The following is a 71480-nucleotide window of genomic DNA, read 5'->3' as shown; positions in this document are numbered from 1 at the left end:
GATCGTCACAAGTGCGGATAGCCTTGCAGTTCTCAATCTTTGGTACACACTTGAAGTGTGTCACATGCGCGGCGAGCGTGCTGCTATTTCCCAGATCTCACAGCGTTTTCGTGTTCCGTTGTTCATTCCTGCACACAGCGCTCCGTTTAATCGACGTACTATCCGCTTCAAAAGTGTTCCCGAATTAAAAGGTTACTGTTGCGCTATACCACAGTCTTACATTTTAATGCACCGGTTGATGAAGAATGCTAATTCTTACACATCTTTCACATTTTTTGCGATCGACTCACGCCAGTGAGCCTAATAATTTTTTTTAGGCACACCTGCATCAGGTAAACTTCTGTGGCCAATAGTGGGTCTAACCACATGGCAAGAGAGTTTTATAAACCGCCTTGCTTCAGAAATTCATCTAACTTGTCGTATGCTTCTTGTCGCATTATTCTCTTGTTGCTTCTCCCTTAACTGTTCTGCATTTCTTTTCTAATTTGTTGACTGGGCGAAATATTACGCTCGCAGCACGTTCCCAAAACCTTCATATCGCGTCGGTCACTATGAATGCAAAAGCATTGCTGTATTTCCCAAAACTTGCACGGAACATTTAACGAAGACCGGTTCACGCATCTCACTAACAAGTTCTAGGGAAGGTGTCTACTAGGAAGCCGATCATAGCCTGTGTGGTTGCACCTCGACACTTTCACCGAAGCGGCGACAGGACCGGCTGAGAACGTCGTTGAAAGAGACCATGAAATCATTTCTATGGCAATATTTTTACGCAACATAACTGTAGAGGTTGTCTTTGTGAGTATTTAAGTGAAATTCAAAATCTGTGCGCGGATCATCTATTATAAAAATGTATTTCTACATTGCTGCTCGCAACACATTAGGGCAACACCTCAACCCGAGTTCTTAGCCGCCCCTTTCTCTCTGATATAAAGTAAGGAATATGTGCGAGCCTTTTTACTGAACTTGCCCAGTGACGTGAGCGGTAGGGCCGAGGCGCGGCTTAGTCCCAACCAGTTTTCTTCATTTCTCTAGCGCGTCGGCTTGTGTTGATTTGAGGGGAAGAGAAGTGTTATTTTATTCGCCGTTATCCTCGATGTTATTGAAGCTTGCTTAATTTTTCTGCGGTGTAATGACGATTTATGAAATACCCATCACTCGTACGCTGCTCGTACACTTCCTCTAACGTTAGTAAACATCGTTTTATGGTGTATTTAGGCTCATTATAGTTACTTCACGTTATGGCTACTCGAGAACAGTCAGAAAACTCAACCTATCACCACTCTCCTATCACCACCCTCAGAAGAGGCCTCCAGCCAATGGCGTCGTTCAAGACACAGGACTTCGGCTTCCTGCAGCTTTTTTTTCTCAACTTCCTTCCTTTACCTCTCCGCGCTCATAGGCTGAACAACGAAAAAGACGTGGCGGTTGTGTTGTTCTTTGTTCGGGTCAAGGGTGACATGAGGTTAGGAGGAAAGTTAAAAAGAGGCTTAGGAACAAGGGACCGTGTCTTAGACGACGCCATTAGCTGGAGGGCATCCTGTGAGGGTAATTCGCCGCTGCATTCTTGAGTTGCGACTGTAGCACAAATGTGGAGTGTATCATGCAACAGAACTATTCTGTAATCGGGAACACACCTCCGACAAAAGAACTGTTTGCTGCGAGGATAGCCAAACATTTGAAAAATTCGAGTTCGTACGATGAGACAGTTCGTCAGTAGAGACAAAACAACTGATGGTAGCAGGAAACGGAGTATGAATGTGGCGAAAACTTTTGAGAAGGCAGTGCTTTGAGCACTGAAGCTTATAGTTGTCAAGAAATTAATAAGCATGCTGCACATTGTTTGCAGACAGACCCTCACCCACTATTCAGTCATGGCGTGCCAGTAATAAGTTGTCGGAAAATCGCGGGGTTGAAGCGGAGCCCCAAAAATAGAAGTGCGACATTGTAGGCTTCTAGGACCGAACTGTCCGTGCCCAGCTTTCGCCCCGGGCACGCGTCACTCTATGTTCACCTGCCGCATAGCGTTGATGGTGCCCCAGCTGGGAGCGCCAAACTGAGCGTCACCGCGTTGTGGCATCCGTGGGGCTACAGGGCTGCTTGCCTAGACCCAACGGCGAAACGGACGGACGCGTCGACGACGGAAAGAAGGGGTTTCTTAGCGACAAGGAGATCGGCGGATACGCCAACTACTTAACAGGGGAGCTTCGTAAGAGGCCTCCTTGTGGGCACGCTTGAGACCGTCGAATGAGACCACGCGACCATTCAGGAGGTTGGTTGGGGGTTGGGCGTCTTGTGGAGGACGCGGTAGGGCTCGTCATAAGAAGGCGTAAGGGTGCCGAAGAAAAACGTGCGTCGAAGGCGCAAGGTCTGGATGATCGAAGATGCGATGATCGGAAGGTCGAAGTGGGGAGGGCTGCAGATGGCGAGTGCAGTCCTGTTAGCCTTGGAAATATTGCAGAGGCGGCGGCGAGGGTGCAGACGGAAAGAACAAGTCTACGGGAAGCCGCAGGGCCACACCAAAGACGACTTCGGCTGCGGAACAGCTAACTTCACGACGAAGGGCAACGCGTAGGCCAACAAGCACCTTATAGGCAGGTGGTCGACCCAATGCTTTCGCTCCAGGCGCGCAGTGAGAGCAACCTTGAGCTTGCGATTGCGCCGACGGACCGTGCCGTTGGCAGAGGAGTGGTGTGCTGTGGTACGGCAGTGCTTACTGCCAAGCAGCCGGTTGAGAGAGGTAAAGAGGGTACAGTCAAATTACCCGCCATGATCCGTTGTAGCAATGCAAAGGCAGCCCAAGCGGGAAACCCATGTTGAAACAAAGGCTTGCTGCAGTGATGTCCGCAATGGAACCGGCTTCGGGCCAACAGGTAAAGCGGTCAATCATACCCAGAATGTAGCGGCACTCGTGAGAAAGATGAAGTGGTTCCACAAAGTCAAGATGGACTTTCTCTGGCGACGTACTTGGAAGATCTCTTGCGGAACACATGTGCCAGGGGCATATTATCCGTAAGAACACAACGTTGCAGTCCGGACAAGGAATGTCGAAAGTGCTTGATGGTGCAGTAGATGGCAAGCAGCATCACGGCCAAAGACGCCGTAGCGGATCTCACCAGGCTGGAGTTTCCAAGAAACTCAGTGAGTGCAACTCGGAGTCAAGTTGCTGCTGGAGAACGGCGCCGATGGCTACGCTGGAAGCATCCGCCATGATGGAGAGTGGGCACGTCACTCCTCGGGCGAATGAGAAGGACCGCATCAGCAACTGCTTGCTGAGCAGCCGTGAAACCAGATTGATCCTCGGGTGACCAGGAATGTATGATGAGCTCTAGCTTGTGCGAAGAAGGTTTGTGAGAGGATGCAGAAGCGCGCCGCTGTACGGAATAAAGCGCCGTGAGGAATTCACGATGCCTAGAAACTCCCGCAGTTTGCGCGGGGTAGTGAGTACGTGGAAGTTTTTCACATCCTTGACGTATGAAGACAGAGGACGACGACTTCCGAGCGCAGAGATGTGGTGGTCCAGAAACATTGGCAGTGGCTTAGCTCAGCTATGCCAGGATACACGTAGCGAGAGCTGCAGTTCCCCCTGGTTACGCACGTTGTCGAGCTTGTTGTAAATACAATGTTAAGCTTTGAAGCATTCGGTGAAACACATTGTTTATTTATTCATTTTTTGACACAGATAAACACTGCCCTATGATCGGTAAGGTAACACGCAGTTGTCTCAATACTGTCTACTCAGTTTTTAGACTGCTTGATTTCTCTCAGATACACAAGCTGCTATGGGCCACATGTTACGCTCCGCCTCTTGGCGTCTCCGCTTGGCAAGACGTTCTTCTCTTTGCTCAGGTATCTCCGCCGCTTGTTTAGCCTTCTGATGTTCATTCTTTCTCTGCAGAGCTGCCAAGTTCCAGGCGACGACTTCTGGGCCCGAGGAGTTGATCTTCTCCTGACGATACCGCCGCATAGCAGCGGCTGGAGTCTCATTTTCGTCACCCATACGAAGCGATGGTGATACACCGAGTCGTATCACCTCAGCTTTTATACACACAGCCAAACATACGCAATTTATCCACACTAGCCCACACGTGACCACGGCAGCGGCTGAGCTCCGACGACATCCGCCGTGCACGAGCTGCCCGGCGCGGCTCCTCGCGCGGCGGCGGCGGCGGCGAACTCTGACCTCATGCGCCGCGTACCTGCTGCTCCTCTCTGGTTTCGCGCTCGTGCAATATCGGCCTCCCAGGCTCACGGCGAAATTCTCGACTGGGTAGCGTAGTGTAGCTCTCGCTAGAAAACTCGAGCTCGGGAGACCCGAAGACACATTTCTATGCGTTTACTACCAGGCCAAATTGTTGAAGGCGACAAAACGTTCCTAAAGGTGACGCTCGTGGTCTTGCAGTGTGCGACTCGCTACGAGGATGCCATCATTGTAGGCGAATAGAACTGGGAGGCCGTGCTTCACCTCGGCAATAAATCGCTGAAAAGTCTGAGTTGTGTTGCGGAGCACAAAAGGCATGCGCACCTGCTCAAACAGGCCGGAAATGTAGTGATATCGGTATATCGAAAGGTTAGACGGGGATTTGGGGATGCTTCTTTACAAGGTAAACTTTGCTAAAGTTCTTGCATCGTTCCAAGTCGGTGGTCAAATCTTGGATGTGGGGAAGGGGATAGCTGTCGTGGACCGTGCGAGCTTTGCGTGCCCGAAAACCTCCGCATGGCTGCCAGCCACCAGGTTCTTTCTAGGGCACCAGATGGAAGGGCGAGGCCCAAGTGCTGGACGAAGGTTGAATTATACCCAGCTGAAGCACGTGCTCGAATTGCCTTTTAGCAATCACCAGACGCTCACCGAAGAGACGACGTGGTCGTGCTGCGACTGGTGGACCACGCTTAACAATGTGCTGGGTTACGCTGTTCTCGTGTGGCTGGTTTAGTATTTCAGTGCTTCGTGACCTCAGGGAAGTCTTGCAGAACTTCATCGTACGGGCATAGCCGAAGCACTAACATCCGCACGCTTCCGGGAGTGACAGCCAACAGAACGCCAGTGATAGAAAGGCGTCTCTTGCTGTCGATGAGGCGATGGGTGCATGCTGACGTCCAGGCCGAAATGGGTCAGAACCTCATAGTCAAGGATGGACTGATATACGTCGGCTACGATGAAGACCACCGAATGTGCGTCGCCAGCCAATGTCGAGAGTGAGAGATCGCAGACCATACGGGGCGATGGAGGAAGAGTTCGCCACATGAAGACGAGATCCAGTTCACTTAGAAGTGCGGTCATGCTTGGAGGCCGGCAGTACGCGACATCGGCACCCATGTCGACGAGGAAGCGCAGGCGGGAAAGGCCGTCCAGGACTAGGAAAATGCTGCCGGGTTAAAAGGTGAGGTCACATGCCGCCGTCACTGATCACGCATCGCGTTTCCCGACCAGTTGCATATGGAAGTGCACCGGAGGGCACGGTGTTGGAAAGTACGATGATACCAGCACATAGGTGAGGTGGAAGGCCGACGCAAGCGTACGTTGATCGGGGAGGCAGAACGACGGCCAGGACGTGGGGAGAAACCGCGCTGGCCATGTGAAGACGTCCGTAGTGCGGCGAGAGAAGCGACGAGCTGGTCGATCCGGGCTTTTAACTGAGATGTTGGCAGAGGAATCTGGTATGAAAGTGCGGGCGGCGACAGAAGTAAAATGCACTTAGTGCACTCCATCAGCTAAGTGGGCCAGGCGATCGAAAGTCACACACTCCCCCTGCGGCAACCAGGACGAGGCGGGTGTACTGCGGAAAGCGCCGTAGGAAAAGCTACCTCAGCAACACACTGTTGGGGTCAACGTTGCTTTCTCCCTGGAGCTGCTGCATGCTAGTGAGCTGCTGACAGGGGCGAAGATCTCCAGGCTCTTCGCCAGTGAGCAGGTGCTGAAGGCGCGCGCTCTCGGACACTGTGGTGTGAACCAGGATATTCTGCTTGAGATACCGGTATGGGGAATTGCCCAATGGTCCAGATATGATGTCCGCGACATCTTCAGCCATCTGAGGAGACAGGCTGGAAAGATGGTGGTGAAACCCTGTAGTCTCTGAAGTGACGCGGTGGACATAGAAGAGGGCTTCCACCTGGGCAAACTGCACCTGTGGGTTCTTGCGCCATAATGATGGCAGCTGGAGTTGAGTTGTAGCAATGTCCCGTGTTCGCGAGGTAGCGTCAAGCGGAAGGTCGCATGAGGGTGGTAAGTTGCTGGGGTAGGCCATTTCTCTGTCGGGAGTTGCCAATGTTGGGAAACCGCGGGGTTGCAACATTTCAGGCTTCTAGAACCGAGCAGCCTTTGCCGACCTTGCCCACCGGGTGCGCGTCGCTCTACTTTATTTTCACCTTCTGCCGCTCTGCGTAACAGGCACCAAGGCATCAGCTCGGCGCGCCGAAATAGAATCACTGCGTTGTGGCGTCGGTGGGCACTACAAAGTCATTAATGCCGGCACGCCACGAACGTCTGTGCAGCCGACTTTTAACAGGACATATGGCTCGTCACCAAATTCAAGAAAGATTACACGCAACTAAAAGGAGATAGAATAAATACGGCAAAATTAATAAAATTTAGGCTGGCCAGAACAACATTTACAAAACATTACTTCTTGGCTGAGGGTCAACCCGGGTAAGAATAAACCTACTAGACGAGCGAAAGAAAAGCCGGCGGTATTTATAGCGAAGAATAGTATGACGGCGTTGTTGCGTCATCGCATGACGTGACATCGGGTGATGCAAATCTCAGCTCTAAAGGAAAAGGTCAAAGGTCAAGTGACCACTAGTCATCAGTCATGTGGTTGTTGGTCACTTGCTATGACCATACCGTACAGGCATATCATGCTTATGAGTAGCAAGACCCATAGTCATACATTGTTAGTCTTGAGGGTGTGTGCTTGGTTTGATCATGGTCTGGCTTCCATGCACAGTCCAAGCACAGGCGAAACTGAGTTTTACCTTGAGTAGTAGAGCTTTCGGTCCCTGAAACCACCCAGTTAGGACAGGCAGGCAACTTCATCCGTTCTGTGCCGGCCGTTGTAATAACCTTACAACCTTTCTCTGTAGCAGAGAACAGGACGACGCTGAAATGGCGAGCTGAGGGCGAGGGTAACATAAATTTGAGTGCTTCTCCTTTATAGACACGAAGGCATGTCCTGGTGGGATTCGACATGTCAGCTACCACTAAGAACGTCGCCATGAATAATTATTCTACCAATTTTCCTAGGCTTGCAGCTAATTCACGTTTAGCAGTGCCATCAACGAAGGCTGAAACGTCAACGAGAGAACAAAGGAAGAATTCCTACACGTGAGGCAATTAATACAGAAATATCATTTTGGCAAAGAACATTAGGTAAGACCCAGAACATTAACGCTTCGAACGCAGTTACATACACGGTGAGTACAGAGATCGAGCAAGTGGGAGTAGTGTAATTTGAAGAGACTAAAACTGAAAGCTATTTGCAGGACCTTCGTGGTTTATACGCCCACATCTCTGAAGATAAAACGAAGCGCTTCCACATACTGCACATCCTGTCTGTGCGGAATTGCTCAAATATAAGTTTGACCTGGATCAAGCAGGGGCGCGGCCTTAAAATGACGTTATCCTTTCGGCAGAAAACTAGGACTAATGCATATGGACCATCGCAAATGAGCGCATTACCTGGACCAGTCTCCCGTTAACAGTGCACAGCAGCGTCCAACCATGAGCCCTGTGACCGCAGACCTGGCATTTGACTTCAGGACACGGTAATCTGCTCTCACCTTTTCATATTGCGAGCTGCTCGGCGCGCTGCTCAGACACCAGTGGACCAACCACCAAGATGCGTCGTCTAGATTCCTAAACATTTTATTTGAAATGCGGTCAGGACCGGCCGCCGAAGTCGTCTTGAGGCGATTGAGTTCTGCTCGGACCTCCGCTAAAGTGATCGGAGCGTCTAGACAGAGATTTTCCGCGCCCTGATAGAAAGGGAGGTTGGTTGTTGGTTCAGGGCGGATGTAAGTATTTATAAGCTCTTGTTTAAGCTCGTCAGACGTGCCAGGATACTGGTGGAAGATTCGCTCGAGCTGTTGGCGTGTTTGGAGCTTGCCTCCTTCTGGGTCGAGTAAATGTCGAAGGAGGTTCCACGTCTTACGAGCGTTTGGAGTGTTGTTCATCTGGTCACATATGTTGTGCCAGCTCTGTCGAGTGAGTTCTATTGCATATTTCTCGATATTCGTATGTGCGCGCGCCAGTCTACGTCGGATATTGCGGTCCCATTTCCGAGTGGCAAGTAGAGCTTCGAGCGACTTCTTGCGCTCCCACAGATGGGCGTAGTAGCGGTCGCAGTGTGGGATACTGTCCTCTAACTCGACGGTTTGAGTGGCGTCGGCCACTTGTTTGACAATTTCGGTTGTCCACGCCTTGATATCAGTTATAGCGGGAGGTATGTCCTGCTGGTTCCTGTGCTTCCGGAAGGAGTCCCAGTCAATCACCTGAGCTGGCCGCGTAAATTGCCTGGTGGGCTCGTGTATTACGATTTCGAGTATGAAGTGATCACTCCCAAAGTTTTCTTGAGTGTGACACCAAGTCGCTTTAACTCCGGAGGTCGTAAAGGCCAGATCCGGCGTTGTATCACGATGTAGGCCTGTACCGTGTCTAGTGGGGTAGGACACGTCCGTGATAAGAGTCAGCTGGTTCATATGCCAGTCATTCCAAAGGCGTCGACCTTTAGCGGAGTCATAGTGGTAGCCCCAAGCGCGGTGATGCGCATTAAAGTCACCGAGAATGAGGAGGGGTTGCCCCTGCGCCAGCTGCTGGGCTTTGCTCTTACCGCCTATTTTCAAGAATGTTGGGCCAGCGGTACCATCCCTCAAGAGTGGAAATGCGCCAGTCTAGTCCTCATCCCCAAGCCAGGCAAACCACCAACCTTGGCCAACCTCCGTCCCATCTCTCTCACGTCCTGCGTTGGGAAGCTGATGGAACACGTTATCCAGACCAGACTCTCACGATACCTTGAAGACAACCATCTTCTACCAGACACTATGTTCGGCTTCCGCCCTCATTTAGCAGCCCCGGACATTATGCTTCTTCTCCATCATCAGGTAGTCATGAGACGTACACTAGACACAAAAGTCATCGTCGGCCTCGATGTTGCCAAGGCATTCGACAACGTCCTCCATGAAGCGATTCTTCAACAACTTCAAGCTCTCGGTGTCGGACATCGCATGTATGCGTACATCCGAAACTTTCTCACCGACCGCACAGTGCAACTTAAAGCCGGCACGGGAGATCCTTCCATCATCTCTCCGGGAAACCGTGGCACGCCTCAAGGCGCCGTACTTTCGCCGATGCTTTTTAACGTCGCACTGATAGGTCTGCCGAAGCTACTGGCCGACATCCCCCACCTGCATCACAGCATTTATGCTGACGACCTCACACTTTGGATCACGCGCGGCAGTGACGGCCAGATTGAAGAGACTTTACAGACCGCGATCGAACGGATCGGAGATTATCTAAGTACAGTTGGCCTCACGTGCTCGGCGACAAAGTCCGAGTATATCATCATTCCTTCCCCGGGACGACGACCTTCAAAGATACTTCCGGACATCAACCTCCAGGTGCAAGGAAACCCGATTCCTCGAACAGACAACATCAGGATCCTGGGCTTGCATCTACAGTCCAACGGCAGCAACAACATCATGATCCAACGCATCGACCAGTCGGTTGTGCAGATCGGACGCCTCCTTAAGCGAATCTCCAACAAGCATCATGGCATGCGAGAGTCCAACCTCCTGCGCCTCGTTCAAGCTTTCGTCTGCTCCCGCATCACCTACTCTGGACCCTACTTACGTCTCACTCGTGCCGAAAGCGAACGGCTAGACGCGTCACTTCGAAAAGCATACAAGACGGCCCTAGGTCTTCCCATGTCCACAGCTACCCATAAGCTCATGGCTCTCGGAATCTCCAATACCGTGAGCGAACTGATCGAAGCAACCCTCACCGCCCAGTATGAGCGGCTCTCACTCACACACGCTGGCCGAGCGGTACTGCAGCAAGTTGGGATCTCCCCGCCGAGATCGGCCCCAAGTTACGCTGAACTTACATCGGAATATCGCCTAAATCTCCGCATTCCTCCCATTCCCAAACGGATGCACCCGGAACACCACGCCGAGAGACGGGCCGACCAGGCTCGTCAGTTCGAGAAACGCTTCAGCGGACGTCCGGACGTCACGTATACGGACGCCTCTTACCATCCATCGAGGCCAGCGATGGTGGCGGTAGCTCTCGCCCCTCACCGCAGCTGGTACACAGCCTGCAGCATTCGCAATGCAGAAACAGTCACCGCAGCTGAGGAGGTTGCCATTGCGCTCGCGCTAGCCGACCCTAATACCAAAGTCGTCATCAGTGACTCTCAACAGGCTATTCGCAATTACGATGCTGGCCGTATCTCTTGCCAGGCGTTACACATTCTACGTTCTACAGCACCCTCTTCCACATCTCGCTTACTTCTTTGGGCTCCAGCCCACGAGTCGCTCAGCGGAAACGCCCAGGCACACACTCTCGCTCGAGATCTCAGCTGCCGAGCCGAGAGTATGATCAGCCACCCTGCTTCCGCTGACACTAATATCCCACGCGCTTCACTATCTCTACTCACCACTTACACTGACATACTCCAGCACTACAGACTCCAAAGGTGCACATATCCTCCCGCACACCGCGATCTAACAAGGCGCGAGGCCGTCCAATGGCGCAAACTACAAACTGGCAGCTTCCCACACCCCCTCTTATACAGCAGGATCTTTCCGGAACAGATAGCCCCCATGTGTAAACACTGCTCAACTCCGGCCACACTCATACACATGGTGTGGACTTGTCCACATTACAACAGAGACAACGCAAACACCCCAGAGACGTGGGAGTCTCTCCTGTGTACTTCCAAGCCAGCAGACCAACGCTGGCTTATCCAGCGCGCGGTGGAGGCCGCGGCATCCCAAAGGATCCCCGCCGACCTCCTCTAAGTCAGCGCAACCGGTCCTTTGACTGGTCCCCTGTTTTTGGGCGCAATAAAAGAGTTTACCTACCTACCAACCACCAAGAGGTATTTCTTCTTCTGCAGATCAAATCACGCGCTTTCGTGCGCCGCACGAGCACCTGCTCGTGCTTCTTTCCCAGGGCGTATGTTCTGCACCATTATGCGAAAATGAAGATTATATTGCATTTTCTGTGGTTTCTAATACTCTATTAGGCCATTAACATATACTCTGCAGGCTTACGCAAAGTTTCTCCTTTACTTTTCAATAGCCAATTTATCCATCCCCAACAATCATTCGTTTCAGATTCAACAGTGGAGTTTGAATTTATGGCACCTTCTAACCTCTCAGTCATTGAGCAGTAACTTAAGAATTGAGAGAAAGGTTTAGAATTCAAATTAAATCAAGACAAATTTATTCCGCAACAAAAATTTACAACGAGGACAAGTAAAACCTGTGGGAACCGCTTAAGGGAACATAAATAACAGCGCGACAGACAAGAAAATAAGCAAGAGACACAAACACGAGCGCTGAATATATGTGTCATAGACCAACTAGCGCGGATAATTCCACTCGTAGAGCTTTAGGAGCCCTGGCCACCTAGCACACGGGGCCGCAAAGGAGAGTGCGGCTTCTAACTTGGCAACAGTGCAGTCAGTGACGAAGAAGAGAATGATAGCGGTTATGTTAGCAGGCAGAAAAAGAAGAAAGTTCGCGAACTCTCTCGAAGTGATATAGGAAATGAAACAGCGGAAAGGAACTCTACATGGTGCGACGTTCACTCTGGTGGAGTGCTTACCCAGATGCCCGTGTAGCTTTAGGGGGTAGCTTTTTCGGTCTTACTGAAGGTGGCCTCGACATAGCGTGACAAGCTCAGCCGGAATCACAATACCAACTGGCAAATAATGAGTAGTCGCTTGGTCCCCAGCTTTCCACTCGCACAAGAGAGAATGAGTCGCAGCTAAAAGGGTCCAAAATCCAAATGTTTCTGTAGAATACTGACGACACTGGGCAATTTAAAATCACTCATATCATGCAAAGTTTTCTCCAAAGTTGCGCAATACATGCGGAGCAATACTTAACACAGACTAATCTAGAGAAAGACTCCTTAAAGCAACACTGCACAATAACCCCGCGGGCGACTAATGAAATAAATTTTTCACCGAGCACAGCCGTCCCGGTGGCAGTCCCGACGAATGGAACTCGCTTCCTCACTGGTCCTTGTGCGGGATATTATTGGTGTTGGACATCGAAAGTCGTGCGGTACAGGTTTTTTTTAAGAAGCCGAACCATGGCACTTTTTATCCGCCGGCGCTAAATCTCCTTCTCTTGCAGATGTGTCGTGTCTGCTACTTGCTTCGGGCGAAATCGGGAAGCGCACATACATATCGACCGTCGAAACGCTCGTTCATCTTGCTGCCGCGGCACGCGGTGGCGTTTGGGAAGCGCAAAGCACTTTTTGGAAGGAGCTAGTGATTTCATCTCCGGCCGGACTCCGCCACTTCTGAGCGATATGGAGAGGGCTTACCTTGACACGGGCAAATAAACGCACTCCACGCCTATCATTGAAGCATCTCTCTCCGTTGTTCCCGTACATTCAAGGGCGGGTGCACAAATGTGCGCCGAATTTCGTGACACACTCTTATGGTGACAGAAGAGCTTATGGCCTTTTCTGAATGGGTGGTTCTTTAGAAATGCACTCCACGCCTGTGTAAACCTAGCAAATCCCGGAATAGAGTCCGGTGGGCAGGGCAGATGAGAGAGTTTCCGGGAAGGGGAAGGCCGCACTTGGTGAGAGCAAGTCATCAGTGGGGATTGGCAGAGCTAGGCCCTCGTCCTCAGGTGAAAGCAACTTCCGGACGATGGTTATAATGATGAAAACAGAGGTAAACACTAATTGTGCTCATCTATTCTTGGTGCAAAAGCAGTTCAAGTTGACCCCTGTCTCCGCCCTCCAGAACCCCCAGCGACAAGCCCTCCTCACGGCCACCCTCGATCCACCGCCCCCCCCCCCCCCCCCTCTACCGAACGGCTACACTCACTTGAAGCCGATGTAGTGGCGGGACGAAAGAGCGACGGCGAAATCGAATTCAAAGAAGTAATCGGCGGTCGAATTTCGATGGTGGCGGAACTATAGAGGCCCGTGTACTGTGCGGTGTGTGTGCCCGTTAAAGAACCCCAGGTGGTCGAAATTTCCGTAGCCCTTCATTACGGCGTCCTCATAGCCTGAGTCGCTTCGGGACCCCAATAAACCACAAACCATCAAAGAAGTAATCGGAAAGCCAGCTCCTTTCGAAAAGCACCGCCCTCCAGCCGCCTCCCAATCCCACCCTATAGCTAGGCAACTTCCAATCCACCAATCGTCATCCTCGGCAACCTCCACTCACCATGACTGTCCACAAAAATTATGTCGTGTGTGAGGAACGTCGGCTTGGAGTAAAATCGTTAATGTAATCTTTGAGGGTTAAACTCTTTCTGGTAGAATAACTGTCGCCTCAGAAGAATTATCATTACATTTTTTTAAGGACAGGTTCATTTGGATAAATCGTGTTAGGCCTTATTTCGACACTTTGCATTCAGACGAGGGAAGCTCTTGACAACGCTTCAAAAAATGTATTTTGATGTGGGTGGAGAATGTCTTGAGATACTGGAGATCAGTGCGTCAAGCAACGTTCTCGTGAGCAGCCGTTTTTAGTGTCCAGAACTTCTGTCAATTGAACGTCGTCTCTAGTAGTAGCTGTAGTTTCCAACAGCCCCTTCTTACAGCGCTCTGTTTTTGCTGAAGTACGGCTGCTTACGCGTATTATTCATCCGGTTGATGTTTTTGGCTACAGGTTTGTGCTTATAGGTCCCCTGTGTTAGCATTGCATTTAGCAACGTTGGCTTGACGCTTTTTGCAGTTCATTGCATTCAAGGCGTGTTGTTGGCAAAGTGCCGTGTTAACGGAGGAGCGTCTTAGGAACCTATATAATAACACTCATGCGCATAAATTGTTCAGCAGCAATGGTTACTGACCTCCCTCATTGAAATTCCTGCACCCGACGCATGCCCTTCACATTTCGTGGCTTTCACGTTATGCCTAATCACTGTCCATCTAATATTACGAGCGCACGCTTCACTAATTGCTAACCTACCTAGGTAAGGATCTGGCCTCCTAATCACGCTGTTCTTGACTGACATTGCTGCCGACTTCATAAATGGCAAGGGCTATTTCCACAATGTAGATACAGAGTTTCTGAGATCAGTTTTCTCTTCATTACCTAAATTACGGTGTTTGCTTTCACGACAGCTCAATGGGGAGCACGCGAAATTTATACGTTTTTTGAATTTTTCAACTAAGTAGTTTTAGTGTTGCTAATTTTCTTTTTGCGTGCACATGCTTGCTGCGCGCAAAGATCTGAGGGTCTCTAGTAACCTTTAGAGGAATGCGGAGCTTATTTTTGATCCGCCCAAGGTATGAAAAAACATTCCGACAGAACGACGATTCTGTACTGACGTTTCCTGCAGTCAGCAAGGTGTTCGGTTCGAAGAAATAGCTCAATGATGAGTTCCTGCAAAGGCTCTTATACTTTACTGAACTGGAGTATGAAGCCGTATGGAAAGATGCGGCACCATCCCGAACAAAGACAACTGAACCGTCCCATGCACTCCCTAATTATTCGGTAGTGTGCACATGCACATCCACAATCCCCATTCCACTCCCTGCGTCTATGCCGTGCGACGCTGCTTAGGCGTTCGCCAAAACTGAGGCCATTACTGCTCTGGCACTTTCTTGGTGACTAAGGTTCTACTTCCCCGAGGTTTGTTTTCAAGCCGGTTGAAATCATGCTTTACCTGGCTGTTTTAAAAGAAATTTAGAGAGTTGCAAGGCATATACTTTGTAGTAAGCGACTGAGAATTTCTTGGTCTTATTTATTTCGCTCTAAGCGACATGTTGCTGAATTTTTGTGGTCAAATATTCAGTTGCGCAAAACAATATTCCTTAACTACTACAGACAAAAGCACATCGTCTTACCTTGAAACTTTCGTGATATGCAAGAGTAATTTTTAAAGATAGCGTCCGCCTCTCCGGCGTCCTCCTTTCTATTCAAGGCAGGGAATGTGAAACCATTTTAGATGTTGATATAGCATTCAACGAAAGTTAGCCCACTGAAGAAACTTGGGGACAGTCTAAATAATTCATAACAAAGAAGGATATGCGTTCAAGAACCTCCTTCATATCGTAGGCTTGATATTACAAGGACTGTCAGCCAACGAGGCACGACAATTTCATTCTTTACAAAGAGCAAACAATGGCTCATTGGTCTCCAGTTTTCTTGCCGGGTTCTGTGGATCGCACCAAAAGAATTTCAGCCATGCAGTGCAGCGTCCTATTTAGGATCTGTTATTTGCTACCTCCGGCGGGTGTACAGTAGCGCGGCACAATAATATGACAGAAAGGATGCCTACACTGCTGCGCATTGAAGTCTATCGTCTACTTACCAGTGTACATCAGGGAGGAGCACCATGTGATCATTGCTTTCTGAGAAGTTAAGCCGAAAACCCGCTGGCATTCGTGCAGGAAGGACGGCATAGGAATGGACTATCGACCCTTATCTTCATCAGGCTTTGGAGTTGCATAAAAAATAAGAGTGGTTAAACGTTAAACCGACGGTCGAGCGGCACCTCTTTCTTGCTTCCCTATGATTTTACTTGCATTACTATGATTTGCTTATTTTTATACCTTACTCGACCATCGGATTGCAAGTTTAGACCATTTATTCAGTAATGCATTATTATTCTCTATTGACACCTATTCTAGCAAATAGTGTTTTGGGATCCGTTAAGTAGTTGGTTATGGTTTGCAGTGATCACCACGCAGTCTATCGTACGATCGCTGACGTAAACACAAGATTGATACGCACCCTTTGTTCTCATCTTCTTATACATGAGAGCATATCACGCAGCGATCGCATGAGTGCTAACGTCATACAAGATTGATAACGGCTCATTGTTTTCCATCTTGTAGGTCACTAGATGTCAAATGAATGTCACGCGCAAGCTCAAACTGAAGGTCACCATTGTGTTGGCCATGTTCGATTCAGCCTTGACATCAATTTTTGTCGAAATATTTGGTCAAATTTTGGGGGTGGCCCAAATTTTGAAATTGGCCAATGTCAAATTTGAAGTTGCAGGTCGCCATTGTGTTCGCCACGGTCGAATTAGCCTTGACATCGATTTAGGTCAAAATATATATAGTTCCATTTTCAGGGGTTAGCCAAATTTTGAGAGTGGCCCAGATCAAATTTGGAGGTCACCACTGTGTTGCTCGAGGTAAACTTAGACTAGATATACATTTTGGTTACCCGCCGCGATGGCTCAGTGGTTAGGGCGCTCGGCTACTGAGTCGGAGATTGAAGGTGCGAACCTTGCCGCGAAATGCATAGGTGAGGCGAAATGCATAGGTGCCAGTGCGGGTTAAAGATCCCCAGGTGGTCAAAGTTATTCTGGAGCCCCCCACTATGGCACCTCTTTCTTCCCTCCTTCTTTCACTCGCTCCTTTATTACTTCTCTTACAGCACGGCCCTGGGGATCTTTAACGTGCACTGACATCGCACAGCACACGGGCGCCTTAGCGTTTTTCCTCCATAAAAACGCAGCCGCCGCGGTCGGGTTCAAACCCGGTGAACTACGGATCAGTAGTCGAGCGCCCTAACCACTGAGCCACCGCGGCGGGGCTTTCATATTCATGAAAGTCAAATTTTGGATGTGGTGGTGGGTCAATTTCGGAAATGACCGCGGCCAAATTTTGAGGACACCATTGTGCTCACCATGGCCAAATTAGCCAGGGAATCGGTTTTGGGGCTAATTGATGAAGTTGAAATTTCCGAGGTGGGGTACGCCAATTTTGGGAGCGGGGTGGGCCAATGTTGGAAACGCACAGGTCAGTGGCTCCTGAAGAACTTGCCTGAAGCGTCTCCTAGATTACAAAGGGCCCCGAGATCACCTTGACATTGCGCCGACTAGCCGCTAGGCGGCGCTAAAAGATGACCCTCAATTTCGGTTTCAGTGGCTGGGAGACTGTGATGCCCGGCGCTCGATCATGCTGTTTCATCCTTTTTTTTTCAGGCTTTTACAAACAACTTCTATTTTGTTAATGAGAAAAAAACATCTTCTTGAAGGTCTTACAGTGCCGCAAATGCTTAAGAAGTCTGAGCTGACATCCACATAATACTGAAGAGGATCATCAGTTTCGATTTCGAAATCTGAAAGCGTGCTGTGCACGCCGTTCTATCATGCCGTTAGGACCATTTGTCTGCTGCATAACCAGTAACATTTAGACGGTTTACAACGAAAAAAAAAACATTTTTGAAACATCCATATTCCAACAAGTGCTTGAAGTGGCTATAAAGGCCGTAAAATAAGTATTTACTCGTTTTTATGGAGACAAAACGCGAAGGCGCCCGTGTGCTCTGCGATGCCAGTGGACGTTAAAAATACAGCGAATATTTTGACGCACTTTTTGGTAGTCTAGAGAGTCCCAAGCAAGAACTCTCGAGCATGGTGATTATAATGGCCCACTCTTCCTCCTAGTGAAAAAATCAGACCTATAAAGTGCTTGTTTCCTGTGCACTCGCCAACAATTTCCGACAGCCAATAAAAAACAGTGAGATGTATCGAACATTCGAAATTCCCGCAATTATTTTGAGTGCGAACGCGGCGCGTCTCCTGGTGGCAGCCGTACAATCTAGAATCGCATTTCAAGATTTCCTTAGCTTGCGCGAAGAAGCCTGACAGCTGGAAACATTTTCACATCGAAGCTCACTAGCATAGCAATGTGTGCAGCTGCAAATGTCGCCATCTTGACGTACATTTCCATCCCGGTAAATGTTTGCGAGTGTGGATCTGAGTTGCGCGCCAAAGCCAATGAGAAGTTCCAAAAACGCTGCTTTGCAGTATGCAGGACTGTTTTTCGCGTAGGAGATTTAAACTACGAGGTGGAGGGGGGGGGGGGGGGCGGCTCATCGTAAATCGACCGATGTTATGTCAGTTTCCTTGCGATGAAGTCATTCAGGCGTTTCATTCAAGGCGAACTGCCAGCGATAAGATCGCATTTTCTCTTTTTCCCGTGATAGCATGACAAAAAAAAACACAGAAAGCAGGAATTCCTACAAGGGTTTTTACAGAAACATAGATTTTATGATCAGCGCTATTCCACAGAATACGAATGCAATCGATCAAGGAGCGACTTAGTTTTCAGACGCTCGCATTCACGTGGCCCATTTTCTCCAAGAGATGCAAACCTTATAAGCCAGAAAATTACCTATTTTCAAAAATGAGAACTTGGAGTCATCAGAAAAGCATATAGGTTTCATGTAGGCATGTCTTTTGAATATTCTTTAAAAACTTAGCAGTAATAGATGTAGAAGAGAATGAAAGGAAAACGGGCTAATTATTTTCAACTCTAAGACGTTTGGTGACATTGATAATGCGATCGCATTCGCACACTTTGAACATAACGGTTTCCACAGAGCTTCTGTTGAGCTCCATAATCCCTACTGATGAAATTGCGGCTAACATGCGAAATAGAATAACAGCGCTCTTCTTAACTAACTCTCCTTATGGGGTACCACCGTGCAACTGCCTACTGCCCAGTGTTTATTTGCAGGTGTTGCTGAGCAAATCAAGTGAACACCCATATACACTTATATGCACGCCGGACTGAACTTTTCTTTGCTCAAATCATAACTGAGAGTTCAGACATTTCGCTAGTGGTAAAATAAATGAACTGTTTCAGAGCACTGCAGTTATCGACTTAAAAATAGTATTGCGCAGGCATCGAACCTTTGAAGGGGCAGCTATAAAGTGCTGCAGAACAAGAGGCTGTGAGAATATTGTTATGAAGACGAAGAAGAGTGCAGTGGCGCGGGACGGAGTGCTCGCGCTAGGCCCTGAGCTATTAAAAATCATATCTTCATTCTGTCATCATGTCGGGCTTTCCTTGGCTTGCCACCACGTAACAATATATAGTCCATTTACTCCGCAAAATTGATAAATGTACCTTGTGGAGTCCTAATATTTATACGCAAGTAGAGGGAAGCCAGCCTTGGCAAAATTACGGTTGGCCCAAATGCTGCCTCATGCACAGATGTATTTCTTCATATCTATTGCAAAATACTACACTGAGGTAACAAGATTCATGTCCTACTTTCTAGGCAATAACTTTTTTGAGCTGAGCTCCGAGTTGATTCTCACTGCTTTGAAGTCAACACTGTTGGATTGCACACGCTGCACAATCACACAGTTGAATTCAAATGACTTTATTTTTCCAAAAATATAGACTGGCGAGATTGATGGATTAAGGCAGTTAGGAAAAGCTAGACTTGGCTCAAGAACCTCTGAATGTCTGCCAACGACCGAACGCAGACAAACTGAATGGAAACGCATAGCACGAAGCTATTGAAAACCACTATAATCAAAGTGTGAACAAATTTCAAAAGCACGTTTAACAAACCTAATATATATATCTCATTTGCACATTTATAAACTCGTACATGTAGAATGCAGAACACCACAACAGTGAAGCAGTAAAATAAGTCTAGTGTTTAACAGAGTTAAAATGAACATTCCGAGGCGAGGAAGCTCCAGCATCTGGTAGTGGCACGAAGCAACTCGCGATCCGATTACATCAGTGCTGTGGTCACAAGTCCGGGTGAATGACAATGTTCCCTTTGGCACCTTTCGAGTGAATGATGTCGTGGTGCGCAGATTTCGCCGCGGTGAGCGGATAGGTGCGGTCCATGACAGGGTCAAGCCAACCGGCTTCGAGCCCCTGGATAAGAGCTTTGGCTGCGGCTTGCCACTCTGCCTGCAAAGACATGCGAGTAACATGAATAAACAAAAAGCTGCTATATGCAGAGAGCATGCTTTTTCGTGAACTTTCATCAGATGCACATTCTGCCATTGAAGAATTACATATGCCGAAGAGACCCTAAGGATTGTTAACAACATATGGTTTGTGTACTGATCTCCGCGCTAAGCACAAAGCGCGATACCAGTGCAATGCTAATGATATGTGCGCGCATCCCTAGAATTAATCGGAATGTTTCTGACGTTCGTTCATTTCCTGCTTAGCTCTATTACTTCACGCTCCGTCCCGTGGCACTTCCCGCTCCATCATCGCCTTCTAAGTATCCCAAATCCGTAGTTCCGCACTGATTCGAAGGCAGTAAACATTCTCTGCAATTGTTTTTCTAGCTGTTTATGCTGAATACAAGAGTGAAACATTAGTCACAGGACCACATTTAACCCTGTGGCAAAGTTTCTGACGAGACACAAGAGCACAAGCACGCGCGCCAGGCCTAAAGAAGTGCGGTCTGCAGCACTCGAATCAAACTAGGTTTTCTTCCCGGCTGCAGATTTTACTGCCTCAAAATAATTTCTCAGTTCCCGGGTTCGAACCCAACCACGGCGGCTGCGTTTCGATGCAGGCGAAACGCTGAGGCACCCGTGTGCTGTGCGATGTCAGTGCACGCTAAAGATCCCCAGGTGGTCGGAATTATTCCGGAGCCCTCCACTACGGCACTTCTTTCTTCTTTCACTCCATCCTTTATCCCTTCCTTTACGGTGCGGTTCATGTGTCCGCCGATATGTGAGACAGATACTGCGCCATTCCCTTTCTCCAAGAGCCAATTTACCAATTTAGCCCACAATATTCACGCTTATTTAATCGCTATGTTAAAAGAAACTTCCAAACCAAAGTTAATTTTCCAAATTGCCCCCTCAAAAGCCGGTTTGCTGCCACCAAGGCGCTACCACTCCCCCCAGACCTTTGTGTAAATGTGGCTCAAGCTATCACCCAAGAAAAAAGATAGAGTGAATGTATTTTTTATTCGTTCCAAGCTGACTGTCAAGGGCTTTAGGCATACACCTCACTCAACTCACACCCATATCAGCAAAGAATCTCTCCAGCTTCGTGGATACAATTTAACAAAGAGGTTTGCAAAAGTAGGCAGCACGGAAGAATTCCCACATTTTACGCCCTGTTAGAAGAAATTTTAATTCACCTCCCCTCCCCCTTCCACAGCACGCAGCACCTGGGGAAAGGAGGTGCACATTTTCAGGCGAACCCACTTCCAAGCATATAGCATAAAATTATCATTTGCGGGCTCCAACACCAGGCAGACTTTTTAATTTTACTACTCTTCATGGCGTCGACGGCATTTTCATCGAAAATAGTGATTACGAGATATGGTTACATAAGCTAATATCTTCAGCCAGTTTTTTGACAACTTGGTGAAACTGCAGTGAAAAATGAGGACAAAATTAAAGAAATTATAACAACCGTTCCCACCACATTCCTTAGTGCAACATCAGGTCCTCCATAGCACTTTCATTACGCAGTCTCGCCGTCAACTAGAACTTGAATACACCTTGCTCTTTTTTTAGTCGCTGCAGCTTTCGATGATTTCTGTGTTATGAAGTGGTTTTCTCCAAACATTTTTTTTCACAAGTGCTGGCAAAGAGTTACTACGCGAATACCCCTAAAAATGAAGACTCACTAGCTTCCTTTGTCCAATATAGCTATCACTAAACTAATATGCGTCTACGGTGCCGCTAGTGCTGAATACTGTATTCTCTCCGTACGCCCAAGGCGATTGCTTTGTTCTGTTGAGTACTGATGAGTTCTAGCTTGTGGTAATCATATGTGAAACATGAAACAAGAAAAAAGGTGCGATTTACTAGCACCAGTATTTATCTCTTTAAAATGACTGCCTTGCCGTAGCACCTGGTGAAAAACTGTTTTAGCGCTCGCTCTACCACGTACTGAGCAGCAAAATACGCAATATTAGGGGCTGGCGACGAGACGTGACTCACAGGTGTTGTGGCAAAGCGCGCTACACCAGTGATGGACGTCTCCTTCCACATCATGTGCCGAGGGTCGATCTCGACGGAGCCGCGGCTTCCCACGACCTGAACAGAGGAAACACCATCTATATATAGACTCGCCCACGTCGCTGCTATTTGCCTTTCCGGATCTTCGCAAATTGGGGGCACAGGAAAGCAACCCGCAAACACAACACAAGGCTGCGCATTATAGCAGCTGCGTTGTTTCTGAATGCCTGTGTTATTCTTGTCTAATATTAAGGTGGCACACTGTGCGAAGTAGAAACGTCGAGTTCCTCGGTGTATCACGTTTTCCTCGTGCACGTATTCAGCCACCCTTCGTTTTTTTTCAGCCAGAGATTGGCAGCGACGGTTCTGCATCTCTGATGGCCAGGTAACAGCGTTTTCTTAATGCAGCGCAAACAATTGCTTCTCACAGCCTGTGTATGCAAGAAGTGCTGCAATAGTGCTCGAGTTCAGTGCTTACTTATGAGAACGTATTTAAGCCAGGTGGCTCATTGCTCAAAATAGAAGAGCACAACGAGAAAAAGATCCCCTTAATATGCGTGTTTCATGGCGAACTAACAAGGAGACAACGTGAAAAGCACTACACCTGCATAGAGCATATTTTATTATTTCAGCTTTTATTTGGTTGCCAGCAAGGTATCAAGTATCATACAATGGCTGATAATTGGACTCTGAAGGCGACTTATAATGATGTCACACAGGTAAATTTAGTTGCATTTTCGACGGATGACACACTCACCTATGTTTGATTTGCGCCATCTCACGCGATTGAGGTTAGGGAAAATCACAGCAGACGCACATAACTTCACTCGACTGAAAACGTACTTCAACGCTCCGCGAGTTCTACCTTGAACGATTAATAACTGGACGCCCCACTACAGTTGTAACCAACACAGTGCTGTGCGCGTGAGTGATTTAATTCCTCTAAAATGAACTAATCACGCCCACAACGTGGACACATTTCTTATTGTGTAAATAATTTGTACATATTACTTCTCCCCCTATCCTCTCTTCCTGTCCCCTCACCTCTTTCATTTCATTTCTTCATTATGCCTGCTGTCCTTTATTTCCGCTGCCCTAGCTCAGGTGCTTCAGTATCGATGGCAGATGCCGGGGCTAGCAAAAATCTTTTCCTTCCTTTTTACTAATATTTTTAATAAAACCACTACCAGCACCACACCCTACACTTGAACAGTCAGCATCCATTAGCGGCGAAAATTGGTGTACGACACCATCCTGTCTTTGCAATTGAGGAATAGTTTAGAGCATTGCCGGCGTCGTCTAGCCAGAGCAGATGTGCGGTCACCGTCTGTGGGCACATCTGCCTCGCAGCAACGTATAGTGGACGTTAAAGAACCCTTTGCGGTAGGAAATAATTAGTAGCCCTCGACAGCAGCCTCCCTCATAACTACTTCCCCACTGCTGCCTGCACCCTATGCCCAGAACCATTCGCCTCTTCCCTCCTCATCCTTCCCTGTGCCCAGCGAACCTTCCCCCGAGGTGCCAAGAGCAACTCAAGGCCTGGGAGGACTGGGAGACCCTGCTGCACTGGCATGATCCGCCCGTGCAGGTCATCGCCAGCGACCGGGCTGCCTGTGTTATGGACCCTAAGAACATAACCATTTGACTGCAGTGCGGTCGTGCGCGGGGATCCAGGGGGGAGCCCTAAATTTCAGAAATTTTATTCTATATTGCCCCAGGACGTGAAACCCGGCATAATACAATAAATCTTCGTTTTCCGGAAAATAAGTGGGTGGTCTCATGGGCTAAAAGCTAATAAAAGCTTGAAGAGATCCTAGAGACCGTTAGATGGCAGCAGCATAATGAAAGCAGGAGGAGGAAACTTTATTCTACTCTGCGGTTTTGGGGCACCTTCTGAGATGTTCTCTCCTTGGTTGTATCCCCAGGAGTATTCTGTGTCGAGCTCGTTCAATTTTAATCACTGGTCCGTTGCCCTCAGTCCATGGCCACTGCCGCCCGTTGAGCTCGTTGCACCAGACCTTGTTGGTCTTCACAGTGGGCGCTGCACAGCAGTCTCTCCCATTGCTTCGAACTCGGGTTTTGTATTTTGGGGACCACATCTGACAGGACCATGTGATGTGATATAGTGTGGGTTTTTCGTCGTACCAGGGACATTTGCCCGCGTATATCTTAGGGTGATTTTGTTTAGTACGTATAGGTTTGGGTAAGAACCTGTCTGTAATTGACTCGAAGTGACAGCTTCCTCTCTGTTGAGAGATTTGTGCGGCAGGGCATATCGGATTCTTCTGCCTCTATTAATTTGTTCTATGGTCGAGTATTCTTTGGGTGCTGGCACGAGTTCCGCGGTCTCCTCGGGTGCTCGGAAAGTATTGTATCCTAGAGCTATCCTGTCGGCCTCTTGGTTTCCTGCCACCCCCGTGTGTCCCGGTACCCACACAATTTGTGTGTGGCCTTACGGATTTTTCCTTCGTGTTTTTTTTTATTCTGTCGCTCGCGGCAAAGAGTACACGGAGCGCGTGGCGACCTATCCTGCCATTCATGTAATTTCGATAGGCTGCTTGAGAGTCTGAGTATTGCTAGCGACCGCCCCGTTCCATAGCCCTCCCCCACCACTAAGGCAACAGTGAAACAGTGCAAGAAGTGAACACTTTGAAGAGACATTAATGTAAGCTTCAGGACAGCAGCCAGCAACCATATGAAAATTCTACAAAGAAAAAAAAAACGTTAGAGGAAACATTCATAGGGCCCAAGTACAACAAATAAGAATGTAATTTGTGTTCTGTTTAATCCCTCTGCCTGTCCGTTTTTGTTGAGTATTGTTGAGAGGTAATATGCAGATTAGTGGAATTTATAAAATGCAGTGAAATGAGGAACCGGCCAAGCACCAATATTTATTGCTTCTATATTAATATTTAATCGCTCTAAAGATGGCAACAACAATCGAAAGTTGATAAATTCAGAGGAGGAAAAGACAGATTGTAATAAGCTATATTAATATTTAATCGCTCTAAAGATGGCAACAACAATCGAAAGTTGATAAATTCAGAGGAGGAAAAGACAGATTGGAATAAGCGATATTCATGCCACCTACGCCTAATTGATATGAATGATGGGAAAATGCAAAGGAAAGTATTCCGGCCTATAGAGAGGTTACCCCAAAGCAAAAATGAAAATAAAATTGGATTTGATGTAAGGAAATGACTCAGTAACTCAGAAATTTCATAGTGGACACTCAACCATGTCTTCTGAGAATGGAGGAAGCTGAGAGCGAAATAAAAGAGATATTGTGATGATGATAGTGAAACCTTTTGTTGAAAACCGAAAAGTGCTTGGGTTCTGGGAAGACTGTTCGTGTATCTAATCCGGGACGCCGTTGGCAAAAGCCGCTGCTTGTGCACTTTCGACGAGGCCTCGTTGCTCCTCGAAGTCCGAGCGCGACGGAATCACCTCCCAGCCCTCCCACGTTGGCTGATTTTTTATGCCAATACTGTAATTCTCCTAACTTGCTCATACCAAATGATATAAGACTCCGCCCACAAAATCTGCACTGCGCCGAAAGAGAATCGGGCTGAGTACCGTGATGCTCAGCTGCATTTTAAACGACATAATTTGTAGCCGCCGGTAGTGAGTCTTCTGATTTACTAAGACCTTTAGCGGACCGGCGAGTGTCTGCCTGTGAAGGCGCAAATGATGTGTCTTCGAGCATGTTGCTACTGGAGTGGAGGAGCATAGGTCAGCGAGGGAGGCCGCAGAAGGACCCTGGGGAAGAAGAGCTCGGGCTGAAGCGTGTGCAAGCTCGTTTCCCTCAAATCCCTCGTGACGTCGTATCCCTATCAGCTGCTTCCGAGCAGCTCGAGTTTCAGGATGGCTCGAAATTTTGCAGGCGAGCGCTTTGACTGTGCCACGCCTGTAATTTCTCTAACCCGCCTGCGAATCTGAAATAATATATTACCATTCGGACTGCCTCACGCCTCGGGCTTTCAGCACTTCCTTCATAGCCAAGTTTTCTCCGTTACGAACTGTAAGCCCATAACAACCTGCATCTGGGGCACCACAGATATGGTCGCTATTATTATTATATTATTATTATTATTATTATTATTATTATTATTATTATTATTATTATTATTATTATTATTATTATCCCCAATATAAACACCCCCAGCGTCCACGACGGAGTCTCAGTCCGCTCTTGAACAGCACTAGTTCATCATCTGCTCGCCGCTCTTCTCGCTTGATGATGCTCCGGGCACATATATATTATGCGTTGTACGATGTCAATGCAATTTAAAGATCGAAATTATTCCGGAAACCTCCACTACGGCATCTCCTTCGTCCCTTCTTTTACTCCCTCCTTTATCCCTTCCCTTGCGGCGCGGTTCGGGTGTCCATCGAGAAGTGCGAGACAGTTACTGCGTCATTTACTTTCCTCAAGAATCTGGAAACCAGTTTTCAATTACCAGCTAAGCTCTCACGATAACTATAAACTGTACACACTACTTAACTTCTTTCCCGGCTACGACAGATTTTTCGTGGCACAGAAGAGTAACGAAGAATCTTTCAGTCGGAAAAGAAGTTCCGTGGTGTAGACAGACAGAAAAACTTTATTGAGCAAGTGAGTTTTAGACCCAGATGGGTCCCTGGGCCACTGCGCGGTCCCGCACTACATCAAGTAGGTCATGCCGGGACATGACGTCGGCAGCCCGAGTCACCACAGCAAGCTGCGATGTTGGGTCTGCAGACATAAGCAGGACCTCCCAGTCCTCCCAGCTCGAGATGGCGTGCTGTCCCCGCGGGGGAGGGTCAGCAGGGCAGCCGAAAAGGATATGGGAGAGTGTGGCGTGGGGGTCACCGCATAGGGAGCATGCAGGAGATGTGCCGCAGTAGTGGGATAAAAGCTGAGGGGATGACAGAGAGCGGGTCTGGAGGCGTCTGAAGAGGATCTGTTGGGAGTGCGTAAGAGAGGGGTGGGAAGGAGGGTAGGTCCGACGGTCCAAACGGGGTATTTGCGTGAGCTCCGAAAAGGTGTGCGCCCGCCCCCTCGTGAATCTTGGATCGAGACTGTCCTGTGCCCGGCAAATCAGACCTCGGGCCAATTTATCGGCAGCCTCGTTTCCAGGGTTCCCAGAGTGAGCCGGCACCCACTGAAGCTCTACCCTGCGCGGTAAATTTTGGGTAGGGGTGATCAACAATTGCCAGGCAGGGGCGTGAATCCTGCCCCTGGCAAAGTTGTACAGAGCCGTTTTGGAGTCGCTGAAGATGTATTGGGCGTCCGAATGTGCAAGGGCTAGGGCGATGGCGGTCTCCACTGCCTCCTCAGGTGTAGAGCCCGATGGAAGACGGTGAATTAGGGGGTGAGGTAGGGTTGGATTGTAGGCAACTGCTACAGCTTCATGCGCTGTACATGCGGCGTCTACCCAAACGGCATCGTGGGCTTGCCCATAATACTTATGGAGGACATTAGCGCGAGCTATGCGGCGAGGGATGTGATATTGGGGATGGACGTTGCGAGGAAGGGGTTTTACAACGAGAGGTGTATGGATGTGTCGAGGGATGGCTATAAGGGTTGACTGGTTAGCTGTTAGGTTGATGCGAAGGGAGGAGAGTATATGACGGCCAGTGGCGCTCGTGGCAAGTCTAAGGTACTGTGTCTGAAGGTGCGCGTTAACTAGTTCCTGAATGGTGTTTTGCATGCCTAGTGCAAGAAGTTTGGCCGTGCTAGTGCTACGAGGTAGGTTTAGGGCTGCCTTAGTCGCAAGGCGGATCATTGCGTTCACGTGTTCGCTTTCCGTGTGCTTCAATTTGAGATATGGGGTTGCGTATAAAATGTGGCTAAGCGTAAATGCGTGCACTACTTTCATGTTGTCCGCTCCGTCTAAACCCTTGTTAAGGGAGGACACTCGGCGTAGAAGGTGCAACACGGATTGCGTGGAGGCCTTGAGCCTTTCAAGGGTATGCTCATTTCGTCCAGAATCCTGCAAGTGGAGGCCAAGGATGCGGAGGGCGGGTGTGATGGGGATAGGGGATTCTTTTAAATTGGTTTGGATGGGCGAGTTAGCGCTAGATTTTGGCCTAATTAGGAAAGCACGGACTTAGATGGGGAACATTCGAGCCCGATGGATGACGCGTGAGAGGAGATGGTGTCTGCTGCTAACTGAAGAGTTTCCTCAATTTCCCCGCCCGAGCCATGAGTGGTCCATGTGGTAATATCATCCGCGTACAGGGTATGCTTTAGGCGTGGGATTAGAGCCAGTTTGTGAGCTAGGGGGATGAGAGCAACGTTAAAGAAAAGGGGAGAAAGGACCGCCCCTTGAGGGGTTCCGAGCTCTCCGAGTGTATAAGGGGATGTGGTAATCTGATCTATGTGCAGGGAGGCAGTGCGGCCCGAGAGAAACGCGCGAGCGTAATTGTAGGTTTTAGGGCCTACCTGTAGAGCCTGCAGTTCCCGTAAGATGGCATCGTGTCGAATTCTGTCAAATGCCTTGGTGAGGTCAACTGGCAGGATAGCTTTAATGTGGTGGGGGATGGTATCATCAAGCACGCCATGCGTAATTTGAAGTAGGGCGTCCTGCGCAGATAGATGCGCACGAAAGCCGAGCATATTGTGGGAGAAAAAGTGGTTGTCTTCCATGTACGTCGTTAGCCGAGCAAAAATTATGTGCCCAAAGACCATGCCTAGACGATGTAAGAGACGATGTAAGGGGGCCTGTGTTGGCTGCGCTTGTCTAAATTTGCGGAGCGCGTCCCAATTAGTGTGTTTAACGGTAAATTTGCGCTGAGATCAGCGATAGTTTAGCGTTATTCGAATTAGGTGATGATCGCTGCCTAGTGTGCAAAACATTCTTTCCCACTGCAGGTGGTCCAAGTTTCTACCAAGCGTGAGGTCTGGGCTGGTATCGGCAGTAACACTGCTACCAATCCGCGTAGGTAAGCTGAAATCATTAAAGATGGTCAGGCGGAGCGCCAACGTCTCATTGTATAAAACTGTGCCTCTGTGGTTGGTGCGCCGATAGCCCCAGTCCACGTGAGCGCAATTAAAATCTCCGGCAATAAGTAGGGGGTTTGAACCAGCCAATTGGGTTGCGAATTTGAGAAGTGAGGGGAGTAAGTTAATTGGCTGACGTGGGAGAAGGTAGCAGTTAAGAAAGAACAGGCTTGATTTTGCAGGAGTGGGCGGTAAGACTCCAATAAGGCTGTTAGGTTAGCGATAGGGGAGGTAATTACGTGCTCCACGTAATGCAAGGATTTACTGACATATGTGACCACCCGAGGAAGATCAATGGGGTCTGAGGGAATAAAAGCATATCCTGGCAGCTGCCTGCAAACACTGGCGTCCTGAATGGCGATAATGTCTTGTGGGGATGACGAACTTGCGATAATTTGCTGCAGAAGATCGCGCTTGCGCCGAAAGCCCTTGCAATTCCACTGACTAATCTGTAAAGAATTAAGGCCCGTCGGAGGAGCCATGTTGTTGGGTAGAGAGGAGAAGGAGGGGTGTGGAGAGGGGGACTGTGGGAGGATAGTCCGTTGAGAGTCCAGGTGTGAGGCCAGTTAAGCGCTCCTCTACCTTGGTCATGATGCTACATATGACACTATCCATTAGACGGGTAATGGTAGATTCAATCATAAGATGGCACTGTGCAGTGAGCTGAGCAGTAATGCGCTCTTTGAGCCTGGGTTCCAAGTTTTGGGCGAAGGCTTGAAATTTGGAGTCTAGGTCTATTGGCTCGACTGGGCTCTCATCAGGTCTTTTTTTTAGGGGGAGGTTGGGCGGGTTGGGTGGGTGAAGAGGAGAGGGGTGGTGGATGGGGAGATACAGCAGAGGTGGCGGTAGAGAGTGCTGCCCTGAGCTGCTTTACCTCCTCTCGCAGAGCCTTCACGTCCGGGTCCTGGGAGGTCCTGGTGTTCGTCCCAGCAGCCTTGGACGCCCATGTTGTAGTAGACGGGAGGGTTGTTTTCAGCGGAGGAAAGTCGTTCTTGTTCGTTTGCAGCGGAGGAAAGTCATCCTTGTTAGGGGGCATTGCCTTCTGGGGCGATGGGTTGCGAGGTTGGGCGGTGCGATTTCTAGCCACGCACGAGCCGGTTCCCGTGAGGTGCTGGCCTCCACAGAGAATGCAGGTCGGGATGCAGGAGGGCACATCTTGCGGTTCATGCTTGTCTCCTCACCGCGGGCAGAGACCAGTCTTGGGGTGCGGGAACACGTCATACCTATGGCCCGGCCGACGACAGTTCGTGCACGCATCTGGACTTCCCTTGTACGGCGTGCATCTGGACACTACACTCATGTAGCGTATGGTATGCGGGACTGGTCCGTGCGCAAAGGTGATCAGAACGGAATGAGCCCTACCCATTCTGCGGGCTGCAATGATATCAGCGTACGGGTTACAGGTCTGGAGGTGTAGATAAACATTTAACCAAACACCTCACTCATCGTAAGACTATACATATGTTGCGTTGCAAGAAGCCTTTAACATCGCTGAAGGATTAGCTCCGAAAGTGTGACACCTCATTGTGTGTGTAGCGTATATTGCAGTAGAGCAGGCATCTTCGAATGGCCGTTTTCTAGCGCCACACAACTCGCTGAACAACACCGAAATGCTCAAATGGTGCCTACAGCGCGCCCTTGTTGAGCTAAACCGGTTCTATTCAAGCGCTCTCCTAAGATTCAGAGCGCTTTGAGCTTGGCTGTCAACGCGGCCGACCGCTATTTGTGTCGCGAGGATACTTCCCACTCATCGCATCTAGCGCCACACTTGGCATATGCACGACGACGTTATCGCCCGGTGGCTAAGCGACGGGCGCCTCAGCGTTTCGCCTGCATCGCCACGCAGCCGCCGCGCCGCGGTCGGGATCGAACCCGGGAACTCCGCATTCGAACCCGACCGCGGCGGCTGCGTTTGTATGGAGGCAAAAGGCCTTATTAGGCGCCCGTGTGCTGCGCGATGTCAGTGCACGTTAAAGATCCCCAGGTGGTCGAAATTATTCCGGAGCCCTCAACTACGGCACCTCTTTCGTCCTTTGTTCTTTCACTCCCTCCTTTATCCCTCACCTTACGGCGTGGTTGAGGTGTCCAACGATATATGGGCCAGATGCTGCGCCATTTCCTTTCCCCCAAAACCAATTCTTGTTATTATAAATTAAAACTGGTTTCGAGGGAAGGAAATTGCGCAGTAACCGTCTAAGACATCTCCGTGAACACCCGAACCCAGCCGTAAATGAAGAGATAAAGAAGGGAGTGAAAGAGGAGCGGAAGAAAGAGATGCCATGAGGTCTCCGAAATAATTTCGACCAGATGGGAATCTTTAACGTCCACTGACATCGCAGAGCACTCGGCGCTTTTTAAAGCAGAACGCTTCACTACCCTAAGTAAAGCATTCTTCCGGTACACAGCAGAACGAACTGGAAATTTCGTTACACATGGCGAATAAAGCTAACGCTCGTTAACTTAACGTCACAAACGGCTCCTTTTTCTGAAAACACATGCTTTTGCAGGGTTTAGGTGTCCACCGAGATGTCGAGATTTTCATTTCATTTTAATTTTCTGAGAATGGGCTAAGGATGTGCTCGTGAATTTCATGGCATGCGGAACAAGCAGAATGCGCCGACTGTTGCTGCCAAGAGAAATAAGGACCAGGAAAATGAAAATTCGTATTGAAGAAAGGAAATGGCGCAATGACGTTCTAACTTATCGCGGCGGACACACAAACCACGCCGTAAGGGAAGTGTTAAAGGAGGGAGTGAAAGAAGAAAGGAAGAAAGAGGTGGCGTAGTGGAGGTCTCCAGAATGATTTCAGCCACCTGGGGATCTTTAACGTGCACTGACATCGCACAGCACACGGGCTCCTTTTGCGTTTCCCTTACATCGAATCGCTGCCGCCGCGATTCGGTTCTAACCCGAGTACTCCGGATTAGAGGATGAGCGCATTAACCACTGCTCCACCGCTGCGGAATTCCTGCGGCTTTGTTTCCGACTCGTGTCCAGTCTGAGAGCGCCTCGTGTGTTCAATTTCTCGGCGCGTCCTCAAGCCGACATTCGGCAGTCGCCGCATCGGCGCGCGCTGCGACGATTATCGACATGACCGCTCGTGAATGCCATCGGCTGTGTTTTTATGGAGGAAAAACGCTAAGGCGCCCGTGTGCTGTGCGATGTCAGTGCACGTTAAAGATCCCCAGGTGGTCGAAATTATTCCGGAGCCCTCCACTACGGACCTATTTGTTCCTCTCTTCTTTCACTCCCTCCTTTATCCCTTCCCTTACGGCGCGGTTCAGGTGTCCAACGATATATGAGACAGATACTGCGCCATTTCCTTTCCACCAAAAACCAATTACTAATTACTACTACTTAAAGTTTTGCTATTTTCAATTGAATTAACGGAAAGGACAAATAATTTCCCAGAAGTTGAAAAACGAAAGGCTATTAATGGAACAAGATTACCTTTTCGGAAAGTTGCTTTAATTATTCTGGTTCAAAAGCGGAATTAAACGAGCTTCACTTTTTGGCTTTTTGCGCAAGTGTATACTGGCGCCTTGAAAAATTGCGTCAGCTCCATTACCGAGTACATACAAGCAATAACGCGTTTGGCAGCCGTGATGGATATTGAAGCCTAGTAGCAGCACCCGCCAAGGTGCGCGGTGGTGTATATTCCTCGACTTTGCTCCTGTGTGTATTCCGGCCGCCGGCTTGCGTCGGTGGCTGGTGTTGAACCTCTGGTCGTGCTCTTTCGTTCGGCTGGCAGTCGCCCCAATATGGTGAGCCAGCCACCTACAAAGGCTCTTGCCTTTGACGTCGTCGTCCCGGAGTGGGCTTGTCCGGAGAATGTCGTCGATGCGACAACCTCCGTAGATGGATTGGAAGAAGTTTACTGTCTTCAGCACTTCGGTGGACGCAATTACCAAGTAACCGTGAAAAGTGGAGCCACCATGGCCGCAATCGTTGATGCGTCCTGCCTCATCATCGGCAAGGAACACATCGGCATTGTTCCCCTGAGCCCAAAGGTGACCCAAGTAACTGTTACTTCTCTGCCCGCCCGCGTACCAAGTGATGCCCTTGTCAATTAAGGCTCTTTACCCATGTTACAAGGTGCGGCACTTAAGTCGGGGCATCATGGGGTCGCGTCCCACTGTCACGGGCAGGGACACTTTCTTTTTCGTTCTTTTTATCGTCCCACAATAATATTTTTCACCACCGGGGCGCGGTACGTCCTAAATGAAATGAAGCAGGAGTCGCCCGTGCCTACATCAAGGTCGCTGGCCACCGCCTGACATGCGATTACAAAGGCATGCAGCGTGTTTGTCGGCGTTGTGGGTCGACTGCACACTTCAGAGCCCAGTGCACGGCTCCGTTCTGTGCCCGCTGCGGGGTGTTTTGGCACCAAGGCCAAGGTTGTGTGCTGCCGTGTCGACGTTGTGAAGATCCACACGCTACCGTGCCATGCGCGATCAAGCCCTCGTACTACCATAGCGTGAGCCATACCACCAAGAAGTTAAGTTCAGTTCGAACTTGTGAGGCATTGAAGGACATTTGTTCATCCACATCCAAATCGAATGCTGCACCCCGACGAGTAGAGATCCGCCCTAAAAAATGCGAGGGCGCCTGCAGAACCGTATTTGCAACGGCGCGAATAGAAGCGCGACGACAGGGCACCACGGCTTTGAACTGAATAACTTGGTTGCCAAATAAATAAACAGAAATCCGACTTCTACATCTGCCTATCTTACCAGAAAAGTGGACATAGAAAGGGTATTTGAAGTTAACAGAAGAGAAGAAGCAATACTTACTACGACAATGCCGTTTTGGCCAAGGAGATCGAGGTCGTGCGGAAGATTAACGTTGGCCAGCATTTCAACGATGGCGTCCACACCATGTCCTTCGGTCCATTCCTGTTGGCAAGCGATGCCAGGAGTTAGTGGCATACAAGCTACTCGGAGCCAATACCACTCTGTACGCCTACAACAGCGGACAAAAAGACGCCGCAGATTTTCCTCCTGTGCGGCCTCAACTGCTCTGTATAGTGCGCACACATGGGTACAATCTTTATCTCGTCCACTGCACTTATAGGCGGTGCTTGAGTATTCTCTATTTTTAACAATGAAAGTTTTACTTCAGCGTAACACAGTGGTATTCCTTCTCTCTCCAGGTTGGCATGTTCCCCTAGTCAGTGATTTTCTATTATGATCCACACTTAGCATGCAATAACAGCCGGATGACACAAAGTTACGTTCTTGAAGCCGAACTTTTAAAACAAATTCAGAATCTAAAAATGTAATTTTCAAGCTATTCAGCGTACTGCTGATAAAATTTTCCCATCCTGAAGGCTCAGTACTAGGGGAAGGAAGGAAGAAAGGAAAACGTTTATTGAGCTCTAGAGAGTAGGTGAGCAATTCGCGGAGTCAGGTGTGTCGTCCGTCTTCTTAGCAATGGTCGTCTGCCCCTAGTCCAGGGCTCCGCTGGATGCCGCCGCCAGCTGTGCTCGCCGGATTAGCTCAAGTTGGACGTCCTGACGGTCGCTGGAGAGCATTCCTTCCCATTGCTCCGCACTCGGGTTTGGTATTTTTGGTGCCACCTCTATTTTCTGACAAGCCCACGTTATGTGATAGAGCGTGGGTGTTTCATGGCACTATGGGCATTTGTCTGTGTATTGTGTGGTTGTTATTTGTTGAGTGTATTTAGATTCGGGTATGAGCCCGTCTGTAGCAGCCTCCAGGCGACGGCGTCTTTTCTGAAGAGAGATTTATGTGGTGGGGGGTACCGTTTCCTGCAGCCCTTGTAGTGGTTTAAGATTGCCGAGTAATCTCTAGGAACATGTTCGGCTTCCTCGAGGTCGCTTGTGCGGGGATCTCGGTAAAAAGTGTACCCTCGAGCTACCCTGTCGACCGCTTGGTTGCCTTCTACTCCCGCGTGTCCCGGCGTCCATACTATCGTATGTTTTATTGGTTCTTCTGTGCTTTGTTTGGGTCGGTCCCCAGAGCGGAGTATGTGGAGCGCTCTGTGACCTATTCTGCCTAACATGAAGTTTCGGCATGCCGTTTGAGAGTCGGTTAGTATTGTTAAGGACCGCTTAGCCCGGTAGCCCTCCGCTGCCGCTAGAGCGACGGCCACTTCTTCAGCCTCGACTACCGTGCAGTTCCGTAGCGACGCGCTGAAGATTTCCCGCATGTCCGAGTTCATCACAGCCGCTGCCGCAGTGGGGTTTTGTCCCGTCCTTCTGGGGTATGTGGCTGAGTCCACATACACCGTTGTTGTCTGGCGGGCTAGTGATTTTTGGATGTACTCGGCTCTCGCCTCTCTGCGTTCTTCGTGTAGGTTGGGGTCCTTGTTCTTGGGGATGGGGGTCACTCTAATTGGGGATGGGGGTCACCCGTATGCCGTCCGGGATAGTCGCGATTCGCTGGATTTCTTGTATTTGTTCGTTGCGTCCCAACTTCTGCAGAAGCTCCCTGCAAGACGGAGTCTGTTGTAGTCTCTGCAACTGGGCGACGTGATGTGCCGCTCTCAGTTCTTCAAAGTTGTTATGAAGTCCTAGTGCTAAAAGCTTATCTGTGGATGTGCATTGCGGTAGATGGAGTGCTGTTGACGGATGTTTGACGCAGTGATGCAAATATCAGTACTGAATTTTGCTCGTATTATTTAGACAGAGCGTAAACATCATAGCGACATCACATATATTGCTAGTAGCTGCTCCACGACGCTTTCTTGACAAAAATTCTAGGGCCACTTCAGCTCCGCCTTAACCGTATGACGCCAAAGCGTTAACGGGTCCCTTATGCGCCCTCTAGGCTCCTCTTTGCATATCACTTCGCAGACACGGGCATTGTTTCTTATATTAGTTGATGTTATTTTTATTATTTATTTGTTTTCCGCAGCACGTAGAAGCCCTTCCTTTACCAACGAATGTTCTTCGGTGGTCAAGAGATAGCGCGCATGGCTCACTACCCGTAAATATAAGATGGTCCGTTCTGTTCTTCGGAGTGGCACAGGGATCTCTGATTGCTTCATTCCGCGGTGATGAAGGAGGACGCGATCGAAGACGCAGATTATGAAGACAAGAAAATATGTACAGAATTTACAAGGATGAAAACTTCAAGGTACAGAAACGAAGTCACACAGACAAATTCAATACCTAACTTTTTCCTACTGATCTCACACAGAGAACCAGCCCTCGAAGACGTTACTTATCGACCCAGGTCTCGCCTAATACCCAAGTACTCTTGGAGTACGTGCTAAGTATGGAGCCTGTCGCTAGACTGCTCTGAATGCTTTTTCTTTCATTTTTACATGTTTCTCAAGTAAAGAAGTTAAGGCGGTCATGCTTCAAGGCCCGCCCTAAACTTCGATAACAAACGAAGTTTTAATACAAGGCAGCCACAGCCACTAAATGTTGCGCACAACCTCCAGCCCAAGGCTTGGCTCAAAAAAAAAGAAGCACATCAAAAAAGCATTCCCAACAGCCCTTTCCCACGGGAGTCATTGCCCTTATCGCCTGATGTTCTCTCCCCTTACCCCTTTCGCCGCCGCACCTGCGTGTCACGAATGGATGGATGGAAAAAACTTTATTAGCGACAAATTTAGTGTTCTTGATCCTTACGGGTCACTGGGCGCCGTGGTCGATCCTTGGTCCAGGATGCCGTAGGATGCCGCCACCTGTTTGGTTAGCCTTTAGTGTGGGGCTGGGTAGCGTTTCCGCTAACGCCGGTAATGATCGACTATGTCTGAGTACGGGGCGGTAACAGGGTCAAAGGTGCCCTTGCTACAAAGTGTTGAGTATGCTCGGTTGACGTACCCTCGAGCCAACTCGTCTGCTGCCACGTTGCCCCTCATCCCTTCATGTCCCGGAACCCAACTATATTATGTTTACTGTTTATGTATCTTCTCGTCGTGTGTAGAAAATGATAGGCGATGCTGTCGATCCTGCCTCTTGTGTGGTTTCTTCACGCCTGTTTGGAGTCCGTCAATATATTGAGGTTTTGTCCTGTTGTGTTGCCATGCAATATTGCCAGAGCAATGGTGGCCTCTTCAGCTGCCTATATATGCTTGGGTTGTTTATCGTTGCGCTGGTTATTTCTTTCCCTCCTTCGTCTGTTAAAACAGCGATCATTTTGCGTTGGTATCGGTACTTTGCTGCATCCGTGTAGACTACGCAGGGATTGTCGCTGAATTCCCTGCTGAGTGCTCGGACTATAGCTTGTCGTCTTTCATGGTGTATATTTGGGTTCATGTGTATGGATGTGGGTCTTACCCGGATGTTGTCTCTCGGTCATTATTAATCTGTTCCTTGTTTCTTGTGTGCCCAGGGGTAGCCCTAATTTCCCCATTAGGTGTCTTCCCGTTCTGGTTTGAGTGAGTCTTTCTAGTTGCGCACTACGTCGCGCTTCTCGTAGTTTGCCGAAGCTGTTCGATACTCCCAGTGCCACTAGGTTTCCATTTCGTGCTGACATTGGAAGTTTGAGCGCCGATTTGCATGCTTTGCATAGTATGGCGTCGATTTTTAGAGTCGCTTGCTTCTTTAGTTCGTGGTTCGTAGTAGGAGAGACTGTGCGTTGCCCTGCTCTCGACGAGACTGTCTATGAGTCTTAGGGTGTCCTGTTCTCTCATTCCCTTCATTTTATGCTGACTCTTCGCACGATTCTGGCGACTTGCTCTGTTGTATTCTTAAGAGAGGCGATGGTTTTGATACATCGTCCTGTGTTTTGCAGCAACATTCCAAGCACTCTGACTTCCGTTTTCTCAGGTAATGTCTCGTTTCCGAGTTTCAGGGGGATTTTGGAGTCGGATTTTCATGTACCTTTTTTATTCTTACGTATTCTAATTTTTCCGCTTAGCACGATAGTCCTATCGCTCTGGCGTATTGTTCAGTATGATCGATCGCTCTTTGTAGCTGTTCTTCTTTTGCTGCTAGGGAGCCTGTGGTTGTCCATATTGTTATGTCAACTGCATACATTGCGTAGCTGATGTTTTCTATTTCGTCGAGTACTTTCGTCTCAAAGGATGATGTCGTCTCAAAGGATGACGAGTTCATCGCGCCAACTGGACGGACGACTAATTTGCTGGCTCATCGCGGGAGTGTCAGACCGCGGTGGCAGGAAGCGAGCCCCGCGACGTTTCGGTGATGACATGAATGCCTGAAAACGAATGAGCCCCTCGGGAAACTTTTCTTAGGTTCGCAGGTTTCCTCGGATATGGTTCTGGGATCCGCTGCCGTTGGAACACCAGACCGTATCGAGTGGCGCCGCCGGCCGCCTACTACCCTCGGCACGCGCCAAGCGTGCTTTCTTGGTGATGGTCCTGAAAAACTTTTTTCAATGTTCACAAAGAAGGTTTGCGGGTCAGAAGACCCCGCTACACAGTCGGTATCCTTATTCCGTAAAACCGCACGACGAAGCCCCGTCTCGCGCCTGCTTTGCCAGAGCCCTTTGGGACTCCAGTGTGGAGCAGTTGAGGAGGGCAGTCTCCCATGCTTCTAGGGCAGGGGTAGGGGAAGGGAGAAGGTGAGATGATGAGTTCATGCCCACACCATGTGAAAGATATCGCAGATCTCTCCACAGTGCGGACAACGCCCATCGATGTTGGGATCGAAATGTTTGACTACGGCAGTAAAGTGAAGAATTCCTGTCTGCGAAAGCCAAATAGTTCGCTCCTCCGCCTTACTCAGCCCCTTGGCAGGGACCGTGTAGAGATGGTGGCTGTCGCCGTATTGAATTAGAATTTCTCGGAAGCGCAAAAGTGGTTGATCAGCTTCTGAACCAGGAGAGCTAGGATGAGGAGTCCGGTGTGCAAGCGCTCGAGCGGCCGCATCACCGGCCTCACTGCCTCGTAGACCTTGGTAGCCAGGAGCCCAGATTATGTTGGTCCGAGGTAGATCGGCGGCAGGTCGTCTTAGAATTTCGGAGGCAAACGGTGACATTTCCCCTGAAAGAGTGTTCGCAGGCCCGGCGAGAGTCTGTGATAACCTTTCTCGATTTTGTATCCCAGGGATTATCTGTGCTCCTGGTGGCCAGGAGCACAGATAATATTTGAGTCGGATCGGCGGCAGGCCGTCTTAGAAATTGGGAGGCAAAGGGTGGCATTTCCCCTGCAAGGTAGTGTTCACAGGCCCGGCGATAGTTTGTGATAACAGTTCTCAGTTTTCAATCAGCGGTAGACTCATCACCCGCCGCGGTGGCTCAGTGGTTAGAGCGCTCGGCTGCTGATCCGGATTTCTCGGGTTCGAACCCGACCGCGGCGGCTGCGTTTTATGGAGGCGAAACGCTAAGGCGCCCGTGTGCTGTGCGATGTCAGTGGACGTTAAAGATCCCCATGTGGTCGAAATTATTCCGGAGCCCTCCACTACGGCATATCTTTCTTCCTTTCTTCTCTAACTCCCTCCTTTATCCCTTCCCTTACGGCGCGATTATGGTGTCCAACGGTATATGAGACAGATACTGCGCCATTTCCTTTCCCCCAAAACCAATTATATATATATATATATATATATATATATATATATATATATATATATATATATATATAGAGAGAGAGAGAGAGAGAGAGAGAGAGCTCGGTTTTTTGTAGGCCGTTGGCGTTCATTGTGATCATTGTCCTTGGCATTGTTTTGGAGCAGCTCGGTTCTGGTTTCGGACGTGCCGCGGTGCCTCAGTGGTTAGGTGTTCCGCTACTGATCCGGAGCACCCGGGTTCGAACCCGACCGCGGCGGCTGAGTTTTTATAAAAGAAAAACGCTTAGGCGCCCGTGTGCTGTGCGAGGTCAGTGCACGTTAAAAATCCCCAGGTGGTCGAAATTATCCCGGAGCCCTCCACTACGGCACCTCTTCTTCCTTTCTTCTTTCACTCCCTCCTTTATCCCTTCCCTTACGGCGCGGTTCAGGTGTTCAACGATATATAAGACAGATACTGCGCCATTTCCTTTCCCCAAAAAACCAATTATTATTATCATTATTTTGAGGAAAGGAAATGGATCACTAAATGTCTTACATACACACACCTGCACAAACTACACAAGATTTTCCCTACACAATATACAGATGAATGTCCGTGGTGCCAGGGTAAACCTACACTACAGCATGTCACATGGACCTGCCCTAAGGCAGACTTAGAACCTAAAATAGACCACCCGAGTGTGACACAGTGGGAGCACTTGCTGGCCAGCCAGGACGAGGCAGCCCTACGATTCCTCGTAGGCCGAGCCACGCTGCCACCTGTCAAGTGCGGCAGCCTGCACAGAGGATCGACCACGGCGCCCAGTGGCCCGTAAGGGTCAAGAGCATTTTAATTTTGCCGCCAAGTTTTTTTCGATCCATCTATCCATATCTCGGTGTACACCCAAACCGCGCAGTAAGGGAAGAGAGGGTCATGAATGAATGAATGAATGAGCTGTTTATTTATAAATGGAGGCTCAAGGCCGTTTGTTGGGGAATTGAGTTAAGGAAGGGCAAAGAACGGGTGTACTGATACATGAAGGAACGGCATCGGTGGTCTAGCCACACTTTACACTGCTTTGTAGAGGCCACTTGGCGCATTTGCCAATATCTTCCCAGATGCCGTTCGCTCCGGCTCTTGTCAATGCACGAAATTCCTCGCTATCGGTGGGAAAACCATGCTTGGCGATGAGGTCGCCGAGTCCCTTGGGGAACTGTGAACAATGCTAGACTAGGTGGTACAGGTCAGCACGACACATACAGCAACAGTACGGGCAATTTTCAGCGTGAATATTGCCCCCTTGATGCCAGCAAAGGGCCGGTAAGCCATTTACGGATGATGTTTGGCATGTAGGCGGCATCGGCGATTATCCTATTAATGAACATATGCTCATGTCGTGTGACCATAGACTCTTGAGTTCAGTGTGGCTATTTGGGGGACCAGGAGCCGGGGCGCTCCAAATTTTTCTGTTTGATAATAAAGTTTTTGATTATGATGATAAAGCGCGCCTGAAGAGAAGGAAGCTAGGAGTGCAAGAAGAAAGAGTTGCTGTAGTGGAGGACTCCAGAATAATTTTCGAGCAAATGGGTATTTTGACGTGAACTCCAGTCGCACAGCACATGGGTGCCTTTGTAGTTCACTACTGAAGCGAAAGCTTCCCTACGCGAGGTAAAGCCGCTCTTCGCGCGTTTTCTAAACTTGACCTCCTTTGTCCAAGGACAAAGGAGGTCATGAACCAAGGAGAAACAATGTGAGAGCTATGACGTCACTCAGACGCCGCCGAAACCGAGCGCTTACCTCTTTTTTTTAAGGCGTGAGCTCGTTTCGAGATTTTGTGGGGTCTGCTACCACCCTGAGATCACAGCGCGATCTGTGGCAGCAACTAGGAAACAGCACATCTCGCACTGAGACCTGTAGCGCCATCTACAATAGCATTGCAGAAGAAACCACCTGCCACGAGCCAATGATGACGTTACGCTCCAATATGGTGGATTGAGGTGGAACTATGTGAGTATGATGTCAGAAGACGACATGGCGGCCTTGTTTCGGTTACTTGAATCCAAGATGACGGCATTATAATTGGTTGTGCCCTCTCATCTCTTGCCCCCTCACCACCTCCCCAAAAAAATATTATATACAAAGAGAGGCTTATTTGACATCCAAACAATCTTTACAAACAGACAAGGGCGGTGACTTTACAAGTATACATCAGATACAAATATCAAACACGGAGGTGCTAGTATAACAAGGTACCTCGGCCGCACATAAAGAAAATACATGACCGCCAGAGTGTTATTTCCCTCCTGACAATGAACAGTATTGATATTGGCTTCAGCAGACAAAAAAGGCACAGAGAAACGGTCGTAACTCAAAACGAGGAGGTCGGGGTGGGGGAAGGAAGTGGTCCAGCTAATACCGAGGAGCCGGCATGGCTGGTCCATCCCTCCACACAAGGCAGCCCGGTATGCTAGCGCCGCAAGGAACTGCTCCTCCCCGTCCAGACGAGAAGGCAGAGACTGTACCGGGTAGGAAAACTATCCCGGTACGGTATCGCTATATACGTATATAATCGTTCCGCTATATATATATACACCGACAACAATTTAGGGACACCCATCCTGGGAGAGTTGTGTACCGATTTTGGTAGGTAAATAAAACCCGTTGGGTTGTGGTATAGAAATAAAACCACAATTCAATAACAGTTAAACATTGTATACACGCAAATAACGATTGAAGCGTTACCACATCGCACCGCAAGCCGAATTCTAGGCCCACCTTGAAACCCAAACGAAGCAAATTCCGTTTTGTGCGTATCTTGAGGGGGTGTGAGTCGACAACGGGTAGACGTGCATCGTAATTTCTCTGATAGATGGCGCTAGGCGTCGATCACTCCACTAGGTGCAAAAGTTGTTACCTTTCCGTACCGCTTAGGGTTTTCTTCACTGGCCCCGCTGGATGCGGAAAGACTTTCGTTTCAGGCGTGGCCAATAAGGGTGGTGAAAACATTTATTAATCATAGAAGAGGTGTAGGGGGTCGTGACCTCAAGGGTCACGCCCTTACAGCCACTAGGTGGGATGCCTAGTCAGGCACCCCACTAGCGGTAAATGTCACTAGCAGATCTCAACGAGAGCCTCCCAGGTGGTAAAGGAAGTTTCGTGGTTCTCAAACCACGTTTTAGCCGAGTCCTACAGCGCAAAGTAGACGTTGCGCAATTTGCGCTCGCAGTCCCACTCATTGAAACCCGCCACTCGGTCAAAGCCGGCCAATCAGTCTTCGACGTCCTCGAACCGGTCCCCGTGGAATGGTGGCGGCGACCGAGGTGCGTGAAGGACGAATGGCGGGGCATTCCCGGAATGCTGAGTTGTCTGGCTAGCCGCGGTGGATGGCATAGCCCTTACCGGCGCTGTCAGTTGGCCGAACCCCGGTTGTAGACCTCGCAGATGGCGGCTCGCTTTGTGGACGGGTGTTGAGTCCACGCGTGGAGAGCAGGCGTCAAGAGTGACCTCGTAGTCAGAGTACATGGGACGCTACCCAGCTGCTCCACCAAATAAGTCACCGATAAACGGTCGAAGCACACAGACCAGGTTTAATTAGACGTGCAGGACAGTAGGGGACCTCGAACGAGGAAGATGACAATCCTCTAGCCCCTCGAATGCGCAAGGCATGGCAAGTCCCAGCTAAAACAGTTCGGCCGCGGTGTGGCGCCACTGGATGGATTGGTACTGTGACATTACTCCCCCTCTATGGACGGCAACGACTCGGTGCTGCAGCAATGAGAAGCAGGAAGACAACGGACGCCGCATGTGTCTGGCGGCTGGCTTACACATGCCTGAAGCGCTAGCGGGCGTGGTACCGCTTCATCCGTGTGACATGGACGACTTCGGGGGTCGCTTGCCTAGAGGAGCGAACTGTTCCCTAGGAGAGAACTTCATAGTTCACCTTACTGACTTGGCAAAGTACTTCGTAGGGGCCAAAATATCGGCGCAGAAGCTTTTCAGAGCGCCCACGCATGCGGATTGGGCTCCAAACCCCGACTTATTCGCCGGGCTGGTAACTAACAGCTCTGTGGCGGAGGTTATAGCGGCGAGCGTCGTGGGCTTGCTGGTGCCGGATGCCCTGTCGGGCGAGTTGGCGGGCTGCCTCGGCGTGACGAACGAATTGAGCAGCAGCCATAACAGATGAGGTACTACTAGTCGGAAGCAACATGGCGTCCAGCTTGGTTGTGGCTTCGCGACCATGCACTAAAGGAAATGGAGTGAAGCGCGTCGTTTCTTGTAGAGCAGTTTTATAGGCAAATGTGACGTAAGAGAGTATGGCGTCCCAGTTCCGGTGGTCTGCGTCAACATACATGGAAATCATGTCGGCGATCATCTTGTTGAGCGGTTCGGTGATTCCGTTCCTGTGAGGTCAGCGGTTGTTTTGCGGTGACTTGTGCCGCTAAAGCGCATAAGGTCCTGCGTAAGCGCCTAAGTGAACTCCGCTCCCCTGTCGCAACGATAGTGGGTGCACCGTGACGAAGCAAATGTTTTGGATCAAAAATTTCGCCAGCGGTACCACGAATAGAGCTTTAGTTTCACAGTTCCGGCTGAGGTAGTCAGTGGCGACCACAATGTAGCGGTTACCCAGCGAGGACTCTGGAAATGGGCCGAGTAAGTCCATGCCGACTTGGTGGAAGGGGACTTGTAGCAGATCAATAGGCTGCAGTAGTCCAGCTGGCTTAGTCAGCGGCGTCTTGCGACGTTGGCACTAGCGGCTACTTCTGAAGTAACGCTGGACAATTGCAGCAACCCTGGGCCAGTAGTAGTCTTGGCGTATCCGCGCCAAAGTGCGGCAAAAATTCAGGTGACCAGAAGATTGGTCATCATGGCATGCCTGCAGGACTTCGTCGCGCAAGGCCACAGGTACGACGAGCAGATAGAGAGCTTCTGTCGGGTTGTAGTTTTTCTTATACAGAACGCGATCGCGCAAACAGAATGACGACAGTCCGCGTGAGAAGATTCGTGGGGGCGACTCAGCGCTTCCCTCAAGATACTAAACGAGAGGCCGTAGTTCACTGTCGTCTCTTTAGTGTTGAGTGAGGACGGACGTGGAGATGGCGCCGAGAAAAACAGAATCGCCGTCGGGATCAGCTCGGTTGTCCTCGATAGGAGCACGAGACAGTCGGCATCACTGTGCTTCCTACCGGACTTATAAACGATGGTGGCATCAAACTCTTAAGGCGAAGGCTCCGCACCGAGGCCGGTGTTGCTGGCGTCTGTGTGCAGTTCAGTGTCGGCGGACTCGTCGAAGTGGCCAAAGATGGGCGTACTTTGGAGACGAGTGCGGAGGTCTTCGAAAGCCTGTTATTGCTCCTGGCCCCAGAAGAACGGTTCGGCATCTTTCGGGAGGCGGGTGAGGGGCACAGCGATCTGGGAGAAATTCGGCACAAAAAGCCGATAATATATGCGCAGAGATCCAGAAAGCGGCGCACACTTCGCTTATCGGGTGGCACAGGAAAATCAGCGACGGCGGCTGTGTTATAGGCATCAGGGCTGACTCCCTTAGCGCTCACGATGTGGCCGAGAAACTTCAACTCCTGGAAAGCTAACTGACACTTTCCGGGCTTGAGGGAAAGAAGGCCGAACGAATTGCTGAGAACACAGCGCGCAGGCGCCTTGGTACTCTTGGAACGTGGTGGAAAAGATGACTACGTCATCCAGGTACACGAGGCAGGACTGTCATTTTATATCGGCAAGCACGGTGTCCATCACCCGCTGCAAGGATGGCAGGAGCCGAGCACAGGCCTAAAGGGAGCACCCGGAATTCGTACAGACCATCCGGTGTAATAAAGGCGGTCTTTACCCGGTCGGGTTCGTCCACCTCGGTTTGCCAATAACCACTGCGTAAATCTAGCGACGAGAAGTACGTGGCGTGGCGTAGCCAGTCCAGGAAGTCATCAGTGCGTGGCAGAGGATAAACGTCTTTTTTTGGCGACTTTGTTTAGACGTCTGTAATAAACACAGAACCGTAGGGTTCTATCTTTCTTCGACGCTAGAACAACAGGCGACGCCCGCGGGCTCGTCGACTGCTGTATCACGTCGTCTTGGAGCATTTCGTGAACTTGTCGGCGAATGGCATTACTTTCCTTCGAAGAAATCTGATAAGGTGGCTGGTATAACGGTCGCTGGTTTGCAACTATAATGCGGTGCTTTGTGAGCGGAGTCTGCCTAACCTTGAAGCTCGAGGCAAAACAGTCGCGGAAAGATACGATAATGCTCTCCAGGCAGCGTTTATGATTACACGGGGGTTCGGGTTCACGTCGGTTTTTATTGGAGTGGTCGGTGCCTTCCCTGATGCTGGGATTTCGGACAACGCGTGCTGTCCCGCCAATTCGCTAAGTTTTTAGAAATACGCAACAGCTGTTTTGGCAGGCAAACGCTGAGTTTCAGAACCAAAATTTGTCGCCAGAAGTTCGATTCGCCTATTGTTCAATTCAATAATTCCGCGAGCTACAGACTTGCCAACCCAGGAGCAGCGAGATGTTTGTTTCAGCGATGCCACTAGTGCTAGGGCACTCTACGGTAACAAACATGCTGGCTCTTGACGCGATCAATACGTGGGCGTCACAGACGCATAATTTAGCCCTGCGTGGCTCGGTTTCGTCGTCAACAGGGCCTTGGGTGGAAAGCGACACGATTAGCTACTGAAGGCTGATAATGGCACCGTACTTCTGAAGGAACCCCAAAAGTATGAGGTCCTTAGAGCACTCGGGTAACACAGCAAAGCAACCAGGGAAAGTAACACCGCAGATCTGGATTCGCGAAGTGCAGACACTTATCGGAGTTACCACGTGGCCACCAGCTGTCCGGATCTGCGGCCCAGACCAAGGGGTGAGAACCTTCCTTAGGGCCGTGGCTAACCGTCTGCTCATTACAGAAAAATCGGCGCCAGTATCCACGAGTGCGGTAACGTCGCGGTTGTCGGCGGATACCGGAAATTCGGCGGAAACCAGTCGGTCGCAGCAAGTCGTCCAGGTCGTCGGGTCAGGTCGTCGTCGGTGGGAGCGTCGCGGCGAATCATCGGGTGGAGGCTCTTGACTCGGTCCAGTCGCGGCGGCCTTACCCCCGGAGGACGCCGTCCTCAGTTTTCCCGATGTGAGGACGTACCTCTGAACTGGCCAGAGGACGACGGGCGGCCGGGCGAAGAGAACCGCCTTGGGGATGGCGATTGGGACTGGCGTCGCTGCGAGGTCGAGGACTGCACGTTAGCAGCCAGGCACTGCTCGATATCCCATGGTCGTTCACCGTAGCGCGGTCGACGTGCGGCAGGCGAAAAACCCCTTAAATCCATTCTGCGGTAGGGACAGTGGCGAAGGATGTGGCCGGGCTCCCGCAGTGGTAACAGAGCGGCCGATTGTTTGGCGTACGCCACACGTGCGCTTTGCTCATGGGGGGGGGGGGGGGGCTGAACTCCTGCGGCCCAGAGGGTACTGCTGCAATTGGGTACTACAGAGATGGCACAGCAGCGACGGGGAAAGGCTCGCATCGCTGGCCCAGGACTTCGTAGCGCGTCGCTGTACGTCATAACGGAGGGCGCCGGGTGTGAAGCTGGGGGTGGCTGCACAACTCGTCGCATTTCTTCACGCACCACGTCCGTTACGGCAGCGACGCTGACCTGTGGAGCTTCAAAGAGAAGTTTCGCCAGTTCCTCGCGCACAAGGCTTCTTACAAGCTCCCGAAGCTCCTCGGCGGGCAGCGACGTAGGCGTGTACTGGGAAGCGGCTGCTACAGTAGCCTGACGTCCGTAGTGCGCGCCCCGTTCGTGCAGAGAGCGCTCGATACCCGTTGCCTCCTTGGTGAAGTCGGACACTGTTCTTGGCGGGTCACGGACCAGTCCGGCAAACAGCTGCTCTTTTACGCCGCGCATTAAGTGGCGTACCTTCCTGGCTTCGGGCATAGCAGGGTCGGCCCGATTGAATAGTCGCGTCATGTCCTCTATGAACATCGCGACGCTCTCGTTCGGCTGCTGTAATCTCGAGTGCAGGACGATTTCAGCTCTCTCTTTTATTTCGCTGCTGGTAAATATCGCTAGCAGATCTCAACGAGAGCCTCCCAGGTGGTAAAGGAAGTTTCGTGGTTCTCAAACCACGTTTTAGCCGAGTCCTACAGCGCAAAGTAGACGTTGCGCAATTTGCGCTCGCAGTCCCACTCATTGAAACCCGCCACTCGGTCAAAGCCGGCCAATCAGTCTTCGACGTCCTCGAACGGGTCCCCGTGGAACGGTGGCGGCGACCGAGGTGCGTGAAGGACGAATGGCGGGGCATTCCCGGAATGCTGAGTTGTCTGGCTAGCCGCGGTGGATGTCATGGCCCTTACCGGCGCTGTCAGTTGGCCGAACTCCGGTTGTAGACCTCGCAGATGGCGGCTCTCCTTGTGGACGGGTGTTGAGTCCACGCGTGGAGAGCAGGCGTCAAGAGTGACCTCGTAGTCAGAGTACATGGGACGCTACCCAGCTGCTCCACCAAATAAGTCACCGATAAACGGTCGAAGCACACAGACCAGGTTTAATTAGACGTGCAGGACAGTAGGGGACCTCGAACGATGAAGATGACAATCCTCTAGCCCCTCGAATGCGCAAGGCATGGCAAGTCCCAGCTAAAACAGTTCGGCCGCGGTATGGCGCCACTGGATGGATTGGTACTGTGGAAATCTTATGCATGCAAAACAAGTTCTCTCCCTTCTTGATAAAGACGATTTCATTTCGTAATTTCCTATGTTTCTTTTATGTTTTACTTGATGTACTGTTTATGATACATATGTTTCCCGGTCAAGTTTCATTTCACCTTCTGAGGTATTAAAGGGACACTGAGGAGAAATTGAAGTTGGCTTGTATCGACAGAATACCAGTTCCGGATCACCAAAACGCCCCTCTTACTGAAAACAAAGCTCTTGTAAGGTAGAAAATAGCAAGAACCAAAATACAGGTATCGCCACCACAGGCCAATCTCGCAAGTACAAGCCTGGCGACGTCATAGGACAAGAGACGCCACCTTGGAGGAATTTTCCTTCCTATAGTGCGTCGCGAATCACTGAGGCTGACAAACAAAGGTTGCGCCGTTCAATATTGAAGTAAGTTTTGTTTTAAAACCAATAGTGCACTTTTATCACACAAGAAAGTCAGACAAAAGCCAACCTGAATGTTAGAAGCAAAGAAAACCGATGCTTGACGGCGCCACAGGCGGCCAGGAGAGTTTCGATTTTTTTATGCCGCTTCCCGTCCATGAGGTTTGCGTGCTCTGTGGTTTTGTTTTTGACCCGCCTCAATTTACAAGCGCCGAACAGCAGAGGAACTCCAAGTGCCGCTTCAAGTGCTGGTTAACCTTTGAAGGAGCCTGTTAAGGCTTGTCAGATGATTGCCACGGTCGATGAAAAACTATGACGGCACGATGATCGGCGATCGTACAAGGCAGTTCGCAGTAAAAATAGCATTTGTGTCTTCGCACGCTCGCCCGGCGAAACATTCCCGGCTGTGCCAGTCAACTTCAAACTACTTAACAGGAATCGGTTATTAGGGACGGGTGCCAAGGTACAAGGCAGTTAAGAAAAATTGCTGATCACATAGCTCTGTTAGACCAGGTTATACATGGTTCGCATGTGACGTCACGTCCGGCGGCGCGCGCTGCGGCGGACATGTTGGTGCAGTCTGTGCGGAGTCGGTGGAGTGCGGGTCGCACGCGTTTCCTCGCTAGTGGTAACACGTGCAATTTTGTTGCCTTTTGTGTGGCATTCCGCCGCTTCTCAGTAAGCAGCCTTTAGACGCTACCTACCGCTTAGATCTTACGGGGTCGGAGCGCGTTCGGTATGCGGAAAAAGTGCGTCTCTGCGATAATATCGACCCGTTCATGCTGCGGCCGGGAACGGACACAAGCGATGTCGACATATTTCCAGAGATTTGTTACGGTGACATCGTCAATTACCTTGTTTTTTCTGCAAGCTTTCTGACCCTTGAAGAAATGAAGGCGTTTAAGTCCACCGAGGCGCATAATTATTTCACTAGCGGCTGGGTGAAGGGACTGTCGGCAAAACAGCTGCAAGGGGACAAGGTGCTTCTACTTGGAGAGGTAAGCCGCAGGGCATTGATCTTTGTAAGGATTAGAGTAAAGAAATAACGGTTATTAAATCCACAAGTGACTGAGTGTAAGCAATCACTCAGTAAAGTTTTAAAAAGAACTGTTTACAAACTGTCAGGCTAGTGATTCATTTCTTCATATGTACTGAACCTGGACGACTTCAGATTAAATCACGAGTTATTCTATTTTTATGGGCATATGAAAGGAACCGTTGCTGGTTTATCTTAGTTTGGAAACCCAACAAGTTATCGCGCAAAAAAGAAACGGTCACGAGTGAAGAGATTGTTATCGCTCGCTACAGATTTGCCGACCAACAATTTAGGTGTCGCCTATCGCGTCGCGCAGTTTTTATGGCCCGCCTTACTGATCAAGCCATCGCTGTTGCCGTTTTCGACGGTCCGGTAGCGCGACAAGATCGACAGTGACGTGTGCCTTCGCAGAGATGTGTCCAATGTTAATTTGGATTCGTAGCCTCCTCTGCTGCCGACTCCTCAGCCTGACACTCCGCTTGAGCCGCGCGTTTCTGGGTCCGTCGTCTTGCCGCGCGAGTGTGGCGACCGGGATCACCATGTTTTGCGCTGTAGCCGAGCAAAAGCGTAGGGGCCCAGTCCGGGTCCGTCTCCTCCCACAGTTTTGATGGTCTGCCTACAAAATGCAAAAAAAATTTGTTTAAAATGAGATTTTCCGCTATGCTTGTACGTCATGCGCCTAAATAAACATTGTGCATATGCAACGGACTTACCTTTTACGAAGTGGGCGCCGCAAACACGTATGGCCGTCCTTTCGGTGTTGAGATCGGCACGTTTTATACGAGCCAGCCACACCTCCCGTCGCTTCGCGCATAAAGCTTTCGTACGGTCACCTTGATGCTCGATGACCTTTGGAAGACGAAAAAAAGTCTTTGTTGATTTCGCCCAACAAGTGCGGTTGGAGCATCCAACAACAGCGCAGATAACCATCGCAACGCCGTCGAAGTACACCGTACGCGCGAATTGCATCAAGTGCACCACGGCCGCTGCGACTGCACCAACATGGCGGAACAGTATCCCAGGGTTCCCAGCTACGACGTCAGTGCAAGCCATGTATACGTTGCGAAAGCGCGGAGATTTCTGCATCGGAAGAGGGCATTTACTAGATCCGCCTTTATTGATGAATTTACCCTAAGATGTCGTGGCGGAGTGGTAGCGTCTCCGCCTTAAACAGCAGAGGCCCTGGTTCGATTCCGATACTCGGCACACGATTTTGTTTTTATTGAGTGAGTGGGTGGGGGGTTTCATTGGCTCCCATAGATGCCACCACCGAATACGTTGGTTAGCGGGTAAGCGCAGGCTCTGTTAAGGCGCGTTCATGCTCCGGCGTATCGCGAGCGCGCTCTGCACGGCTACGTCACGTCGGCCAAAGCGAGACCCTCTATACTCCAACTGCGCTTGACCGACTACGCTTTCGGCGGCTTCGACGCACTCGTACCGCACTGGCGGAGACTTGGAGCACGTCTCTATTTCGCGCCGAGTGCGCCAGCCGCCGCCAGAACCGCGACGAGGTGCGCGTTGTGACTTCAATAGCTTCGGCAGTTGGGCGGAGCTGTTCTTTTCGAGCTCTCGGCTAATTTAATCCATTCACACACATCTGAAGTCACATGCAAGTGGGCGAGAGAGCCCGATCCAGTGGACCCGTTGGATCTAGCGGAACCCGTTGAAGCGTCGTGCGCTGGCTTTAGTTTCAAGCCGCCAACTTTAAACGCGACCGCACTTGAGCACCCACCAGTTTTTTGTGGCAAAAAACAAATAACTTGGCCCTTCCGCGCCGTTCAAGGAATCACAATCCGTTGGCCCCAAAGACACGGCCAGCCTCCGACGGGTGCAACGCGCGGACCTTGTCCTGGGCCCTGGCGACTCCCCGAACTGGGGTTATGATATTTACCGTATTTACGCGCATAATTTGCGACCTCGCATAATTTGCACACCCTTAACTCATCACCCGGATTTACAAAAAATTTTTACTTGCATATTTTACGCACCGCACTGCGCTAGACCACCATCATGCACGCGGGCTCTACCCTGTGGCTCTACCCAGCAGCATTCGGCTTTTCCGCGTGTTTGTTCGGAAGGCTTTTTGTATCTTTTGTGCACTGCGCGTTCACGGGGGTGTCAGAGGCCGCTGTTACAGGCACCAACGGCATCCTCACTCGGAACGGCCAGCAGCGCTTCCGGGGAGGATCGGCAGCTGATAGAACAGCCAACACCGCTGTTTGTTTGGCTTATGCATGTGACTCGACTGCCGGCTACGTTTTTCTTTGTGGCTCTGACGGCTTGTGTTTCATTATTCGGTCGTGTCTTGCGATGGGATATCACAACTATACGGCAAGTTTCAAACTGTTTGTCAGCGCCTTATCACGGCGCGGAGCGGCAAAGCCAGCGAGAATAACCGCGTGCGCACAAGTTTGCCCATAGACAACAATCGTTGTGTCAGCAAACTTGTGCGCACGTGGCTTTTCTTGCTGGCTTCGCAGCTCCGCGCCGTGATAAGGCGCCGACAAGCAGTTTGGTCGACGCTCGCGCGGTACTGTTAAAGAATTGTGTGGTGTGATAATTAATTGATTCGCGCTTGCTATCCCGGATGAAGTTGCGAAAGCAAACTTACGGAATCCGGAACTGCCGAACAATTGGCTGGGCTGCAAGCGATGACACTGTTTAGCGTCTTATTCAGCTTCATGCATACACCTTCATGCCGTCCCGCAAGGAGGGGGGGGGGGGGGGGGGGGGTGCGCAGATTTTCATTGAGTGAACTGTTTTCGGGGGGCGGCCAGCACGGGGTGCGGGTCCGGGTGCTATACGCAGCAACATACACTATACCTATATTGTGCGTTATGACCTTTGTGGAGTTTTTTAAGTCGCGCTCGCGAAATCCCCGCGTAATTTGCGCACCCCTTCTTCGAGCCATAATTTCTGAATAAAAAGTGCGCAAATTATGCGCGTAAATACGGTAGTTTGCAACGGCTGCTCACTGAGGAAGGGGGAAACGACCCGCCAGCGCCCGACCTAACCGTGCTCCCTCAAAAGCATCGCACGCTCTGTGGGGCTGAGGTCGCTGAAATGCAGGCCGGAGTATTTGCGAGAACTACGTCGTCGGGTTCGGGAACGGTATCCATCGTAACGCTGACAAGACGCCGGTGCAAACGTAAACGAAGCGACGGCAGCGACCACCGACAGATGCATTCAACGTGCGGCTGCGATAGCTTTCATTTCGGCAGCTGCTAGACCGCACCGCTAGCCTTCAGAAATCACGGAGTATGCGTTTACGTCACGTTTCACGTCACTCCGTCCTACGACGTCATAAACGTTCTCTGTGACGTCATAAGAGTTCTCGGGTTTGAATCAGAGCGGCGGGAAAAACTTTTTCAACTTCGAATCCAAATTTCTTTGAAATAAATGCATATTTCGCTCCCGGACAAGTGGCAACAAAGCCATGAAATGCCGAAGTATCAGATTTTGCTAACGAAAAAAATCTGATAGAGTTCTCCTCAGTGTCCCTTTAAGTACATGGACAGCATTGTGCTTATACCATGACATGCTTGTCATGTACGTACATTTTTTTTTTGCTGTTCGTCGCGATATACTTTGCAGTTCATGCTCTTTATTGTATCCTTGTTATCTTCTTTTCGTACAATGCCAACGCCAATGTATTTATTCCTTGTTGTTTCTTTTTTTTTTGCTAAATGGCGTTTTGCTTGTCTCTTCACTTTCACTTTTTTTCATACGCTTGAATGACGTATATCTGAAAACTACGAAATTGCTGAATTTTAGTCTGTGACTTCGGTGTGCTTACTCCTGATTGGCGTGCTCTATTAGTACTGCTTGCCTTTGGGAGAGCGGGGCCTTTATCAAGCTGTCTACGCAGCTTTTTGCCCCACTTCCTATCATTTTGATGGAAACGACCAATAAAAAAAAGATACGGAAATGAACCACTAACGGTGCAAATTTCTTTACAGTGTCAAGTGGTAAGATGCGATCGACATCTGCCTGTACGACGAAAGCTCTAGAGCACCTTTCCAGCATCTCAAAACAGCCACTACTCACGCTGTTAACAACGTTGATAGAATGCTCCCCAATTCTCAAGCTTCATTAAATAAGCTAAGCCGGACCAGCAATGTTTCGTCCGGTAGGCTGAGAACCGCACGGCCCTCTACATCTTAAGCACCCGTAGCATGTGTTCTAAGCAACCCTGCACGGGCAGTTCGCAGATCTGAAATTGTGAAAAGATGTCCATATTTCATGAGGACAACTCCCCGCGGGCGGGGGCAAGATTTGATCTCCGTATGGTAAAAGCTTCGGTGAAGTCTTCTGATGCACACAATATTTCTGTTTAAGTGAAACGCTTCGATGTTAAAAGCTTTAGCTTCACGAGCGTTACCAGGAAGTGGCCGACAGTGGACAACTTCGTGAAACTAGCATGCATGCATTAAAACTAGCGCAAAAAAATACCCACTTTTTCTTCGCTTTTTCGTACAGCGACAAACTTCCGAACTTAGCCGATTGAACGTCGTTATCTGAGTCACATCGGTCTTGGCCCAAATTATTTGCCGCTCTACCCACTATCTCGCGCCCCAGAGGCTTGTTCCGTTCAAATAACGAGCTCAGGAAGAGTCAGGTACTCTAAACAATAAGTTGCAAGCATTGCGGCTTCCTTTCATGTCGGCGAATGTGTCGCCCGAGAGCAATTTCGATTTTTATGTCATGCCTATGCTCATTCCTTTTACAATTATCCCTGACTTTCTACCGCCAGCGCTGCCAATAAAAATGGTGCAGTGATCTTATTTGGAAACTCTGACTGCGTTTCCACTAAATTATTAGAGCATATAGTTAAGTCTATCGCTCTAATATAAGGACAAACCAGTCCAATAGTGCATTTTATGCGATACGACGCTATCACAGTCTAGATAGAGAGATTAAGAGCAACAAGGAAAGCAGGGATGGGTTAACCAGAAAGGTGTCCCGGTTGGCCACCCTGCGCTGGGGAGGAGGGATGAAGGGAAGGGGGAGACATGGTAGTCTGCGCTTTGTCCTCTCTACTGTGAAATCACCAACAGATTCACCTATATTTTTCTTTCATGTTCACTGGAATTTAGTGGCAAAAAGGAACTTTATCATTCAAGCCACATGTTACCATTTCGTTTTTAATTTTTTTTTATTTCAGTTTTTCGAGTAATACAAAAAATTGAGGACTGCGAGAAAAAAGCAGTGTTGCACCCCTGCTTGGCGAACCTCGGCGCCCCTGAGTATTGACAGCAAGCAATAAGATACACACAAGGCTTCAACAATGATTTAGGTATAAGCAATTAAGAGCGGAGTTTACAATAACAAAGTACAAAACTAGGCGTGACGGAATATAAAGACGAATGTCTCATGAAATACCTGTTACTACAACAAAGAAAGAGAGAGAAAAATATAAAAGGAGACTACATCCTCATACCCGACAATCAGCATTTCAAGCGTGCTGCTTTTCTACAAAACAGAATTTTTTAGTCAACAGCGCATTTACATGCAGAGGTTACGAATGGAAGGCTGTGACGTAGTACTAACTTCACCAGACAAGGATGTGTTTAGAAGTGCCGTTTTCCCACAAAGAATGCAGGTGGCTAAGGTTACGGTATTGTTCAAGAAAAGTGATCGAAATGACATCAAGAATTATCGCCCTATCTCAGTGTTGCCAATATTTTCAAAGGGTTTAGAAAAGATTATTCATGAGCGCCTTTCAATTTTTTTTCAGAAATATGACCTTGTAACCCCAGCTCAATTTGGATTTAGAAAGCATAGGTCCACGGAACTAGCCTTGATAGAACAAAAAGAGTTTATTTTATCACAGTTTTCAAGTAAGATGGTTGTACTGGGCCTGTACATTGATTTCACGAAAGCATTTGACTGCATTGTTCATTCCATTTTACTCAAAAAACTTGAATTGTATGGAGTGCGTGGCCATTGCTGGAATCTTATAAAATCTTACCTTGGCTATCGGCGGCAGTATGTTCAAATAGGTGAGCACTGTTCCGACCAAAAACCGATTGCAAGAGGAGTGCCTCAAGGCAGCATTCTTGGACCTTTTCTTTTTAATATCTACATAAATGATCTGGTAAATAAATGCGCTGAAGCCAAATATATATTGTACGCCGACGATGCCAGCATATTTTTTTCGGCTACAGACTGTGAGCAAATCAGCTATATAGCAAACTCCGCCCTTGTAAAACTTCTGGAATGGTCTGTAGCAAATCAGTTAGAAGTTAACACCAACAAAACTAAGGCTGTACTATTTAGACCGAAATCAAAGCAGGTAAATATGAACGTAGATCTTATCTATGGCACCAGAAAAATAGAAATAGTGAGTAGTATTAAAATTCTTGGGGTCACGTTTTCGCAAAATATGCTGTGGGATATTCTTGTAGATTCTGTTTGCACTAAATTGTCAAGTGTCGTCCCAACGGGCACTGAAACTCCACTGGACGTTCACTGAACGTCCACAGGACGTCCCGCACGTCCCCAGGACATCCAAGGGAGCTTCAGTGCCCATTGGGGTTGGTATTTTATCCAGATGTAGGTCTATATTACCTTTCAGCGTAAAAAAGCTGATATATAATTCTCTTTTTTACTCTCACCTCTCTTACTGCTTTTTGGTATGGGGATCTACCACAGTAACAAACTTAACAAAGGTGTACGTCCTACAAAAAAAAGATAATTAGGCTTATTTTTGATGTCCCCTACAATTCTCATACACATGCTCTGTTCATTAAAGCAGATATAATGCCTGTCTGGAAATTGTTTAGCTATAGACTAATTGTTGCCTTTAAGTACGAATTAAAAGAAAATCGAAATTTCTTTCGCAACCTAGCCAAGCTAGAAATAAAGCCTACATCCTACACTATACGTCAGTCTGAATACTGGAAGGTGGTCACTCCCCGTGCTAACTATTCTATGGGTACACTATCGTACATTTTGCCTAAACTTCTTAACGATCTGAATAAATGTGGAATTGATTTAGGTCGCGCTACAGTTCGTGAACTGCGCCACGTGATATGTCATGTTTTTGAACAATTCTAATATTGATTTCGTTGTGATACATTAAATCGAATCAATTTTGCGTTTCTGTATGTTTGTATTCCTGTATGTTTCATGTATGCTCCTGTACTGCCTTGTAGAGGGGACCGTGGGCTCTAGTCAAGCTGTTCAGCAGCTTTTACCCACGGCCCCTCCATCGTTTTGATGGAAATAAAGCTATTATTATTATTATTATTATTATTATTATTATTATTATTATTATTATTATTATTATTATTATTATTATTATTATTATTATTATTATTATTATTATTATTATTATTATTATTATTATTATTATTATTATTATTATTATTATATAAACCTGAGCATCATGAATTCATAGCTAGTCCTGTTTTGTGGGGCTGCGTAAGAGTCACATCTTCTAGATTCATAAGGGGATCAGCAAGGTATAAGTTCTGAGAACATTAGAAAAGTAGGCATCATCTTTGGCAATAGTTCGTTTGTAAAAACACACAAACCTATAGTCAAACAATCGTTTCACGGACACAGTTTTGTTCTCAAAGATTACTGGGGTAATTGGTAAATCATATGATCTATTGGCAACAGCGCGCAAACAGGAAGCTTGTTAATATTTGTGTTCGTCGTATTTCTCCACACAAGAAAACAGTAACTTAAAGACGAGTATAAAATCGCATAATACAAATTCATGCTCACCTGCAACGGTATAACATATTTATGACGGTAGATAATTCCAATAGATCGAGAAATGGAATGGGAGACGTCTTCTACATGGGCATTCCAAATCATTGTCGATGTAGAAAGTATTCCAAGAGATTGAAACCATCTTCATATCTGACAGCATCATAACCTAAATAAACTGAAGGCGAATTCACCACCTGCTTTTCCTTATGGTAGAAAAGTAAGGCAGCTGTTTCTTTTTCTTATTTATTTATTTATGGAGAATTATTCAGTGACATTGTTTCTAAGGCGGACACAGCTTGGTTAGCAGTATTAATCAGTCATGGGATGTTTTCAGAGCTGAAGAAAAGGCTAGTGTCGTCCGCGAATATAATGGCGGTCGCTTTGTCGTTTAAGTTAGGAATATCATTTGCATATATTTTCAGGAGCAGGGGTCACAAAACACAGCCCTGAGGCACACCTTTTATTGTGGCCACTATGTCAGAGCAATATAGCGGTCCATTTGAACGTACTGTGATCTGGAGCTAAAGATAATGCCACGCTGCTGACTTTCTGCCGGCGCCACCTGGAGGTCGAACTGTGTTCCTGAGCGCGTGGCCGAACGTCTTCTTGGCAAACCTCGCTCGAGTGAACAGCTTTGTTCTCTGTATTTTCGCCGGTGACATTTTTGGTGGAGGTGCTGGGTATCATCCCATGTACGCTGACCGGGACGATAGCCCTGACGCTTCTCCCCGACGAGCAGACGCCACACCTGTCCACAAAGCGAGCCGTGGCCTGCGAGGCCTGCAACCCGAATTTGAGCCACTCACGATTCTTGCTCGGGCCATGACTTCCGCCACTGGCAGCCAGACAGGTCAGTCCTTCGGCAGTGCCCCACCGTTCGTCTTTCTTGCACCTCGGTCGCCACCATCCTTCCACGGCGACCGGTTCGAGGATGTAGAAGATTGGTTGGCCGGTTTTGACCGTGTGGCCGCGTTCAACCAATAAGACGACGAGCGAAAGCTGCTGAACGTGTACTTCGCACTGCAAGACTCGGCGAAAACGTGGTTCGAGAACCACGAGGCGTTTTTCTCTAACTGGGCAGCTTTTCGCCGCGAGGTGCTCGCCACGTTCAGTTCGAGCGAGCGAAAGGAGAATGCCAAACTTGCCCTTCGCTCCAGGTCACAGCAGTCCAACGAGAGCGTGGCCATGTTTATTGAGGACATGAGCCTCTTCAATCGGGCCGACCCAGCCATGCCCGAAGCTACAAAGGTGAGGCACCTTATGCGTGGGGTAAAGGAGCAGCTGTTCGCTGGCCTCATGCGCGACCCTCCGAGAACTGTCGCCGCCTTTGCCAAGGAAGCGACGACCATAGAACGTTCCTTGCAGGAACGGAGTGCCCAATACGGCCGTCAGGCAAATGTAGCGGCCGCTCAGTACTGCACGTCCTTGCCAGGCCCCGGGGATGAGGCGCTGCGAGCGCTTGTGCGGAGCATTGTCCGCGAAGAACTGCGACACCTCAACTTGAGTGCTCCGTCAGAAAGCGTACCTTCGACAGGCGATGTTCTCCGTGACGAAATCCGGCGAGCGGTGCAGCCACTCCCAGCACCCCTTTCGGAGTCGCACGTAATGTCCTACAGCGATGCCCTGCGCCGACCTGCCTCGGCGCCGCAAGCGTTTCGCCCCGTTGCCGAACAACCACCACCCCATCGTTACGTGCGTCCCATCGAGCAGCAGCAGGACCCGTGCCCTCCATTCCGCAAAGCGTACGTGTGGCGAACGTCCAACGATCGTCCGCTCTGCTACCACTGCGGGGAGCCCGGCCATGTTCTGCGGCCATGTTATGATACAGCGGGAAAGGGAAGAGCTCGCTGTACCGACCTCTGCAGAGCCGCAGCTGAGTGGAGGGACTCACCATTATCTTGGACAGGTAGTCCTGTTGCCGGTGACAGGCGGCAAAGTCGGCACCCAAGCTTCGTATCAGCTCCAGGCCGTAAGAGGTGCCTGCCGTTCCGGCCACCTTGGCGCCAACCATGTTCTTGGCGATCTGGATGCACGCTGTTCCAACCCCGCCGCTTGCACCGTGCACCAGCAGGCGGTGGGAGGCCTGCGTCTTGGCCCTGCACCCACCATCAGGGACACACACGTGTAAGGTTTCCGCACGGAAGCATTATTTTTAGTCACTGTCGGCCGAATTAGGTTTATTCCCAGACAAATAAGTGTCCAATTATTGTTCCGCTGAGCCAGCACCAATGAGGCCCGGTCTACAAAGAACCCCATTAATACCCTCACCACTACGCGTTCTCTTCTGCCACCCTCATCAAGTGTTTCCTTCCCTTGGTGCCCCCTTTGTCACATCACCAAGCCTCCGGCCACCTGTCTGAGCATTTCACGTTCCGTCGAGCGCTATTTCGTCCCCTTGTATAGGTGCCATCTGCACGCGTTTGTATCCAATTATAAGCCGACAATTTTCATTCTGGTTGCTCAGTGTACTGTCCCTCACCCTTTTACCAGCTTCTTCATAGACCACCTTCCGTACAACTGATTGTACAACTTGCAAAGTCTATAGTAGAAGCAGCAAATACAACCACCGCAATGCAAGAAATGCCGTCTCTGGATTTCGGCTGTTCAGTGTCAGATGAGCAATATTCGTTTTCTAGCCACTTATGTTTCTTCCTTGCACCGATTTCCGTAAAAAGAAACGCACTTGTTCGAGGTACTGCTCTAAAAATTGTTTCCACTTCGTGCCACTTATTACAGCCGTTCACAGCCTTGTCCCGTGGGCTCGCATATTCACACTAACGCGATTCGTCGGCCGCACCTTATGCACTAATTTTGGTGCGCAGTTCATGTATAAAATACCATTACTGGATCATCAAATCAGAACTGCTAGCCACGGCATCAGTTTTGGCGAGAAAAACAGCATATTTTTTTCGGCGTACGGGGATACTGGGTAGGACATACGTAATTTTTTAACGCAGTGTCACTAAATTAACACCGTTCAGGCATTCAAATACGAACATACTGTCTAAAGCTCACAAGTCATCAGCATGGCGTCACGGATTCTAACTTAGTCATATTTGCTCCATTGTCAGCAGAAATTAAGCAGTTTTCCTCATTACACATGCAATGTAAGCCTCGGTCTTCGACAGAACAGCATATTTATATTTAACAAGAATTCCTGTAAATGATGACATTTACAACTTTTAACCACAACGGCCAGGATAACACCACCTGCTAACTTCCAACGTCTTCGTTTATAGTACGGACTGAAGTGGCTTACTAGCATGCTGTCCTCGCTGCTTACGGCAACTTTCTCAGCAACCTATACTCTGAACCGTCGAAAGTTATACGGTAAAGCGAAAGAGCCTACAGAAAGGGAGGGACCCAAAACCCTGTGTCCTGCAATAACGAACAACAGCGTTTTATGTAACACGTTTACTAAGGACACAGCTTCGGTAACACCAAAAAATTTAGTGAATTTACATTCACTAAATTTTTTGAGGGCCTTACTCCCAAAGTCCGCAACCATCACTCGTGGGCGCTCAATCTCCTCCAGTCCTGAATTCAGACTCTTTAATTGGGCTGTCGAGGCGTTGTCCTGTCACCCTCACGTCTTTGCGATGAACAAGTGTCATGTTTTCGTTTTCTTTTTCATTTTTCTGCTCATCGGCCTTCATTTCAGTATTTTGATGCCTAGTGTTAATCGCGTTTCACATTAGCCACTCTATGCATGCAGGTTACTTCCAAGGACCATTCTAGAGGCCCGTGTATTGTGCGATGTCAGTGCACGTGAAAGAACCCCAGGTGGTCGAAATTTCCGGAGCCCTCCACTACGGCGCGTCCCTCATAGCCTGAGTCGCTTTAGGACATTAAACCGCATAAACCAGACCAAACCAAACCATTCTTAGCATTCTTAGCAAATGCCTGTGTTTCGTTGTAATTCAGTTATATGTATAATAAGTCTGTGTGTTTGAAGTTTTGTTTGTTGCAGCGCAGTGTGTTTCCCATGCATCTCATTTTCTGTTCTGGTTCTGTAGCGCTCTGTGAAAGGTTGTGAAGGAATATATACCAACTCGCCCAGTCAGCCACTCTTCAACAGGACAAAACCAGCCTGGCGAGCTGACTCTTCTCTTTTATAATAAATAAAATATATGCCTATATTCTACAATGCCGACTTCTAACAACTTCCGTTTACTCTCGAAATGCAGAAATCTCAATGGTGGTAGATTTTCGTCCGACACACGGGAACAGAGTATCAAGCAATTCTACCGGTGAAATGTGGCACGTAGTTTGCAACGACCGCTCCGGGACAAACACTACTGACAGAAATGCGCATCACTCTTGACATTTCCGGTGGCTTCTTTCATGTCTGTGCTGGTACTGCGGGCTCTTCGACATTTGAGATAATGGAACCATCGTATCCACTGATAGCCACACGTAGAACGAGAATGCGAAGGCAGCCAGGTGCCGACTCGGATGCAGTGACCTCAGAGGCGTAATCTCTCAGTGTCAATGGAAGCAGCACCGCTTACTGCGATAATAGAGACTTCGTGAAGTTCGCCACACAGACGTGGCGTTTTCCACCGCCGCCGTGTTCCTAACTGGCCGTCCACTTTTGACATATTCAGCAAGACGGCGGTCCAAAAGAGAGGCATTTTCAGTTTCACTGGTCTGACCTCAGCTTTGTTAAATCTACGGCAAGCTGAAGCTAAATATGCTACATACACTCGTGGTAGCCACAAGGCAAGACATTATGTATCCCTGTGTCCGGAATGGTTTATTTGAACAGAAAGTTTTCTTCACAGTTACTTACTAAATTTAACGAAGCAAGGAATCAAGTACAACTTCAGTAGGCAGTGCGACGTAACGCGACTCGCATGGGCAAAAACTGGGATAACCATCGGAGACTACTTCGTGAAGAGGCTAACCTCGGAAACACCCCACTCGGTATCAATGGACGCCTCACAACGCAGTCACGTTGACGCCGATGTTCGTATGTCGGGCGCTTAAGGCCAATTGATCACGTAAGGATTTTGGTTCCAGCTTGTTGGTCTTGCATATCGAAGAGAGGCAGCGCGCCACGAGGGAGACATTGCTGCCATCAGCGCCTGTCCTGTCGGTTGTTTTTTTGTTTTCCACGTCTACTCTCGCCGCCGTTCTCCGCTCGAGGCCAGCCTTCTTTCCTACACCTCGCACTCGGAACAGAACAGTCTTCTAACCATTTCTAAATAGCCGCATCTGACGCGAACAACTTTGCTACCATGGACAGCAAGCAAAGTCTAGTGGCTTCAGAATGCGGGTTTAGGAAATGGATGTAAAGTCAGTAGCGGAGAGCGTTAGCATAGAGGTGAAGTAATCACGTGGGCCTATACTTTACTAGCCGAGTGCGTGCAGCGCATGCGCGTCCTATCCTGACCACTGCACATGCACAGCACTCGTGCACTAGCCCCGTATATGTATATCGTACACTACATGCCTTCGAGTTGAGAGTCTTAGCATACCGTATTCATACTATAGGAGTAAGGAAATTAAGAAACAGCAATTGGAAACTACACCTCCCCACAGGATGCTCTTCTTTTTATACTTTTTGATCATGGGGCAGTTACAGGGCGGTTCCTTTTTTCTACATGGTTACACCGTTGCACACCACAAGCACGACGCGAATGAACAATAGTGCAGAAAATGCGTGCATTGTGCACAATACATACCAGTACATATAAGGCATCATGCACATTGATAATACAGTCTCAGTATTGCAAAGAAAAATGTGTGCACAATAAATGTACCAATTCAAAAGGCTAGTTCAGCATTCGAAAGAAAAAGATGTGCACTAAATGTACTATTTCATAAAGAGCAGTTCTAATAGATTTTAAAAGAGCAGGAATACAATATGCTCACTTGGGTGCTAAATACAGTTAACCATTCTCAGCGGTAAATCAAATTGCGGTTTGTCACAAGTAAAGAGCGCCAAAATTTCTAGTCCGCAATTTTTTCCTGTAATTAGCTTTTTCTTTAGGTGGCACGCAATGCTTTAAAAATGGGCTATTTCCTTGTCTCGGAGGTACACTGTGTAGCAGTCATGAATACGGACAGAGCTCCACTGCAAGCCTAATCTGTATCCGACTATATCTTAGGCTTATATAAGAAGAGCAGGGTGTGAGCTGCGCATGCGCAGCGGCATAAGCCCGTCCCCACATGTCTCACACGCGCTGTTAACCGCCGGCAAGTCTGGTATGCGTCTGCGCTAGTACAGCTGCACAAATCTTTAGCTAGCGTGCGCGGCAGCCGCTTTTTCTACTTTCCTGCGCTTCAGGACGAAGCAAACTTGCGGAAAGCTCAGTATTAAACACTGCCTTTGTGAACTTGTGCTTAGATTTCATATGACCGCAAGTTTGCTCCGTGATGAGCTGCAGGAACATGAAAAACACGGCCGTCGCACAAGCTAGCTATAGAAGTTTGGCCGGCAATACCTCTCCGCAATAGTGCAGACGTCTACAAAATCGGGGGATCTCCGAAACGTGAGAGCCCTCACTTGAGCACGATCGCCCTGTAGGCCGTGAAGTAGGGGATGCCGAGGGCGGCTCCCTTCTCGAAGGACACGTGCTCTGGCAGCCGCCACACGTCGGTGTCGTCCAGAAGGCTGTACTGTGCGTACGACCCGTGAACGTTTCTCGGGTTCCGGTTGGAGAAGAACACGCGGTCGCCGCGCTGCGCGGAACAGGATAGAAGAATTGGAGGGGACACTTGCGTCTGAATGCTAGGCCCAGCGCTATAAAGCCACCGTCTATAGATGCCTCCGGATCAATTTCAGTGATTTATTTTTTCCTATGCGAGGTTCAACGTCATAGCTCACGGAGTGCGAGTACACTCAAAGGTAGCATTCTTAAACTAAAGACAGATCATGCAGTTTCACTAAAACGGATATCTTTCAGCTTCAGTTATGGTAGTTGCGCGAAACACACACACGCACAAGGCAGCGTACAGGACGAGCGACGGTACGGGACCAAATTTACTAATTGCGCTCGCCCCGTACCCTGTCCTGTGTGTGTGTTTCGCGCAACTACCATGTCTTAAGTATTGGACCAACTAGCCAGACAACACGTTATGCTTAGTCATGGTTAGCTTTAGAAGCAGAAGGAAGGAGGATCGCCGCCGCCGTAGCTGCTCTGGTGAGGGTCAACACTTCACATGCAGAGGTCGTGGGTTTGATCCCCACTAATGGCATGCCGTTAGTTCTACTTTCTTGCAAATCATCTAATGCGCAAATGTTTCCTTGATTTCCTTCAACGTCCCTCCGAAACACTGTTGCGAACTGTTACGTGCCGAAAAACTGTTACGTGCCGGTGCACTCTTGGTCATTCGTTTGTAGCCGGCCGTTAGTAACAGCTATAACAGGCTGTCAAATTTACAAAACGCCAATATGTTCGGCGCTGTTGTGTAAATACTTCAAGCAACCCGGCATGTCAAATTGAAACTGCAAGCCTATGAAGCGTGCGTCGCCACACCTACTAACGGGCGTCATTCGGCGCGGCATATGCAACGTGACTTTGCCCATTACATTCTCGCCGGTGGGCTGGAAAAGAGAGAAGGCGGCATGAGGGACAATAAAGGTAACGCGGCGCATGCGCCGCCGAGTGTCACGCCTTGGTCTATAGGTGTGATTTCGCGTGCTTAACAGCCACGTGATTCTGGTTCAACGCGCCTTAATGCCCATAATTAATTGCGCCACGGCGCCGGAAATAGTAACATTTTCAAAATTGTAAAAGCTAATATGGCTGCTACTAACGGCTCGCGACTAATTTCTAATAATAGCCGAGAGCCCAACTGCAACTGCCACGACTGTAAAGTTAATCATAAAAATTAATTGACCAGCTTATTAGCCAGATTTAGCTTTCTTCTGACGTCCGCGGCTGCTATTGTGCTTAGGCCGCAGTCGTAATCTCGATACCTTAAAAAAAGAACTCTATATTTAAGTATTTCTTGTGGGCTTTACTGAAACCCTGCAGCTCTGCCTTTTTATTGTATGACTGCTGCCCATTAGACCTTTTTGTAGTCTTCCTTGCTTGTGGCTTCATTTCATTATTTTCTAGCATAATCAGAAAACTAAATCCCATTCATCCTTCCTTTCCCTCCAAGAAAATTGTTGACTGGCGAGCGTTTCGTCACCAGAAGTAAAGGAACGTGATTCATACGCGAGCTCGATAAATAGCGCAATGCCCGCTATTTTCGCCTACCTAGGTCCATCAGATGGCAATTTCCCTGGCGAACTGAGAAAACGCTACTGCAGCGACACTTAAATGCGCTCTGCAGAACCCCAGGTGATCTATATCAAACTGCAGCCCTTCACTTCGGCATGCATCAAATACCAACGTAGTGCTCGGGAAAGTAAAATAATAATAATAATTGGTTTTTGGGGAAAGGAAATGGCGCCGTATCTGTCTCGTATATCGGCGGACACCTGAACCGCGCCGTAAGGAAAGGGATAAACGAGGAAGTGAAAGAATAAAGGAAGAAAGAGGTGCCGTTGTGGTGGTCTCCGGAATAATTTTGACCACCTGGGGATCTTTAACGTGCACTGACATCGCACAGCAAACGGGCGCCTTAGCGTTTCGCCGCCATCGAAACGCAGTCGCCGCGGTCGTGTTCGAACCCGGGAACTCCGGATCAGTAACTTACCTGGTGCCGGGAAAGTGAAAATATCAATATTTCAAGACAACATGTACAACTCGTTTAGTCAGCATACCGAGTACAAAGCGTGTTCGTTACCTTGACAGTGGTTACTCCCTCGCCGACGCCTTCCACCAGCCCGGCGCCATCCTTCCCCGGCGTGTAGGGCGTCGGGTAGGTGTGGCCGAAGGAACCCTCGCGGATGTACGCGTCCACGGGATTCACGCCAGCTGCCTTCACGCGAACCAGGACCTATGCATGTGCAACAGGAACGGCACTCTAGTAAACAAAAGCTTGGGCTGGGCTAGTTGGTACTTATTGACACAGTACCCGTCCTGTCCAAACCTGAGCCTCTATCCGCCTTCACTCCCTTTCAAGCACAGTGTCAAGGGTCATGCTTGGACATTACAAAGGGCGAACGAGCGTCGTGCTTACTTTCGACGGTTTACTGTTACACTGCTCTCCTTGGAAAGGAGGCCCATTCTCAGCGCATTAAAAGAACCAATTCCACCTAACGAGAAGCATATTTCACTAAACCGAAGGTAGGCTGTGACTATGCAGGCCTGTCTTATTTGACTGAGAACTCCAGCGCAGTAGCAACACGGACAAGAAAGACGGGCGCAAACACAGGCGCTGCTTTCTTTCTTCTCCGTGTTGCTACTGCGCTGCAGTAGTCAGTATGATGAAACAACAAGCCAGCCACTACTTATTAAGTTGTCTTATTATTTCTCATACATGATACATTCAAGGTCCATATATTTATCAGGAAAGGTAACAGAGCTCTAAAAAGTTGCAGTGAAATCCTGTTTTGTATCCCCCGCTTATGCAGCGACCCGCATTTTGCGAGGAATTAACGTGGGCCAGATGAACTTTCATAAAGACCATCCAACAGATCATGGATTATACGGCGCAAACTTGTACTGCTGCTCCACAAGCAATCTGCGCAGGTGATGCACTTCATCTAATGCATCTCCAACAGACGCGGCGGGCTGAAGGAAAGTGACACCATGAGTGACACCATGGCGTTGCTAATCAGCCATATTACTTTCCATACCCCTTATCAAAGACTCAGTCGAAGCAAGCTGAATCGCCAGAATGGCCTCCTCTGATCGGCGGTGAAGAAAGCCCTAGGACTGTCTCCGTACACCTCGACACACCGCCTGCTCCAGCTGGGCCTACACAACACGGCAGAAGAGCTGGTGGAAGCCCAAAGGAGCGGCCAGCTCAAGCGTCTTCGAGACACGAGGATAGGCCGGGCCATTCTGCGCCGACATGGCTGCCCGGAACCGACCACTCCGTTGCAGCAGCCCGCCCCCACTCGCAGCTAAGATCAGAGCCGCACCAGTCCCGAAGAGCATGCACCCCGAGCTCTACGCCGACCGTAGAATGGCCAGAGTCAAGGCACTCCTGCGCCAATACTCCTCTGACCATAACGTCATATATGCCGACGCAGAAAAACACCAGTCCGACGCAGGCGCTTTACAGTACATGGGACTGGCGAGTACAAACGCCACTGGTTCAATTCAAATTGCAGGCTCCGTTCGGGGCATGAGCTCGAGCCCGAGGCTGAGGAGACCGCCATAGAGGTAGCACTCACTTCCATACACCACATTGCCACACATGACGAACATCACGCCAATTCGACATACACATTAATTATAGACTCCCAGGCTGCGTGCCACGCTTTCGCAAAGAGTACCTGAACTCTGTCGACTGTGCGCGCTCTCACCAAGCAGTCCTGATAATATTCCCCTCCGTGCGCATCGTCTCGACCACTGGTCACGCTTCCCCTTACCGGCAGCAACCTTCCGGACGCTGTCGACGGAAGCGAAGGATGAACCAGACACAGAGGGCACCTGCGGGGCTCTTCACTCTTACACCCACCTTACCGAATATTAACCTACACAAAAAAGAGCAATGCCGCCAGCCCACCACCGCAGCCAACACTCACCAAGGTCGAAGCTGTCGTTAACTTCAGGCTCACACGTATCGTATCTTTTATCACAAACACTTGTTCTTCCCCACCCTCTACCCGGACAAATGCCCCAGCTGCCAAGAACGCCGACCTACACTGTGCCATTCTGTTTGGGCCTGCACAGCGCCACCCAGGGGCGTCCAAACCATAACCCCCTCGCCTCCCCCCCCCCACCCTTTTCTTTTTGGAGGATGCCCTGTAGCACCGAGGCTACCGGCTAGAGCCGGCTCATGGAGCGTGCCGAAAAAATAGCGTTGGCGTTGGCAAGACCAGCTACAGCTGCTCTATCTGGCTGGCAGGATCGCGGCGGCACATGGAGCCCTGGACTGAGGGCTCCACTCAGGAAGGAAGGTAATCTGTAGTTTTATACCTTTGTCCGTAAAGTTTCGAGACTGATTTATTTTCTTCTCTAGAAATGATTCCCCAAAACAAATGTTGGTGCGTATGTATAGCGCCATCTTTTCGGCCTAACCTGAGCTATTTATGTTAATTGCTGAGGCAGCCGCTAAATGGCACTACATGTAGAGAATTACGTTGTCAGTAGTCGTCTGCGCATTCTACTGTGAGTGAATGTAGAGAGATGGACGTCCACCTCGAACAGCGGGTAGGAATAAAATTCTGTGTGAAGCTTGGCAAGACAGCCACGCAGACGCCTGAGCTCCTTCGTGGCGCTTACGGCAACGAGATTATCGCGGCCGCGAGTTTTCGAGTGCACAAGAGTTTCGCTTCAAGGAAAACGTCGGTGGAAGACGACACATGGCAGGAGCGCCCTTCAACCTCACGGAATGAAAGCAATTAACGTGGCCCAAATAAGGAAAATCGTACAGCAAGACTCCACCATTACAGTCCGCATGCTATCAGTTGCTCTGGACATTAATAAGAAAACATTCCACAAAAGTTTGCGTGAGAACTTGGGTAAACGAAAGCCGGATGCTAGACTTGTGCCGCTCTTCCCCACACAGGGCCAGAAGGACACGCAGGCATCAGTGAGAGCTGATTTGCTCTTCGAGGCAGAGAAAGATGCTGCATTCGTCGACAGCATCATTGCTGAAGAGGAAACAGTGTTTTCGATACGATCCTGAAACAAAGATGCTCAGCGCCGAATGGTGGTCTACAAGCTCTCCGGCGTCGAGAAAGGTGCGGCGACCTAATACCAAAACAAAGACGATGCTGATAGTGTTTTTCGATGCCAGAGTTGTCATACACCACGAGTTCGTCCCACAAGGGCAGACGGTGAATCAGGATTTATATATCCGCGTGCTCCAATACATGCGTGATGCAATTCGACGCCGTAGCCCTGACTTATGGGCCTCTGGACAATGGAGCCTTCTCCACGATAACGCAAGTCCGCACACTGCTCTAAGCTGACCAAATTTCTCGCTAAGCACAGCATTACTGTACCTCCCCATCCTCCATACTCGCCTGATCTCTCCCCATGCGATTTTGTCCTCTTTCCTTGTGTGAAGAGAGCCCTAAAAGGTCGCTAGATAGGGAGCGTGGAGGTCATTCAAGACGCCGCGACCAAGGAGCTGACAGCCCTGCCAAAAGAAGCGTTTTCCAACTGTTTCCTAGACCTCAACAAGCATTGGAAGCTGTTTATAGACTGCAAGGCACACTATTTCGAAGGTGTGCTCCACAAATGATTTCTATGTTAAACGAATTTTTTCTTAATGGATTCAGTCTCGGAACTTTACGAACAAAGGTTGTGTAATGAAAGATTTTCCTTCTCCTCCGGCCTCCTACGGCAACCGGCGGAACCACCCGAAATGAAAGAAAACGATGCAGCAGTTTATTGGCAGACTGCACGTAACACCCTCGAGGTATTCCGAAAGGGTATTAAGAGAGAGAATTACATGCGCATAACGATGCGATCCAGAACATGATTGTTTGCCGGCTGTTAGGGTCAGCGCTCCGCGCGTGCGACCAGTGGTCGTCAGTGCAGGCCGCACCGACTCCTTCCTTGCCTCTTCCTTTCCTGCTTTTTTGCTCGCTACACTGCCAAGGGTGTTGAGAAACCAGCCGCCCTACGAGTGGAGTGCCCATCTTCCCATTCTCATTAAGGCGAGAGCTGTTAAACACACGTCCTCCGACGGCTGACATGTAGCTCCGTTTTGTCATTACCTGCCCACCCGCTACATTTGTCTCGCGCTACCTTCCTTGTCTCCGGGTGAGGCGTCCTCCCCCCATGATGTCGTGATCACGCTGCTTCGTTTAACGGTTCGAAACAGCGTGCCTTTAAAACCCCGCTGAAGCGGGAAGTGAAGCTGCACTACTTTCAACGCATGTGGCTAGTCGGCTTGGGTATTGGTTCGTTTCGTGCACATAATTTCAAGCTCGATATCTCGAACCACGATACCGATTTTTAAATTTTAAAGACAATTTTCGCCGGCGATGTCGAAGGCCTTTATTTCCGCAATACAAAATACCGCCCTAAAACCAAAAATTGGAAGCTGTTTAGGTAACAGCTGTTAACTGATCCTCTCGTGACTACCTGTTACAGGAGGCAGATACACATTGTCCGCCCTGCCGTACAACCTATTCTAGCATACCGCAATGTCTTATGTTTTATGGGTTTTAAAGAAAAATATAAACTGATTGTAAAACGCCCTGTACTCCCATTGTACGCAGAGCTAACGAAAGACCAACACACGAGAGGCCTCAGTTAAAAGAATGAAAATGAAAACTAGGTTTTTGGAAACGAAAGACCCAGTAACGTCTATCTTCTTGGAAAGCATGAAGGAGGGGGTGCATGAATAAGAGTTAAGGGCGACTAAAACCGCGAATGACCGGCTTTCTAGAGACTCGACAGCACATCCCGGAGCCCACGAAATCATTTGCCGAGAAATAATTTGGAGCCATATTTCAACCCTTCGAAGCCGACGGTGAATTCGCTTTGCTGCAGTACACAAGCTCACTACCGTTTTGTACGCACGAGCAATAATATGTGAGAGAGATGATGTCTCCAAACAGTGCTTGTACTGTATTACATGACAACAAGGAAGGCAGGCGGACTATTCAGGGCATCCATGTACTTTCTGTGGGCTCTGATACCAACCAGTTTGCTCATAGACGCACTAACTGCACCGAAACACCGCACTTGACGTGATCTAGTGGCAAGTGAAAAGCAGTACCCTAAACAGGTAAACCGCATTACCTTGTGGGCCTCCACTTTAGGAATGGGCACATTGGTCGCTAGTTGAAGGACCTCCGGCCCGCCGAACTTCTGCACTTGGATCGCTCGCATCATCTTCGCTGACTCTCCTGCCTTCGGCTCACAGCACAAGTCTCTTCAGACCAAGCAGTGCGGGACCCGCGCCTTTGTTTTATTGCGCTGTAAAAGCCGAAAATGATAAGACAGTGCGGCGATATATAGCGACAAGCCACTCCAGAAGCCGTCAGGCGCTAACTGAGTGCACTTTTTATCGCTATATATACGCACGTTGCTGCGGAGGAACGCACACTAAAACCATTTCACCAATTAGTCGGTTCTTTCCCACTTTCGTAGTAAACTACTATTTTAATTAGTATGGCATTCAATGCAAGGTACTACATCGGAGGCAGAATCGTTCTCCCCGAATACCTCCGTGAATCTGCACGTTTTGCACTCTTCTTTCGCGCACCGCAAAAAGTGTGCACAACGTGAGAACTAACTCGCTTTAATAAGCAACTTTTATATTTGCCATTGCA

General features: G+C 49.3%; 2 protein-coding genes across 3 annotated transcripts; both read right to left on the bottom strand.

Annotated features, from left to right (window-relative positions):
* Nucleotides 1-5801: 5801 nt before the first annotated feature.
* On the bottom strand, nt 5802-6245 carry LOC144108670 (uncharacterized). The gene has a single exon (XM_077641849.1). The coding sequence runs from the start codon at nt 6243-6245 to the stop codon at nt 5802-5804; it is 444 nt and encodes a 147-aa protein (XP_077497975.1).
* Nucleotides 6246-19309: 13064 nt separating this feature from the next.
* On the bottom strand, nt 19310-71096 carry LOC144106274 (quinone oxidoreductase-like). 2 transcript variants are annotated; one of them, XM_077639036.1, is made up of 7 exons: nt 70948-71095; nt 65918-66070; nt 63684-63859; nt 59064-59268; nt 33679-33780; nt 21883-21978; nt 19310-19873 (listed from the first exon to the last, which is right to left on the bottom strand). In XM_077639036.1, the coding sequence occupies exons 1-7, from the start codon at nt 71038-71040 to the stop codon at nt 19706-19708; spliced, it is 993 nt and encodes a 330-aa protein (XP_077495162.1). In that variant the 5' UTR covers nt 71041-71095; the 3' UTR covers nt 19310-19705. The 2 variants fall into 2 exon arrangements, with proteins under 2 accessions (XP_077495162.1, XP_077495163.1); XM_077639037.1 differs by lacking the exon at nt 33679-33780 and having other exon boundaries at nt 70948-71096.
* Between the last annotated feature and the right edge of the window lie 384 nt (nt 71097-71480).

Source organism: Amblyomma americanum, chromosome 10 (genome assembly GCF_052857255.1).
Source record: "Amblyomma americanum isolate KBUSLIRL-KWMA chromosome 10, ASM5285725v1, whole genome shotgun sequence".
Taxonomy (NCBI): Eukaryota; Metazoa; Arthropoda; class Arachnida; order Ixodida; family Ixodidae; genus Amblyomma; species Amblyomma americanum.
This window is presented reverse-complemented; position numbering and strand designations above follow the sequence as displayed.

Coding starts and splice junctions, on each gene's coding strand:
- LOC144108670 (XM_077641849.1), bottom strand. CDS start 6,245: ATGGCCTACCCCAGCAACTTACCACCCTCATGCGACCTTCCGCTTGAC.
- LOC144106274 (XM_077639036.1), bottom strand. CDS start 71,040: ATGATGCGAGCGATCCAAGTGCAGAAGTTCGGCGGGCCGGAGGTCCTT. Junction 33,781..59,063: donor ACTACCTGTCCAAGATAATG/GTGAGTCCCTCC, acceptor GCTTGCCAACAG/GAATGGACCGAAGGACATGG. Junction 19,874..21,882: donor CGCGCTTTGCCACAACACCT/GTGAGTCACGTC, acceptor ATGTCTTTGCAG/GCAGAGTGGCAAGCCGCAGC.